This window comes from Dendrobates tinctorius, unplaced genomic scaffold (genome assembly GCF_039654945.1).
Source record: "Dendrobates tinctorius isolate UK_male_01 unplaced genomic scaffold, ASM3965494v1 ptg000189l, whole genome shotgun sequence".
NCBI classification, from domain to species: domain Eukaryota; kingdom Metazoa; phylum Chordata; class Amphibia; order Anura; family Dendrobatidae; genus Dendrobates; species Dendrobates tinctorius.
The window spans coordinates 11,976,610-12,048,698 of record NW_027361856.1 but is presented as its reverse complement, the minus strand read 5'-3'; the positions used below and the strand labels follow the sequence as shown (position 1 = coordinate 12,048,698).

Below are 72,089 nucleotides of genomic sequence, written 5' to 3'. Positions count from 1 at the left end.
CTTCCTGTGGAAAGACCTGGCTAGTCATTGCTTGCGTTGAGAAACATGTGATGGTGTCTCCGCGGCTTGTGTTTTGCAGATCAAATCTTTGCGACATCTCTTGTGAAGGAGAACACTTGTTCAGGCCAATGTTGGACAATCTCCTGGAGAAAGTGGGGGACAATAAAAAAAAGTTCCCTAACCTGTGGGGTCCTTCCTATCGATGTTCCTTCGACAGGAAGAGGTTCAGCTGTAGAAAGTCATCTAGAGATAAAAGTAGATGGGACGACAGGAAAAAGAAAGGTAGAGGATACATGTTTGAGTCCTCCCAGGATTGCAGGAAACCACCCCAATGACTGCCATCCCAGGTGGGGAGGAGGCCGTACATCCCCTAGCTCAGCCCACCTAGTGAGGTCAGCAAGCGAAAAGCATATAGCTGAGATGCTCATTTGGGGGTTTGTTAGATGCCGGGAGTCCCTGCTTAGCAGTTGTGCTAATGGACCATTCTCCCTTTGGGAAGGCGCTCCTCCCCTTTTATCAACACGTCATATCTGTGACTGAGATAGAGTAAGTCTCTTAATTTAATCCCTTTTATTTGTAACTGTTTGTACATACTATATTGTGTCTCCTTTTGTAATATCTTTTGTATTTTTGTAAACACTGCCTATATTTTCTGGAGTGAATCTATACAATTTACTAGTTTTGTCTTCCTTGCTCTATGATTGAACCGACACATCCTCCACGCCAGATTATGCTACATGTGGGTTGGTTCCTGACCCGATATAGTCTTAGAATCGAACGAGGAACTGGTGGCAGCAAAGCATCCTTGTGGTATTGGTAAACCCTGGCAGTGATGGATCAGAGGTTTATGGGTGTATTCTATGCCTGGGACTGGTGATACATACATCGCCCTCACTGCAGAGTGTCCGATAGCCAGTACGCGGCAAGACAGTCTTTCTGGAGACTACTTATCCTAGGTGCAATTCCCTGACTGACCTGAGGGTAAGGGGGCGCCAGAGAGCTGCAAGTTTCGAACTGGAACTGAAAGTGTAGGCATAAGGTGTGGGGATTGTGGCGTAGTGCCTACTGAGTGGGTTGGGGGACACTCGCTTGGCAGCGGATCAACGTAGTCAGGCACAGGTTTTTCACACAAAACAGTCCATACGGTTTATTTAAGCTCCATAAACCGTGCCGTAAGCCAGGTTGCACATCACCGGCTTACACATAGTCCATTACTTTATCACATAAGCTTTACCAAGCATTCACTAGTCACACCTGACTTTCTCCAGTCACCGGGTGATCGCACAGTTCAATAACTGACCTTTGCCAGTGCACACAGTTCTTTCCCCATGCCCGGGGTAACCTCTCAGGAGCTCCTGCTCCACAGGCTGATTCCTTGTCAGTCCAAGGTCCTCAACGGAACGGTGTCTTTTTTCAGTGTGGGGCCATGCCAGGCTCTGCACGCACATGTGGCCTGTCCGGGTGCTATTCAGGACATTCAGCCAACACCCAGGCCACCAGGTTAAAGGTCTCACCACGTCCTCCAGGAATCCGATCCTACTCCCAAGGATCTTCCAACACAGACCTTCCAGGACCTTGCACCCTGAACCATTCAGGTTCACACACTCTGTCCATGTGACCAGACCTCAGTCACATTATATGGTTGTAACCACCCCCATGGATGGGCGGTACTTGTGTGGTTAGTCAATTCTCACCCAGCTCTTTGACTAACTCTATAAGCCCCCCTTATAAGTAATACACAACAAATACTTGTGGAACTATAAGTCCCAGCATAACCATATCATTTTGGGCTTACAGTGCAGAGAAGCTCTGCAACACATACCGGCCATTTACAATAATGCCAGTCCCTAATTCACCATCATAATTATACCTCCAAGTGCATCCTGAAGTGCATACACAGCGCCCCCTAGCTGTAACAGAGGTTACTGCATCACAAGATTTATATATTACCCGACCATATACATAATATATAGATTCCTGACTAGTGATGAGCGAGTATACTCTTTGCTCGGGTCTCCCTGAGCATGCTCGGGTGTCCTCCGAGTATTTTGACGTGCTCGGAGATTTAGTTTTTGTTGCCTCAGCTATATGATTTGCGACTGCTAGATAGCTTGAATACAATGTGTGGAATGCCTGTTTGTTAGGGAATTCCCACATGTATTCAGCCTGTCTACAAGTCGCAAATCATGCAGCTGAGACGAGAAAAACTAAATCTCCAAGCACGCCAAAATACTTGGAGATCACCCGAGCAACGATGCTACTCGCCCATCACTATTCCTGACAACTGGAAGGAACCCCCCCGAATCCCTGACACAATTGCTCCACGGGTCTTTACCAAAGTGGTTGCAGAAGTCTTGGCACATCTCCATGAGCAGGATGTCTTGGTGGTCCCCTATCTAGCTGATTTTTTAATTGTAGGCAGTTCGGTCCAGCACTGCTAAACTCAACCCCTTTCTGCCATCCGACGTACTATCCCGTCCACGGTACCCGGGCCCGTATGACCGGGGACGGGATAGTACGTCGGCGCGATCAGCGGCGCCCACGTGGTGAGCGCCGCTGATCGCGGCCGGGTGTCAGCTGATTATCACAGCTGACACCCGGCACAATGTGTCAGGGGCGGTCACGGACCACCCCCGACACGTTAACCCCTTGCACACCGCGATCAAACACGATCGCGGTGTACCGGGGGTTAAAGGGAAGCATCGGCAGGGAGGGGGCTCCCTCCGTGCTTCCCTGAGCCCCCCACGGCAGCGCAATGTGCAGCGCTGCTGCGGGGGACTCCCTTCCTCCAGGCCCCCGAATCCAAGATGGCGACGGGGGCCTTCGGGGGCCTGCGGAAGCTGGCTTCCTCAGTGCCTGCAAAGCGCAGGCATGAGGAAGCCTTCTGCAGTGCCTGTGTCAGATCGCTGATCTGTCACAGTGATCTGTGATGTGACAGATCAGCGATCTGTCACAGGACAGTGATGTCCCACCTGGGACTATTTAATAAAGTAAAAAAAAAAATAAAAAAAAGTGTAAAAATAATTAAAAAAAAATCGCCAAATAAATTAGAAAAAAAAAAAATATTCCCCAAATAAATCCATTTTTTGGAAATAATAAAAAAAAAAACAATAAAAGTACACATATTAGGTATCGCCGCATCCGTAACGACCCGCCCTATAAAACTGTCCCATTAGTTAACCCCTTTAGCGAACCCCTTAAAAAATAAAAATAAAAAACAAAGCAAAAAATAATGATTTATTATCATACCGCCAAACAAAAAGTGTAATAACTCGCGATCAAAAAGACGCATATAAATAGCCATGGTACCGCTGAAAACGTCATCTTGTCCCGCAAAAAACGAGCCACCACACAGCATCATCAGCGAAAAAATAAAAAAGTTATAGCTCGCTGAATAAAGCGATGCAAAAATAATTATTTTTTTATATAAAATAGTTTTCATTGCATAAAACCGACAAAAACATAAAAAACGACCTAAATGAGGTATCGCTGTAACCGTACTGACCCGAAGAATAAAACCGCTTTATCAATTTTACCGCACGCGGAACGGTGTAAACGCACCCCCCCCAAAAGAAATTCATGAAACGCTGGTTTTTGTTCATTCTGCGTCCCAAAAATCGGAATAAAAAGCGATCAAAAAATTTCACGTGCCTGAAAATGGTACCAATAAAAACGACAACTTGTCCCGCAAAAAATAAGACCTCACATGACTCGGTGGGTCAAAATACGGAAAAATTATAGCTCTCAATATGTGGTGATGCAAAAACTATTTTTACAATAAAAAGCGTCTTTTAGCGTGCGACAGCCGCCAAACATAAAAACCGCCATAAATAGTAAATCAAACCCCCCGTTATCACCCCCTTAGTTAGGGAAAAATAATAAAATTAAAAAAATGTATTTATTTCCATTTTTCCATTAGAGTTAGGACTAGGGTTAGGGCTAGGGGTGTGTTGGGGTAGGGTTAGGGTTAGGGTTAGGTTAGGGTTAGGGCTAGGGCTAGGGTTAGGGCTAGGGTTAGGGTTAGGGCTAGGGTTAGGGCTAGGGTTAGGGTTAGGGGCGTGTTGGGGTTCGGGTTGGAGTTAGAATTGGGGGTTTCCACTGTTTGGGCACATCAGGGGCTCTCCAAATGCAACATGGCGTCTGATCTCAATTCCAGCCAATTCTGAGTTGAAAAAGTCAAATGGTGCTCCTTCCCTTCCAAGCTCTGCTATGCGCCCAAACAGTGTTTTACCCCCACATGTAGGGTATCAGCCTACTCAGGACAAATTGCAAAACAATTTTTGGGGTCCAATTTCTCCTGTTACCCTTAGGAAAATAAAAAATTGGGGGCAAAAATATCATTTTTGTGGAAAAAAATGATTTTTTTATTTTCACGTCCGAGTGTTATAAACTTCTGTGAAGCACTTGGGGGTTCAAAATGCTCACCACACATCTAGATAAGTTCCGTGGGGGGTCTAGTGTCCAAAATGGGGTCACTTGTGGGGAGTTTCAATAGTTTAGGTACATCAGGGGCTCTCCAAACGCACATGACACCCGCAGACCATTTCATCAAAGTCTGCATTCCAAAACGTCACTGCTTCCCTTCCGAGCCCCGACGTGTGTCCATACAGTAGTTTTCTCCCACATATGGGGTGTCAGCGTACTCAGGACAAATTGGACAACAACTTTTGGGGTCCAATTTCTCCTGTTACCCTTGGGAAAATGAAAAAATTGGGGACTAATTGATCATGTTTGTGGAAAAAATACGATTTTTTTATTTTCATGCCCTGGCATTATAAACTTCTGTGAAGCCCTTGGGGGTTCAAAGTGCTCACCTCACATCTAGATACGTTCCTTAGTGGGTCTAGTTTTCAAAATGGGGTCATTTGTAGGGGGTTTCCACTGTTTAGGTACATTAGGGGCTCTCCAAAGGCAACATGACACCCGCAGACCATTCCATCAAAGTCTGCATTCCAAAACGTCACTACTTCCCTTCCAAGCCCTGACGTGTGCCCATACAGTAGTTTTCTCCCACATATGGGGTATCAGCATACTCAGGACAAATTGGACAACAACTTTTGGGGTCCAATTTCTCCTGGTACCCTTGGGAAAATAAAAAAATGGTGACTAAAAGATCATGTTTGTGGAAAAAATACAAATTTTTTATTTTCACGCCCAGGCGTTGTAAACTTCTGTGAAGCACTGGGGGGTTCAAAGTGCTCACCACACATCTAGATAAGTTCCTTGGGGGGTCTAGTATACAAAATGGTGTCATTTGTGGGGGGTTTCCACTGTTTAGGTACATTAGGGGCTCTCCAAAGGCAACATGACACCCGCAGACCATTCCATCAAAGTCTGCATTCCAAAACGTCACTACTTCCCTTCCGAGCCCCGACGTGTGCCCATACAGTAGTTTTCTCCCACATATGGGGTATCAGCATACTCAGGACAAATTGGACAACAACTTTTGGGGTCCAATTTCTCCTGGTACCCTTGGGAAAATAAAAAAATGGTGATTAAAAGATCATGTTTGTGGAAAAAATACGAATTTTTTATTTTCACGCCCGGGTGTTATAAACTTCTGTGAAGCACTGGGGGGGTCAAAGTGCTCACCACACATCTAGATAAGTTCCTTAGGGGGTCTAGTTTCCAAAATGGTGTCATTTGTGGGGGGTTTCCACTGTTTTGGTACATCAGGAGTTTTCCAAACGCGACATGGTGTCCGATCTCAATTCCAGCCCAAAACGTCAAATGGCGCTGCTTCCCTTCCGAGCTCTGCCATGCGCCCAAATAGTGGTTTACCCCCACATGTGGGGTATCAGCGTACTCAGGACAAATTGCACAATAACTTTTAGGGTCCTGTTACCCTTGGAAAAATAAGAATTGAGGGTGAAAAGATCATTTTTGTGGAAAAAATATGATTTTTTAATTGTATGGCTTTATGTTATAAACTTCTGTGAAGCCCATGGGGGTTCAAAGTTCTCACCACACATCTAGATAAGTTCCTTAGGGGGTCTAGTTTCCAAAATGGTGTCATTTGTGGATGGTTTCCACTGTTTTGGTACATCAGGGGTTTTCCAAACGCGACATCGTGTCCGATCTCAATTCCAGCCAAAAACGTCAAATGGCGCTGCTTCCCTTCCGAGCTCTGCCATGCGCCCAAATAGTGGTTTACCCCCACATGTGGGGTATCAGCCTACTCAGGACAAATTGCACAATAACTTTTAGGGTCCTGTTACCCTTGGGAAAATAAAAATTGGGGTGAAAAGATCATTTTTGTGGAAAAAATATGATTTTTTAATTGTACCGCTGTACGTTATAAACTTCTGTAAAGCCCTTGTGGGTTCAAAGTTCTCACCACATATCTAGATAAGTTCCTTGGGGGGTCTAGTTTCCAAAATGGGGTCACTTGTAGGGGGTTTCCACTGTTTAGGTACATCAGGGACTCTCCAAACGTGACATGGCGTCCAATCTGAATTCCAGCCAATTTTGCATTGAAAAAGTCAAACGGCGCTCCTTCCATTCTGAGCTCTGCCATGCGCCGAAACAGTCGTTCCCCCCACATATCAGGTATCTGCGTACTCAGGACAAATTGCACAATAACTTTTGCAGTTCAATTTCTCCTGTTACCCTTGGTAAAATAAAAAAAATTGAACCTGAAGTATTTTTTTTATGAAAAAAAGTTAGATGTTCATTTTTTTTTAAATATTCAAAAAAATTCCTGTGACGCACCTAAAGGGTTAATAAACTTCTTGAATGTGGTTTTGAGCACCTAAAGGGGTGCAGTTTTTAGAATGGTGTCACTTTTGGGTATTTTCTATCATATAGACCCCTCAAAGTGGCTTCAAATGTGATGTGGTCCTAAAAATAAAATGGTGTTGTAAAAATGAGACATCGCTGGTCAACTTTTAACCCTTATAACTTCCTAACAAAAAAAAATTTTGGTTCCAAAATTGTGCTGATGTAAAGTAAACATGTGGGAAATGTTAGTTATCAAGTTTTTTGTGTGCCGTATCTCTGTGATTTAAGGGCATAAAAATTCAAAGTTGGAAAATCGCGAAATTTTCAAAATTTTCGCCAAATTTCCGTTTTTCTCACAAATAAACGCAAGTTATTTGAATGAAATTTTACCACTATCATGAAGTACAATATGTCACGAGAAAACAATGTCAGAATCACCGGGATCCATGGAAGCGTTCCAGAGTTATGACCTCATAAAGGTACAGTGGTCAGAATTGTAAAAATTGGCCCGGTCATGAACGTGCAAACCACCCTTGGGGGTGAAGGGGTTAAAAGGGGTGATGTCCACACTAGAAGAGTTGGGGTGGCTTGTGAATACCAAAAAGTCACGTTTACAGCCCCTAAAGGTGCAGGAATTCTTGGGTCTTGTGCTGGACTATGATATTCAGGAATGTCGATTACTGGGGTCTAAACGTATTCGGAGTCAGGTTCTGAAGGCAGTGAACAGTCCATCTATGTCCCTTAGGGGGGCGATGTCCCTTCTAGGCTCACTCACTTCTTGCATTCCGACTGTTCGCTGGACACAATTCCATACTAGGGCCTTACAGTGGGATGTGTACATAACAACCGTCAGCTTAGAGGGTGCCTAGAAATGAAATTCTCTCTGTCCCCCTCTATGATACAGTCCCTGCGTTGGTGGTTAGATGTGTCTAACGTGTTCAAAGGAGTTCCCTGGGTAAAACTTATCTCCCGGATTGTCACTACAGATGCTAGCCCCATTGGTTGGGGGGCTCATTTGGGGGAGGTGTAGGTCCAAGGGTTTTGGACATGTAGCGAGCAGGCTGGTTCGTCTAACCTAAAGGAGTTGTTGGCAGTAGAGCTAGCAATAAGACGGCTCCTTATGTCCTTACAGGGTCAGAGTGCTTTCTGACAATCAGGTAACTGTGGCCTACATCAACCAACAGGGGTAACCTGGTCCCGGACTCTGATGGAGGTGGCGAATCGTATTTTTCAGATGGCTGAAACTCATCTGCTGTCGTTAACCTCCCTGCATATAACAGAAAAGGAGAACATCAGGGCCGATTTAAGCCGCAATGAGCTCAGGCAGGGAGAATGGGTGTTGAATCAGATTGTCTTCAACCAAACTGTGGGGGTGTCCGGACATAGATCTCTTTGCCAACAGATAGACCAGGAGAGTGCGTCGGTTCTGTTCTCTAAACCCCAGAGAAGGTCCACATGCGGTAGATGCACTCTTGATTGGGATTTCAATCTGGCATATGCCTTTCCTCCAATAGCCCTGATTCCATTATTATTGACGAACAGAGCATGTGTTATTCTAATCACCCCTTTTTGTTTTCCTGGCTGAAGAAGATGTCCGTCACAAACGCATGGGTTCTCCCTGAACTCTCAGACCTCCTCTCCCAGGGACCGATCTTCCATCCACGAGTGTCCAACCTACATCTGACGGACGGCGTGGAATTTGAGAGGGCGCTGTTAAGAGGGAAAGGGTTTTCTCATAGTCTGGTGAACACTTTGCTTAAAAGTAGGAAAGTATCTACGAAAAAAATATACGCCAGAACTTGGAGCAAGTTTCTATCAGTATCAGGGGTGAAGCTTGGAGGAAAGGTTCAGATAGGACAGGTTTTGGAGTTCCTACAAAAGGGCTTAAAGATGGGTCTAGCCACAAATACCCTCAAAGTCCAGGTGTCGGCACTAGGGGCCCTGTATAATTGTGATCTAGCAGGCAAATATTGGATAGCTAGGATTATCAGAGCATTGGCTAGGTCTAGGCCCATCCTTAGGCAGAAGTTTATGCCTTGGGATTTGAACTAGGTGCTAACGGCATTGACGGACTCTCCACTCTAACCCATTGCAGTAGCTCCAATAAAAATTCTTTCTCTCAAAACGGCCCTTTTGGTTGCACTGACATCTGCCCGTAGGGTTAGTGACATCCAGGCCCTAGCTAGACAGCCACCATATATCCAGTTTAGGGAAGATAGGGTTATTTTAAAGCCGGAACCCTCGTATTTACCAAAAGTAGCCTCTAAGTTCCACAGTCTACAGGAGATAGTTCTTTCTTCCTTCCTTCTGTACCAACCCCGGAAATCAAAAGGTGAAAAAGCTCCATTTGCTAGACGTAATGACTGACTCTTGGAAGAAAGAGAATTCTTTATTTGTCTCCTTTCAGGGAATTAGGAAGGGGCTTAGAGTCTCCAAGAGCTCCTTAGTTAGGTGGATTAGGGAAGCAATTTCTTTAACCTATACAGTAAGTGGTGTTGCAGTTTTGGTGGGTCTGAAGGCTCACTCCACACAAGCCGTGGCAGCGTCCTGTGCTGAGAGATCGGAGGTGTCGATTGAGGAGATATGTAAGACATGGTCTTCTCCCTCCACGCTTTTCAAACATTATAGACTTGATATGGGTGCTCCTCCGATCTTACATTTGGGAGAAGGGTGCGTCAGGTGGTGGTCTCTCCCTAATTTCCTTACATCTCTGTAATTCTCTCGTGGTGCTATCATGGGAGACCGAATAAATGCTTTACCAGTAACGGTGTTTTTCGGAGTTCATGACAGCACCATTGTATTAACCTCTCATCACGTGTGGGTGAGCACTTCTTGTTGCCTTAGCATTGTCACGTGTTTGAAAAGTTATTTGGATATGAAATAAGGTGTATATATTGCTACTAACCTGGGAGGTCCTCTCATGCTCTATAATCCAACTGATGCAGGAGAGAGGTGCCGCCCTTATATGTCTGTAGATTTTCTGTCCCTGAAGGGTAGATTCCCTCTTTCATGTGCTGTCATGGGCTCCGAAAAACATCATTACTGGTAAGTAACTAAATATTTCTATAAAATAGTTTTTATTGTGTAAAAGCGTAAAAACATTAAAAAAACATAAATGAGGTATCGCTGTAATCATACTGACCCGAAGAATAAAGTCGATTAATCACTTATACCGCAGGAGGAACGGCGCAAAAGATTTAAAAAAACAACTTCACATGCTTTTGATTTTTTTTCATTCTGCCTCCCAAAGCTCGCAGTAATGCTCGGAGCACATTTATCCTGAGCTCTGCATTGTATTATGGTGAATGGATCCCTCGGGGGTTTCATCTGTCACGTCAATAGGAGATTTAGATGGAAACCCCAAATTAAGTGGTCAGCGTAGAGCGCCGGATAACTGTGATCCAAAACATTATGTAAAATGTTCCTAATAAAAGCTTCAAATCAATCCACAAAAAAAGCAAGCCCTGGCTCAGGTCCATCATCTGTTAACGTAAATATAGAGGGCTTCCATTTACTGGTAGCGCAAAGGGTCTGGAAAAGCAAAATGGCTCCTCACCCTCCAAAAGAAGTTCAGCAAATTCTGTGCTCTTAAATTCAAATGGCCCCTCCCTTCTGAGCCCCATAGTGTATCCAAAACGCATATTGCGTTCATGTTTGGCATTTCTGAAGCGATGTGAGCCCGCCTACTGTAAAGCACGGAGGTGGATCGTTGATGTTTTGGGGATGTGTGAGCTACAAAGTCACAGGAAACTTGGTCAAAGTTGAAATAAAAATGAATGTGGCATGTTATCAACAAATACTGGGCTCAAATTTGCAATCATCAGTCTGGAAGCTGCGCATGGGCGTACTTGGATGTTCCAACATGTCAACGATCCAAAACACAAAGCCAAGTCGACCTGTCATTGGCTACAGCAGAACAAAGTGAAGGATCTGGAGTGTCCATCTCAGTCTCCTGACCTCAATATCACTCCCCACTCTGGGGAGATCGCAAGCGCGCAGTTCATGCTAGACAGCTCAGGAATTTACAGGAACTGGAGGCTTTTTGCCAAGACGAGTGGGCAGCTTTACCTTCTGAGAAAATAAAGAACCTCATCCACAACTACCACAAATTACTTCAAGTTGTCATTGATATTAGAGGGGGCAATACACGATATTAAGAAATGGGGTATGTGAACTTCTGATCAGGGTCATTTGGATGTTTTGGGTTGTCATTATGATTTAAAAAGAGAACACACAGTAGTTTGACAATAAATGGCTTCCCCTAACCACTTACCATGAGTGGAGAAAAAGTTTTGGTGTTATCATTCATATTCTCTGAAGAAGGCCAAGAAAGCAAAAGTTTGTCCAGGTATGTAAACTTTTGAGCACAACTGTAAATTCTCAATGGGGTATAGTTTCCAAAATGGGGTCGCTTGATGGGGGATTCTGCTCTTCTAGCAATTAGGGGCTCTTCATATGGAATCCACAAACTACCCTGTTACCCCGAAAATAAGACACCGTCTTATATTAATTTTTGCTCCGAAAGTTGCACCATGTCTTATTTTCGGGGGGTGTCTTATTTTCATGAGAAACATTCCAGCGCTCTCTACCCTTACATAAGGAACGTTCTGTAGCGTAAAACCAGTAGTCAGACATATAGACCGTTCAGCAGAAAAGCAGACAACAAATCAAAGTAACACACGACGGTACGGTACTGTAATTGCCTGACTCCCACACAGGGCCACAAAACATAAGGGCTCTAAAATGGCTCCCACACACTTTCTGGACACTGTACCACTACCGTAACAATCACCCACAGCAGTTCCTTTACCGTAGCAGCCCCATCATCATTTTCCAGCCTCAAATAATCCCGTCATCCCATTGCAGCCATCATCATCCCTTTACAGTCCCCAATACAGCACCCCCATCATTCCATTATGGCCCCCATCATTCTACAGTACAGTATTGCAGCCACCCATCATCCCACATCACCCCACTGCAGCCTCCCATCATCCCGGTATCCCACTGTAGCCTCCCATTATCACAGTATCCCACTGCAGCCTCCCATGTGTGTACCGTACACACACACACACACACACACCCTTACACAGACACACACACACACCCTTACACAGACACTCACACACACTTTCACTTTCTTACTGGTTTCCTCCGCAGTGCTGCTTTCTGTGCTTTGGTGGTGCAGGAGCCCTGAGCCAGTCAGAGCGCAGGAGCCCTGGGCCAATCACAGCCCAGGAGCAATCAGAAGCTATGGATGACGTCAGTGTGATGGTCAACGTGTGACTGGACACACCGCCTCCAGCAGGGCGAATTTCTATGGCACACGTGACCCTGGATACACCGCCTCCAGCAGGGCGAATTTAAATAATATAACGTGCAGCCGGATATACCGCCTCCAGCAGGCGAATTTCAAAATTACACGTATAACTGGATACACAGCCTCCAGCAGGGCGAATTTAAATAATAAAGGGAAACATCAGGGAAACTGATACAATGGAGGGCCCTGCGATAGGGAACAGGGACGTGGAGACCTCCTGCACTCCCCTGAGTCAGTGTCTCTACACTCCTAAAGATCCCTAGGCCGGTTCCGCACCGGGCGCCGAACAGGAACCTAAAAACCCTAGCTTGCCCTGCACCTAGCCCTTTCTAGTGAAATGGACGGTGCAGAAGCTAATCCCACCACTGTACTGAAACACGCAAAAGGAAAGTTACAAAACAGGGGTAACACCACTTAGCTTTGCTCTGTTGCTCTTGCTCCCAGCAACAGAGTCCACCACCAGAATTCAGCTTCCATCTGAAGCTACTACACCAGAGCTCTGCCTGAGCTGCAAGGAACTTCTCTCTGTAGTTCCTTCCTCCACCAGACTTGGCTGGAAATGAGCAATATCACCAACAGTGATTGCAACCACCTGACACTCTTTTATAGGTAAGAGCCAGCAATCACACCTGCTTCATCATCACGTACACTAAACTAAAGTAACCAGAGTGCAATGACCCTAACGGCCACCGGGGGCAAAACTAGAACTGAAATCACCGCAGTGCAATGACCCTAATGGCCACCGGGGGCAAACTACCTTAAAGCCAAAGGCTTGAAGGAAAAAAGGTTACTAGTGCATTTATCTGTCATAATTCAACCTGGATCATGACAGTCAGCTGGCCCATGGTTCCTGCGCTGTGATTGGCGCAGGGCTCATGGGCGGAGATCGGCACACAGCTCCGAGGCTGTGATTAACTCCTGCGAACAGCGCGGCTGCAGTGGTGGGCACCGGAGGGCACCGGACAGCGGGAGCGAGACACAACTGCATGCCCCATGCACAGAACAAGGTATGCCTTATTTTTGGGGGGGTGCCTTATATTAGCAGGCACAGTGCTCCCCCTAGCATGCCTTACTTTCGGGGGCGCCCTATTTTCTGGGAAACAGGGTAGTCTAGGATCATCTGTGCTCCAGGAGGCAAACAGCGCTCTGTCCCTCCAGAGTCTCACCATATGGCTAAGCAGTACTGTACAGCCACATATGGGGTATTGCCACGTTCAGCAGAAATTGTGGGACAAATTTTGTTGCCATTTTTACCCACTTTTTGTTTGAAAATGTAAAATCTGGGGCTAAAACAAAATGTTGGTGGTAAAATGTAGCTATTGTTTCTTCACTGCCCAATTTTCTAAAATTCTGTGACCCATACATGGTGTCAGTATGATCACTGCACCCCTAGATGAATTCATTGAGAGGTATAGTTTGTAAAATGGGGTCATTTATGGGGGTTTCTGCTGTTATATCACGTCATGGGCTCTCCTAGTGGGTCATGGCACCTGCAAACCATAACAGTAAAATCTGGTCAGAGGCGTATCTAGGTTTTGCGGCACCCGGGGCAAGAATTCAGTTTGGCGCACCCCCCCAAAGTAAGTACATATGCGATTTGAACACTTATTCACGTACCGACGAGCTGCTCTTCCTAATGCTCTTAATGTTCAGTGAAAAACTGAGAAAAGCAGGAACAGAAGTTCATTGTCACAGGTCCATAAGTATGAAAATCGTATATGATTGATGTGTCCATGTGATGAATACTGGAACCTGCAGCGCTGAATCCTGACATTGTAGCTTCTGAATTCTCACAACAAATGCACTGCACACTTTTAGGATTCTCCATTTGTATACTTCTGGCCACATTCCGACTAGACGTGTCTGACCTCGCTTAGTTGATTGTCATTGAGTGAGGCCACACATGTCTAATCAGCGCGTGACCGCATGTATGTAAATTGCCGGCATGAGAGAATCCTAACAGTGCGCAGTGTGCACTGTGAGAATTCAAAAGTACGCAGTCATGTAAAATGACTGCAGACTCATCACATACCTAGACAACCCCTTTAATGCTCCTAACATAAATAAAAACATGAGAATTAGTATCACAAATAATATTTACACCCAGGTACCTTATAGATGACGTCATCTCTTGAGTTGTTCTCCTTCTTGTCTTCATCTTGTCCAGACCACATGATGAGCTTTCTCATCCACAGCTCATCTCTGCAGACTTCCATCTTCTCCAGTCTTCCACAGCAAATCTCCACATGATGTCTTTAAAGATACCATTATCATTATAATGCTCCTGAATAAAAATATCTGCCCTACGCTTAGGTCAAAGCACGAGATAGCAAACAATACCAAAGGATTAGACAGAATGGATAGTCAGGACGTAGCAATAGATCAGAAAACCAGAATGGGCATTAGACGGTACAATAGGGGTAAACTGTAATGGAGTAACGATAGCCAAGCCAGGAGGTCAGAACCAGAAAAGACAATAGTACAAAAACGAGAGACGGAACAAGCCGGGTCATACACGGGAAACAAAGCAAACAACGCAGAGTACACGCACACCAGGGGTCAGACACACCAAAACAGCAGTATAACTGACAGAAAATGCTAGTTTGGAGTGAGTATAAATACCCCTCCCAGATCCAAAGAGAGGCCGGCAAAAGTTAACCCTGTGAGAACAGGACATTAACCATGTCTTAACCATGACAGTACCCCCCTCTTAATGGGGGGCCACTGGACCCCCAGGTTTCTCAGGGTACCTGGCATGAAAAGCCCACACCAGTCGATCAGCGTGCACCGAACTGGCCGGAACCCACGACCGATCCTCAACGGAATATCCCTTCCAATGGATAAGGTACTGAAGTCTCCGGCGCACCCACCGTGAATCAACAATGCGCCCTACCTCGTACTCCAGTTGACCCTCTACCAACACTGGTGGAGCCACAGATGAGGGATCTTCTCTAACTGTCCCCACAGGTTTTAATAGGGACCTGTGGAAGACGTTAGATATTTTGAAGGAGGTGGGCAACTGTAATCTGTATGCCACCGGGTTGAACACCTCTACAATCTTGTATGGGCCAATAAATTTGGGGCCCAACTTCATAGAGGGTATTTTAGGTTTGATGTTACGGGTGGACAACCAGACTTTTTCCCCCACTGTCAAAGCAGGAACCACCCCCCTCCTCCTGTCTGCAAAGTGCTTGAATTCCTTCCTGGCATTAAAGAAATGTTTTACTACAGCCCCTGTGTTGGTACAGCCCGATTCGTCAAGACCTTTTATCGTCGAGGTCGACGCTTCGGAGGTGGGGGTGGGGGCAGTATTGCCACAGGGCCCCTCTACCCTGACTAACCTCAAACCCTGTGCCTTTTTCTCTAAGAAGTTCTCTTTGGCTGAGAGAAACTATGGATGTCGGTAACAGGGAATTGTTAGCAGTTAAATTGGCCTTCGAAGAATGGAGGCATTTTTTGGAGGGGGCCGCTCATCCCATTACGGTCATCACTGATTGTATGGTGATGAGTGTGGCACAGGGGAGGCACTCTGCTGAATGGTTCTGCTCAGAGTTTAGACGTTGGACGCCGAAGTATCCTGGAACGACGCCAAGAAGGATGGTTTATTAAGGCCTTGTATTGACTATCGTTCCCTCAACAAAATTATGGCTAAATTTCAGTATCCGTTACCCCTGATTTCTGATTTATTCTCTAGCGTTAAAGGTGCTTGCTGGTTTACTAAGCTTGACCTCAGGGGGGCGTATAATCTTATTCGCATCAAGCATGGGGATGAATGGAAGATGGCGTTTAATACTCCGGAGGGACATTTTGAGTACCTGGTGATGCCTTTTGGGCTCACTAATGCCCCTTCTGTCTTCCAATCCTTCATGAATGATATTTTCCGGGACTTTGTGGATAAGTTTTTGATCATCTATCTGGATGATATTTTGAACTTTTCCAGGGATTGGGATTCTCATGTGGAACATGTTCGGACTGTGTTCCGGATTTTGAGGGAGAATTCCTTGTATGTTAAGGGATCGAAGTGCCTTTTTGGTGTACAGAGGATTTCAGTTTTGGGATTTATTTTGTCTCCGTCAACTATTGAAATGAACCCGGCCAAGGTACAGGCGATTTATGATTGGGTTCAACCCACTTCTTTGAAGGCTCTCCAGAAGTTTGTCCCAAAAAGATCCGGTGACGTCTAAAATGAATCCCTGTGCCTTCTTTTCCCGAAAGTTCTCCCCATCTGAACGCAACTATGATGTGGGGAATCGGGAATTGTTAGCCATGAAATGGGCATTTGAGGAGTGGAGACATTGGTTGGAGGGAGCTAGACATCAAGTTGTGGTCCTCACTGACCACAAGAATTTGATTTACCTTGAGTCGGCCAAACGCTTGAATCCTAGACAGGCTAGGTGGGCCTTGTTTTTACGCGTTTTGATTTTGTGGTCTCCTTTCTTCCAGGCACTAAGAATGTTAAGGCAGATGCCCTTACTAGGAGTTTCTTTGCTGATTCTCCTATTGTGACCAAGCCTACTACCATCCTAGGTGAGGGGGTAGTTCTTTCTGCCATCTCGCCCGATTTGAGACGTGCTCTGGAAGAATTCCAGGAGGACAAACCTGAGCGTTGTCCTATGGGAAAATTGTATGTTCCTGACCAGTGGAAGAGAGTGATGTCCGAAGTTCATTGCTTCGCATTGGCTGGTCATCCAGGTATTTTTGGTACCAGAGATTTGGTGAGTCGGTCTTTTTGGTGGCCCGCCTTATCTCGTGATGTCAGGAATTTTGTGCAGTCCTGTGGGACTTGTTCCCGGTCTAAACCCTGTTCTCGCTCTAGTGGGTTGTTGATGCCCTTGCCGGTGCCTAAGAGGCCATGGACCCATATTTCAATGGATTTTATTTCTGATCTGCCTGTCTCTCAGAGAATGACTGTTATCTGGGTGATTTATGATAGATTCTCTAAGATGGTCCATCTTGTACCACTCCCAAAGTTGCCATCTTCCTCAGAGTTGGTACCCTTGTTTTTACAACAGGTGGTTCGGTTGCATGGGATTCCTGAGAACATTGTATCGGACAGAGGAGTTCAGTTTGTTTCCAGATTCTGGAAAGCCTTTTGTTCCAAGCTGGGAATTCAGTTGTCCTTCTCCTCTGCGTTTCACCCTCAGACCAATGGGCAGACGGAGAGAACAAACCAGACTTTGGAGTCCTATTTGAGATGTTTTATATCTGCTGATCAGGATGATTGGGTTTCATTTTTGCCCTTGGCCGAATTCGCTTTAAATAATAGAGCTAGTTCTGCCACCTTGATGTCGCCCTTTTTCTGTAACTTTGGGTTTCATCCTCGATTTTCGTCAGGGCAAGTGGAATCTTCAGCCTGCCCAGGTGTTGACACTGTGGTAGAGAGAATGCAGCAGATTTGGGACCAAGTAGTGGATAAGTTGTCTCTCTCGAGGGAAAAGGCCCAGCAGTTTTCTATCTGGCATAGGACCATTGGTCCCCGGTTTAAAGTGGGTGATATGGTTTGGTTGTCATCAAAGAATATCTCTATGAAGGTGGCTTCTCCAAAGTTCAAGCCAAGATTTATTGGACCTTACAAGATTTTTGAGATTCTTAATCCGGTTTCTTTTCGATTGGCTCTTCCTGTTACGTTTAAGATCCATAACATGTTTCATAAGTCGCTGTTGAAGAGATATGTGTAACAACCCTGCTGGCATCACTGCATGGCCTCCCATCCCCCGCACACCAACTTACTTTCTGCTTCAGGCCATGCTGTGAATTCTGTCTGTTGCCAGCCCTGAGCTCCATGTGCTATGCCTCTTGTTTTCCTGCTTGCTCTCCATGTTTCCTGACTGTGTGTATAGGGGGGCAGCGCCTGAACTCTCTGGTTCTTATGCAGTCAGGGTGCACGTGGCTAATGGGTCCCTGACCAATTACCTAGAGCCCTGGACTATTAAACCCTGCCACAGCCACTGAAACATTGCCTGTGCAATGTCTAAACTCAGTTAGCTCCTTGCTGCTGAGTTAGCCAGGCCCTGTCCTATGTCTTGCCTTCTCTGAAGGTCCTTACTGTGTATTCCTGTGTCTTGTTACCTTGCCTAGTACTTCTCTGTCCGCCTGCCAGGAGGCAGAATATCCTGGCCCTTGAGTCTTGTTCCCAGTGTCTTGTCTGTTCTCTGTCCGCCTGCCAGGAGGCAGAATATTCTGGTCCTTGTGTCTCAGTCTTACCTCTGTCTGTCAGTCTCCTTGTCTGTGGTTCCTTCTCTGCTGTCTTTCCTTGTGTCTTCCCTATCTGCCTGCTCGGCTCCCTAGCCGCTCTGCCTGCTCGGCTCCCTAGCCGCTCTGCCTGCACGGCTCCCTAGCCGCTCTGCCTGCACGGCTCCTTAGCCGCTCTGCCTGCACGGCTCCTTAGCCGCTCTGCCTGCACGGCTCCCTAGCCGCTCTGCCTGCACGGCTCCTTAGCCTCTCTGCCTGCACGGCTCCTTAGCCGCTCTGCCTGCACGGCTCCTTAGCCGCTCTGCCTGCTCGGCTCCTTAGCCGCTCTGCCTGCTCGGCTCCCTAGCCGCTCTGCCTGCTCGGCTCCCTAGCCGCTCTGCCTCTTCGGCTCACTAGCCGCTCTGCCTGTTCGGCTCCCTAGCCGCTCTGCCTGCACGGCCCCCTTGCAGCCCAGCCTGCTCTGCGGCTCTGCCTACTCCACACTCCAGCCTATATCCGTACCTGCACCGCCTGTGTGAACAGATCCAAATCCTGTTCCAACATGCACCACTCCTTCCTGCCTACACCTCCTGTGTGAACAGGTCCAAATCCTGTTCCAACATACACCACTCCTTCCTGCCTACACCTCCTGTGTGAACAGGTTCATATCCTGTTCCAACATACACCACTCCTTCCTGCCTACACCTGCTGTGTGAACAGGTCCAAATCCTGTTCCAACATACACCACTCCTTCCTGCCTACACCTCCTGTGTGAACAGGTCCATATCCTGTTCCAACATACACCACTCCTTCCTGCCTACACCTCCTGTGTGAACAGGTCCATATCCTGTTCCAACATACACCACTCCTTCCTGCCTACACCTTCTGTGTGAACAGGTCCTTACCTGTCCCTTCTCATACCACGTCAGTCTGTCCTGTGTCTCAAGCCGTGCCCGCCTGTCCTGTGTCTCAAGCCGTGTCCGCCTGTCCTGTGTCTCAAGCCGTGTCCGCCTGTCCTGTGTCTCCATGCCATGCCCGCCTGTCCTGTGTCTCCAAGCTGTGCCCATCTGTCCTGTGTCTCCAAGCCGTGCCAGCTCGCCCAGTGTCTCCAAGCCGTGTCTCCAAGCCGTGCCTGCCTGCCAGTGTACCAAGCCATGCCTGCTTGCCCAGTGTCTCAGCCTGCCTGTTAGTCACACCTGTCCAAGTGACTTGTCCCCGAGTGGGATCAGCAGCCACAGCCAGACACCACCCTGGAGTGGCACCCGACAGCTATCTGCCGCACAAGCCTGACCTCACCAACAGAGGCTCCAGTGAAAACCGAGGTAGCTGTCGTAGTCACGCCCCTTCCAGGGTAGTCTGGTTTGTGGCACAGTGGGGCCACAACCCCCCAGCTCGCGCCAGTCAGCCAAGGCGCGAGCGTGACAATATGTTGAGCCAGTAGATCCTATGGCTGCACCTCCTGACCCTGTATTGGTTGAAGGTAATGTGGAATATGATGTAGATAAAATACTGGATTCTCGTCTGGCTAGACGTAGACTCCAGTATTTGGTCAAGTGGAAGGGTTATGGCCAGGAGGACAATTCTTGGGTCTCTGCCTCTGATATTCATGCCGATAGATTGGTTCGCGCTTTTCATCGGGCACATCCTGATCAGCCCGGTGGCGTGGATGAGGGTTCGGTGACCCCTCCTCAAGGGGGGGGGTACTGTTGTGAACTCATTTTCGGGTTTGTCTCTGGCTTCTGGTGTGGTTTATGGAGCTGGCTGTGCTGACAGAGGAGTAGTGAGTTCTCTATCTGGACTCCCTCTGTTGGTGAAGGGAGGTAATGAAGCTGATCTAAATGGCAGAGACCGGCCACCTGAGGAGGAGGACTGCGATTGGACAGGAGGAGTTTCTGATTGGATTTAAGGCAGCCAACTCCCTAGTTTCTTGCTGGTGATTTTTCCTGACTCTGGCTCCTGGTTTCCAGTTTGGTTCCTGCCTTCCTAAAGCTAAGCTTTCTCTGCTATTGTTCATATGAGTTTTTGTCTGGTTTACTTAGTTTTTGTGTTCAGCCAGCCCTGGCTGGGACTGGGCTGAATCCCCATTTTGTCTCTAATCAGTTGATCTCTTTTGCTCTGTCTTCAGAATATACCTGAGTGCTGATATAGTGATTTGAAGTCTAGTGACTTCAGGGCCTTTTTCTATCAGACGTGTTGGACATTCTTTTTGGCAGGTTTTTTTGCGTGATTGCAGACAGCAGCTTTTCTTTCCTGTCCTTTCTAGTTAGCGAGGGCCCCATAGTTTGCTCAGCCTATCTTTCTACCCGTGTCTGTGTTTTCATCTTGTTTCACTGACAATACATGTTGGGGGCTGTCTATTGCTTTGGGGTCTTCTCTGGGGCAGTTTAGATTTTCCCTTTCTTTTTTTAGGCTTATTTAGTTCTCCGGCCATGACGAGGCGTCTATGATCACCGTAGGCACGCTCCACGGCTACTGTTAGTTATTGTGGATAGGCTCAGGGGTCTGCAGTCCGCTAGTTACCAACCTCTCCGGTTTTCTGGGCTTAGCTTGCTTTTTGTTTTTTCCTCCTCGGTGACTCATTCATCACACTGTGCTACCTTTTGCCCCTATTGTACCGTCTATTGCCTGTTCTGGTTTTCTGATCTATTGCTACGTTCTGACTATCCACTCTGTCTAACCCTTTGGTACTGACCTGCTATCTCATGCATTGACTCCGGCTTGATCTGGTTTCCGCCCCTGTCTATGCCCCTTGGTAACTTGTCCCATAGTTACCTTTCTAGGAGTTTCCCTGCAGCTCCTAGCTCTGTGGAGCTTAGGCCATGCCCCAAGCAGTCACATGCTTCAGGTCCTGATAGTTTGAAGCACGCATTGTCACCACTGCTGCCCTGCTCCACAGGTATCTTTGAGCACTTTTTTTGTACTCAGGACATGCACACTGGCTCAGTGAGCGAGTGTAGTGCGGTGTTCCTGACAGGTGACAGATAACTGGTGATAGTGAATGGCGCGGCCTCCTCCACACCAACGCGCATTTCACACTAGCTTCGCACTGGATCTCTTCATATTTTTCGGCTACATCATGCTATATAGCTCCAAAAATGTTTTGTTTTGACACAAAGAAAGATGTTCACATGTGGGGGCAGCCTGGAAAGCTGATGTGTGCCATTCCATATTTCTCCCTCCCTCAGGGACAGAGTACCAGACTGCAAAGTTTGATATTTCTGTAAGTTTTCTCCCTTTTATTTTATCACTGTTTTGCATGTTTGTATGTCACTTTTTATTTCCATTTTTATATCCTTTATATTGTAAGCACTGTACCTTTTATATTAAAGCTTAAAACTTTAATAAGTCTGAACATTGTATGCTCTAAAGAATCCATAGCCTTAGAGTGTGTGCTCCTGGTGATTGGCGCATAGTAGTAGTAATATTTCCGGGACTCATTGCCCATGTGTTCGGTGAGTGGTGGCAGCATATATGAGCGGGTTGTGTGGTCTGTATCGGGGTGTGATTTATGCTCCCACTGCAGCATAGAACAGAGATTGAATGTTGGACCGAGTGAGAGGAGACAGATTAACCCTTGCTGGCGCAACCCCAAGTCATGTGCTGAGCAGCAGGTATGTGACAAATTGGCAGTGGTGCGATAAACAAATATATCCCCCTTGTAATTTGTGACACCCCCACACATTAAATCCCCCATCCCCACTTCAAATCTCCCCACATACATTAAATCCCCACTCCAAATCTCCCCACACACATTAAATTCCCCCATCCCCACTCCAAATCTCCCCACACACATTAAATTCCCCCATCCCCACTCCAAATCTCCTCACACACATTAAATTCCCCCATCCCCACTCCAAATCTCTCCACACACATTAAATTCCCCCATCCCCACTCCAAATCTCCCCACACACATTAAATTCCCCCATCCCCACTCCAAATCTCCCCACACACACATTAAATACCCCATCCCCACTCCAAATCTCCCCACACACATTAAATACCCCCATCCCTACTCCAAATCTCCCCACACACATTATATACCCCCATCCCCACTCCAAATCTCCCCACACAAATTAAAGAAATTGCATCCAAACCTCCACGGCAAGGAATTCACGGTCATAACTGACCATAATCCTTTAAGGTGGCTAAATCGGACTTCTGGGGAGAATGGACGTTTACTCTGATGGAGTCTGGCCTTACAGTCCTATAATTTTTCTGTGTCCCATAAAAAGGGCAAAGATCATGGAAATGCCGATTGTCTGACCCGACAAGAAGAGGATGACTGGAAGCCTATCACATCTGGTTAATTAAGATAGGGGAACAATGTGAAGAAACCAGATTATTTATGTTTGGTGGGTCAAGAAGACAGACTTGCATACCATTTAACATACTGTGTACGTCTGTAATAGTGACTTGTACATAGTGTATGTTTATCTTTGTCTATTGTGTGCTGATATGCTAATTGTGTATTGTATTCTATTACCAGTTTGTTGACTTCAAAGGTATATATGGAAAGGCTGTGAGGGTGAACTGAAGGACACTGGGTAATTCTAAAAATAGATCACCTGCCTTGGGTATAAAAGAGACTTCTTTTCTTCTGGTTGGGGTCACTCTTCAGGATCTCAGCTCAGGGTACGTCAGACCCGGCTAAAAGAACACAGGACTGCTCTCGGTTATCTCCCTACGCTTGTCGTGACCTCCTCTCTGCGTGCGTATCACCGGTGGAATAGCGACCCTGGGAGCACGGACATAGCATCTACCATTATCCTGGCGAGTCAGCGGAAGGCAAGGGTGAAATCCTGTAATGTGCACCATCTTGGGGTAATTGCTGGAATGGTTCTGTTTGCTGTTGGGTGTTGTGGTTCAATAAAGCTTGGCCACACTGTTTTACCCTAACCCTGTGTAGTGTTCTACCCACCGGGAGATAGAGCGGCGTTCAGTGGTATGAGCACTGGTCCTTTCAGTCTTGCTAAATGCAGCCGGGCCAGTGGACGAGAGCACCTACTGACCCTGTTTCTCCGCAATCACTATTAGACTACACAGTGACCTCTACAAAAACCTGCTGGATGTGGTCAGTACTGCACCACTATTTCACTACACTGTGCCCTTTACCTGCTGGATGATATCTGCACTGCATGACTAGTAGGCTACACAGTGCCCTCTACTACCACCTGCTGGATGATATTTGCACTGCATCACTAGTAGGCTACACAGTGCCCTCTACTACCACCTGCTGGATGATATTCGCACTGCATCACTAGTAGACTACACAGCAACCTATACTACCACCTCCTGCTGGATGATATCAGTATTGCACCACTATTAGACTACACAGTGACTTCTACTCCCTCCTGCTGGATGTGATCAGTACTGCACCACAATTAGCCTACACAGTGCCTTCTTCTTACCTGCTGGATGTGATCAGTACTGCGCAACTATTAGACTACACAGTACCCATTACTGCCACATGCTGGATGTGATCAGTACTGCACAACTATTAGACTGCAAAGTGTCCTCTACTGCCTCCTGCTGGATGTGGAGTACTGCACTACTACCGTATTAGACTACACAGTGACCTCTGCTACCTCCTGCTGAATGTGTTCATTACTGCACCACTAATAGGCTACATAGTGACCTGTAGTACCACTTGATTGATGATCCCACCAAGGACAACATCTGCAAGGAGTTTGTATGTTCTCCCCGTGTTTGCGTGGGTTTCCTCCCGGTACTCCGGTTTCCTCCCACACTCCAAAGACATACTGATAGGGAATTTAGATTGTGAGCCCCCATCGGGGACAATGATGAAAATGTGTGCAAACTGTAAAGCGCTGCGGAATATGTTAGCGCTATATAAAAATAAAGATTATTATTATTATTCCCGTACTGCATCAGAAGTAGACTACACAGTGCCCTCTGCTACTACCTGCTGGATGAAATCCATACTGCATCACTAGAAGACAACACTTGGACCTTGTCATTGATTCAGGGGAAGTTTTGCCCCCCAGTTGTCAGGAGGTTATTTATTATATATAGGGTCGGGTGACATATAAATCCCCACAGCTTATGCTTACACTTTCAGTTCAGGATAGGAACTTGCAGCTCTCTGGTGCCCCCTTGCCCTCAAGTCAGTCAGGGAACTGCGCCTAGGTTAAGGAGTCGCCGGAAAGGCTGCCTGGTCGCATACTGGCTATCGGGCACTCTGCAGTGAGGGCGGCATATATATCACCAGTGTCAGGCCGGAAAAACACACATAAACCTCCAATCCCTCACTACCAGGGTTTTCCAATACCACCAGGACACTTTGCTGCCATCAGTTCCTCGTTTAATATTAAGCCTATATCAAGTCAGGAACCCACCCACAAGTAGCGTAATTAGGCGCAGAGCACATGTCGGTTCGATCATAGAGCAAGGAAAACGAAGCTAGTAAATATTTAAGTTTATTCCAGAAAATATCGGCAGTATTTACAAAATTACAAAGATATTACAAAAGGAGACAAAATATGTACAACAGTTACAAATAAAAGGGATTGAAATAAGAGACTTCCTCTATCTCAGTCATGGATATGACGTGTTGATAAAGGGGAGGAGAGTTCCCAAAGGAAAATGGTCTGTCAATACAGAGTCTTAGCTGGCACTCCTGGCATCTGACAATCCACCCAAATGAGCGTCTCAGCTTTATGTTTTTCTCTTGCTGACCTCACTAGGTGGGCTGAGCTAGGGGATGTACACCCCCTTTTTTTTTTTTAAAAAGTTGTTAAAACTTCTACTTGCCATATCTCTGGCCGGGAAGCTTACAGAGTGACGCCAGGGGTATCATATTTTCTCTTATGAAATCATGTTTTTGATAGACCAACCATGACCCATCTGCGTGTCATAGGGGGGCAGAAACTATTTTTCCAGTTGCTGATGACCCTAGAAGTCGCAAAATGTTGCGGTGTGTAGCTTAAATTCTACCAGTTCTGAAAATATATGTTTCATGTCCCTAGGATTATTGTGTGTTATTGAATTTGAGTTTGAACAAACAAAGGACCATGTGGCAGGAAACAAAAAAATGCATTTAACTGGTCTGGGTAATAAAGTGACCGACAGCTCAATAGGAGGGGGAGAGAGGGGGAAGGTGGATAGTATTTCACACAGGCAGAGAGGGGGGCTAAAAGCTGCAAGGAGGATTGTTTGCGAAGCTTGTCATTCACAAATTAAGGAAAGGCAACAGGCAGCCCTGGATGGGTACTTTGGTTATTTAGGAATTACTCATATTTTCCTGACAGACACCTCTACTACTACCTGCTGCTTGTGGTCAATACTGTACCACAAGTAGACTATATAGTGACACCTTCTACCACCTGCTGGATGTTGTCTGTACTACATCACTATTAGACTACAGTGCCCTCTACTACCATCTTCTGGACGTGGTCAGTACTGCACCACTAGTAGCCTAAACAGTACCCTCTACTACGTCCTGCTGGATGTGATCAGTACTAAACCACTAATAAACTACACAGTGCCCTATACTACCACCTGCTGGATGTTGTCTGTACTGCACCACTATAAGGGTATGTGCACACGTTGCGGATTCCATTGTGGATTTTTCCTTGCGGATTCTGCAGAATCCGCAGGTAAAATGACCTGCGTTTTACCTGTGGGTTTTCTGTGGATTTTCCGCAGATTTTGTGCGGATTTCACCTGCGGATTCCAAGAATGGAAGAGGTGTAAAACCGCTGCGGATTCCGCACAAAGAATTGACATGCTGCGGAAAATAAACCGCTGCGTTTCTGCGTGGAATTTTCCGCAGCATGTGCACAACTGTTTTTGTTTTCCATAAGTTTACATGGTACTGTACACGACATGGAAAACTGCTGCGGATCCGCAGCCAAATCCGCAACATGTGCACACACCCTTAGACTTATACACATGGGCCTTTGTGTCACAAATTCCTGTAAATCAAAGGCTGCACTTACTTTCCATAACAACTTTATCACTTATTTTTTTGTAAGAATACCTCATCAATTGAAAAACAAACAAATATATTTGAAGTGACACAAAAAAGATTCATAAAATAAATTTTTATTCAATACTAGCTGAAGAGCCCGGCGCTGCCCGGGCATAATAACTAACTGTGGTTAGTTATAGCAAATTATAATTATCCTCCATCCCATAGTCCCATGCCCATATACCCATCATACATATCCACGATCCCATAGGCCCATGCCCATATACCCATCATACATATCCTCCATCCCATAGTCGAGTGCCCATATACCCATCATACATCCTCCATCCCATAGTCCCGTGCCCATATACCCATCATACATATTCTCCATCCCATAGTCCCATGCCCATATACCCATCAAACATATCCTCCATCCCATAGTCCCGTGTCCATATACCCATCACACATCCTCCATCTCATAGTCCCATGCCCATGTACCCATCATACATATTCGCCATCCCATAGTCGAGTGCCCATATACCCATCACACATCCTTCATCTCATAGTCCCATGCCCATATACCCATCATACATATCCTCCATCCCATAGTCCCGTGCCCATATACCCATCACACATCCTCCATCTCATAGTCCCATGCACCCATCATACATATTCTCCATCCCATAGTCCAGTGCCCATATACCCATCACACATCCTTCATCTCATAGTCCCATGCCCATATACCCATCAAACTTAATAATAATAATAATAATAATAATAATAATAATAATAATAATATTATTATTATTTTTATTGTTATAGCGCCATTTATTCCATGGCACTTTACATGTAAGGAGGAGTATACATAAAAACAACAATAATCTTAAACAATACAAGTCATAACTGGTACAGGAGGAGAGAGGACCCTGCCCGCGAGGGCTCACAATCTTCAAGGGATGGGTGATAATACAGTAGGCGAGGGTAGAGCTGGTTGTGCAGCGGTTTGGTCGATCGGTGGTTACTGCAGGTTATAGGCTTGTCGGAAGAGGTGGGTCTTCAGGCTCTTTTTGAAGGTTTCGATGGTAGGTGAGAGTCTGATATGTTGTGGTAGAGAGTTCCAGAGTTGGGGTGATGCACGGGAGAAATCTTGTATGCGATTGTGGGAAGAGGAGAGTAGAGAAGGAGATCTTGTGAGGATCGGAGGTTGCGTGCGGGAAAGTACCGGGAGACGAGGTCACAGATGTATGGAGGAGACAGGTTGTGGATGGCTTTGTATGTCATGGTTAGGGTTTTGTAATGGAGTCTCTGGGCAATTGGGAGCCAGTGAAGGGATTGACAGAGGGGAGAAGCTGGGGAATAGCGGGGGGACAGGTGGATTAGTCGGGCAGCAGAGTTTAGAATAGATTGGAGGGGTGCGAGAGTGTTTGAGGGGAGGCCACAGAGCATGAGGTTGCAGTAGTCAAGGCGAGAGATGATGAGGGCATGGACTAGGGTTTTTGCAGATTCTTGGGTGAGGAATGAACGGATTCGTGAAATATTTTTGAGTTGAAGTCGGCAGGAAGTGGAAAGGGCTTGGATATGTGGTTTGAAGGAGAGATCAGCGTCAAGGATTACTCCGAGGCAGCGAGCTTGTGGGACTGGGGAGAGTGGGCAGTCATTTACTGTAATTGATAGGTTCGTAGGGGGGGTCACGTGAGATGGGGGAAAGATGATGAATTCTGTTTTGTCCATGTTGAGTTTCAGAAATCTAGCGGAGAAGAAGGATGAAATAGTGGACAGACATTGAGGGATTCTGTTTAGTAGGGAGGTGATATCTGGTCCAGAGATGTAGATCTGTGTGTCATCAGCGTAAAGATGATTCTGAAAGCCATGAGATTCTATGAGCTGTCCCAGGCCAAAGGTGTAAATAGAGAACAGCAGGGGCCCAAGGACTGAACCTTGTGGGACTCCGACAGATAGGGGGCGAGGTGAGGAGGTGGTGTGTGAGTGGGAGACGCTGAATGTCCGGTCTGTTAGGTATGATGAGATCCAGGATAGGGCCAAGTCTGTGATGCCGAGGGATGAGAGGGTCTGTAATAATAGGGAATGGTCCACTGTGTCAAAGGCAGCCGACAGGTCCAGGAGGAGGACAGTAGTGTCGCTTGCTCTTGGCGGTTAAGAGGTCATTGGTGACCTTAGTAAGGGCAGTTTCAGTGGAGTGGTGTGCCCGGAAGCCAGATTGTAAGCGGTCGAAGAGGGAGCAAGAAGAGAGATGGGAGGACAGTTCAAGGTAGACGTGTTGTTCCAGTAGCTTGGAGGCGTAGGGGAGAAGTGATATAGGGCGATAGCTAGATACAGAGGATGGGTCAAGAGAGGGATTTTTGAGGATAGGTGTGATGGAGGCATGTTTAAAGCTTGAGGGGAAAACACCAGTTGTTAGTGATAGGTTGAAGAGATGGGTTAGGGTTGGGATGAAGACTGTGGTGAGGTTTGGTATGAAGTGGGATGGGATCGGGTCGAGTGCACAGGTGGTGAGATGTGATCTTGAGAGTAGAGTGGAGAGTCGATCTTCTGTAATGGTGGAGAAGTTGGTTTTGAAGGTGGAGGGCTGGGAAGTCAGGAGGAAGGGCTCTGGGGGTTGTTGACCAAAACTGTCCCTGATGTTCTCAATTTTGTGCTTGAAAAATGAGGCAAAGTCTTCAGCTGAGATGAGTGGGGAGGGAGGAGGTGCTGGGGGGCGGAGGAGAGAATTGAAGGTGTTGAATAACTGTTTAGGGTTGTGAGACAGGGAGGATATGAGAGATGAGAAGTAGGTTTGTTTAGCTGTGGCGAGTGTGGTCTTGAAAGTAGTGAGGGACTGTTTGAATGCGATGAAGTGCTCGTTGGAGTGGGATCTTTTCCATCTGCGCTCAGCAGCCCTGGAAGCTCGCCTCAGCTCTTTGGTCAGGCTGGTGTGCCAGGGCTGTCTGTTGATTTTGAGAGTTTTGGTATGTGTAAGTGGGGCAGCAGATTCCAAAGCTACAGCTATTGTGGTGTTATATAGAGCAGCAGCGTCATCTGCATTGTGTAAGGAACTTATATCTGTGAGAGGGAGGAGGGATTCAGAGAATGAGTGTAGGTCAAGGTGTTTAAGATTCCTGCGAGGGTGTGAAAGTTTGTGGGGTGGGGATTGTAGACATGGAGTGAAGAGGGAAGAGAATGTGAGCAGGTTGTGGTCAGAGAGAGGAAGAGGTGAGTTAGAGAGGTTAGATAGGGAGCAGAGGCGGGTGAAGATGAGGTCCAGTGTGTGGCCATCTTTATGGGTGGATGTAGAAGACCATTGAGTGAGGCCAAAGGAGGAAGTGAGAGATAGAAGTTTAGTGGCAGCTGAGAGGGAAGTGTCAATGGGGATGTTGAAGTCGCCCATGATGATAGTAGGGATGTCCGCGGAAAGGAAATTAAGTAACCAGGTGGTGAAGTGGTCAAAGAAGGTGGTGGCTGGCCCTGGGGGGCAGTAGATGACAGCCAGTTGGAGGTTGGAGGGGGGAGTAGATGCGCACAGAGTGCACCTCAAAGGAAGGGAGGGTAACAGAGGGTGGCAGTGGGATTGGGGTGAAGGAGCAGGTATCTGACAGGAGAAAACCAACTCCTCCACCATGCTTGCTGCTGGGGCGGGGGGTGTGAGAAAGGTGGAAGCCGCCATATGAAAGTGCAGCAGGAGAGGCTGTGTCAGAAGGGGTGAGCCAGGTTTCGGTGATGGCGAGGAAGGAAAGTTTGGTAGTGACAAAAAGATCATGGATGTAGGAAAGCTTGTTGCAGACAGAGCGAGCGTTCCACAGAGCTCCTGTTAGTGGGACTGGGGAAGCGGGGGCTGGGTGAATGGGTATAAGGTTGGAGAGGTTACGGAAGGTTGTGATAGAGCGTGGATGGGAGGTAGAAATGACTGTGGGAATGTGGTGAGGAGGACCAGGATTTGGAGAGATATCACCAGCAGTGAGAAGGAGCAGAGAAAGTGTTAGCAGGTGGGAGCAGGAGAGGGCATGAGGGGGCTGTCTGTGTTTGGAGACAGAGGATTGTATGTTAAGGAACAGTTTTGAGGCGGAGGTGAGGTGGATGGGGAGGATTGAAGAAGAGATGAACAGTTCCTTACTAGGAGTAGGGATTAGGGGAATTAGCAGAAAGTGAAGGATTATTGGGGTGAAAATGCAAATAAACAGAAACATTGTTTACAGTGACTGTACAGTTACCTTCAGTTCCCTTCTGGTTTTAATTCTTAAATTAATCTTCACACTTCTAGAACACACTTATAGGAAATCACACTGCAGACTGAAGTCTTTATGCAGATTTGTGCTCTGCAATATATGTACAACTAAGTGCAGTCAGGTGTGAAGCAGAGAGGAGTGGTATCTGCTCATCTTGGCCAGACAATTAAGAGTGGACCAGATGTATATGATCAAGCCAGAGTAAACAAGGTCATAAATAACACTGGGGTAAGCTGGGGTTAGCTGAAAGGCATACCATGTGAATGCTAGGTGCAGAGGCAAGTCTATGTGCAAAGCTGGGTGATGCACTGTGTGCCCTTCATAGACAGGCAGCAGGAGAGCTGGGTGGATGGACATACCATGTGAATGCTAGGTGCAGAGGCAAGTCTATGTGCAAAGCTGGGTGATGCACTGTGTGCCCTTCATAGACAGACAGCAGGAGAGCTGGGTGGATGGACATACCATGTGAATGCTAGGTGCAGAGGCAAGTCTATGTGTAAAGCTGAGTGATGCACTGTGTGCCCTTCATAGACAGACAGCAGGAGAGCTGGGTGGATGGACATACCATGTGAATGCTAGGTGCAGAGGCAAGTCTATGTGCAAAGCTGGGTGATGCACTGTGTGCCCATCATAGACAGACAGCAGGAGAGCAGGAGAGCTGGGTGGATGGACATACCATGTGAATGCTAGGTGCAGAGGCAAGTCTATGTGCAAAGCTGGGTGATGCACTTTGTGCCCTTCATAGACAGACAGCAGGAGAGCAGGAGAGCTGGGTGGATGGACATACCATGTGAATGCTAGGTGCAGAGTCAAGTCTATGTGCAAAGCTGGGTGATGCACTGTGTGCCCTTCATAGACAGACAGCAGGAGAGCAGGAGAGCTGGGTGGATGGACATACCATGTGAATGCTAGGTGCAGAGGCAAGTCTATGTGCAAAGCTGGGTGATGCACTGTATGCCCTTCATAGACAGACAGCAGGAGAGCTGGGTGGATGGACATACCTGTCGGAAGAATAGAGATGCTTGTTAGAGTGCGATGGTGGCAGGTAGCAGGGCACAGTCTGTATACATCCTTCTGGTTTTAATTCTTAAATTAATCTTCACACTTCTAGAACACACTTATAGGAAATCACACTGCAGACTGAAGTCTTCCATCCCATATCTTCCATCCCATAGTCCCGTGTCCATATACCCATCACACATCCTCCATCTCATAGTCCCATGCCCATATACCCATCATAAATATCCTCCATCCCATAGTCCCGTGTCCATATACCCATCATACATATTCTCCATCCCATAGTCCCATGCCCATGTACCCATCATACATATTCTCCATCCCATAGTCCCATGCCCATATACCCATCATACATATCCTCCATCCCATAGTCCCGTGCCCATATACCCGTCATACATATCCTCCATCCCATAGTCCCATGCCCATATACCATCATACATATCCTTCATCTCATAGTCCCATGCCCATATACCCATCACACATCCTCCAACCCATAGTCCCGTGTCCATATACCCATCACACATCCTCCATCCCATAGTCCCGTGCCCATATACCCATCATACATATCCTCCATCCCATAGTCCCGTGCCCATATGCCCATCACACATCCTCCATCCCATAGTCCCGTGCCCATATAACCATCATACATATCCTCCATCCCATAGGCCCGTGCCCATATACCCGTCATACATATCCACCATCCCATAGTCCCGTGCCCATATACCCGTCATACATATTCTCTATCCCATAGTCCCATGCCCATATACCCATCATACATATCCGCCATCCCATAGTCCCGTGCACATATACCCATCATACATATCCTCCATCCCATAGTCCCATGCCCATATACCCATCATACATATTCGCCATCCCATAGTCCCGTGCACATATACCCATCATACACATCCTCCATCCCATAGTCCCATGCCCATATACCCATCATACATATTCGCCATCCCATAGTCCCGTGCCCATATACCCATCACACATCCTCCATCCTCCTTCTCATGTCCCATAAAACAATTTTTTTAAAAACTGTTTTTGCAGAAAAATGTACTGAAAAAATAGAAGTTTTAGGAGATCTCAGATGACTATTTTAATAACACAGTAATAACATTAATATACATCCATATTGTAATAGAATCAAAAATTGTAAACATCAAAGTGCAAGTGTGCTATAATTATTAATTGAAAACTATCTCATAAATGTGAAAAAGTGCTTAGTGCTATTTATATGTCTCATATAAGAGAGATTTTAATTTTTTTTTTAACTATATACCAACACTTTGCAATTTAGCCACAAGGTGGCAGTATTGTACCACAAATAGGTTGAAATACCAACTCACTCACAAGTGAAATTCACTAGGGAGCAACTCAACCGTGACCAGAAAAATGCCCACAGGAAAAATGCCCACACAGAAAATTGCCAACTGCATCATCACAAAGTTTCAGATCTATGATATTTGGGGTGCAAGGTGAGGATGTTCACATGATATGTGAAAATTGCCCACAGACATGAATACCAACAGGAAAACAGTAGAGCGTTATAGGTGAGATGCTCTGCAAGACAGAGAATAGTATAATTATAGGTTAAATGCTCTGCCAGACAGGGGGATAGTATGCAAGTATAGGTGAGATGCTCTGCAGGGCAGGGGGATAGTATACAGGTATAGGTGAGATGCTCTGCAGGGCAGGGGGATAGTATACAGGTATAGGTGAGATGCTCTGCAGGACAGGGGATAGTATGCAGGTATAGGTGAGATGCTCTGCAAGGCAGGGGGATAGTATACAGGTATAGGTGAGATGCTCTGCAAGGCAGGGGGATAGTATACAGGTATAGGTGAGATTCTCTGCAGAGCAGGGGGATAGTATACAGGTATAGGTGAGATGCTCTGCAGAACGGGGCTAGTATACAGGTATAGGTGAGATGCTCTGCAGGACAGGGGGATAGTATACAGGTATAGATGCATTCTGCAGGGCAGGGGGATAGTATACAGGTATAGGTGAGATGCATTCTGCAGGACAGGGGGATAGTATACAGGTGTAGGTGAGATGCTCTGCAGGACAGGGGGATAGTATACAGGTATAGATGCATTCTGCAGGACAGGGGGATAGTATACAGGTATAGGTGAGATGCTCTGCAGGGCAGGGGGATAGTATACAGGTATAGGTGAGATGCTCTGCAGAGCAGGGGGATAGTATACAGGTATAGGTGAGATGCTCTGCAGAACGGGGCTAGTATACAGGTATAGGTGAGATGCTCTGCAGGACAGGGGGATAGTACACAGGTATAGATGCATTCTGCAGGGCAGGGGGATAGTATACAGGTATAGGTGAGATGCTCTGCAGAACGGGGCTAGTATACAGGTATAGGTGAGATGCTCTGCAGCACATTTGCTTCTGCTTTTTGAGGGCAGGAGTCATGATAATGTTCTGTTGGTTCTTGAACTACATTGTCATCTTTTGTTTTGAGAATTGAATGGCACTTTGAGGAGCGATGCAGTCGGCATTTCCAAGTCACCACTGCGATGATAGTATGAAAAGCAAGATATTAGATCCCCAAGTAAATCATGATTTGTTGTTCCTCTGGCTAGAATACTTTAGATGAACTCAAAATACACTTTTATTGAAAAGGAATTAACAAATATGGGGATAGAGCTAATAAAGTACATTCTTTAACTAACCAAAACCCAATTGGCTGGCACAGCAGGAAAGCCATTGTTCACTGGGGTTGTACCAAAAGGAATGACAGGATTGCCACTTGGAAACAATGGGGGTGGGGAAGCGCTGGAAGGAACATGTGAAATAATGTCAACAAGGAAAGCCCGGTGACTTCCATGGGCTCCATTGAAATACAATACAGCACAACACAAGCAGCAAAGAAAATGCAGAATGGATTTCACCACAGGTCTCTGGGCCAGCTGACTGCTCCGGGCTCTACAGGTTCGGGTCACTCATACCTAGTCCCAGAGGACAGATTCTGTTCTTACGAGTTGTCATTCCACTCTCAGTGTGGTGTGTATGGGCCTAGAGACGCTTAATCAAATCCATTCTGCATTTTCTTTCCTCCTATGCCTGCCTACACCTGCAGTATATGTGTATGACACATACGTAGGATCTGGTCACGCTAAGGCCTCTTTCACACTTCAGGCTTTTGACGTCAGTTGAAATCCGCCAAAGTGTGAAAAAACGGATCCGTTTCCGCTGTGTAAAAAATGGATGCACCGGATCCCTTTTGTGGACGGATCCACCAGTGTATGAAATTTAAAGGAACAGAACTCTGGAAAGAGAGAGAGAGCGAGAAAGAGATTTTTTGGCCGTCAATCTTCTGGGCATGCTCAGTCTAAAAAAGCGGGTCCGCCGCTGAAAAAAAACATTACTTTGTCCGTCCACTTCAGACGGCGGACACTAAAGTACAAACGGATCCATCAAAAAATGGGTGCAACAGATGACCATCTGTCACAATCCGCCACTAATGTAAGTCTATGGGAAAAAACGGATTCCGCCCAAAAAAATGACGGATCCATTTTTTTCTAAAATCAGCGGATTTCAACTGACGTCAAACAACTGAAGTGTGAAAGAGGCCTTACTCTTGGTAGTCATAAGTGGACGGGAAGGAAGTGCAGGCACCAGATTCACTGTCACTGAAATCAATGGGAGAGCGGCGCTGCTCTGGCACTTCCGGCTCCTGTGTTGGTCAGTGACATCACTATGGAGACACATGGGTCAGTGGGTGCTCTTGTCTGCTGACCTGGCTGTCTTTTGAGAGCCCGCAAAAACCAGGGCTCATCCCACTGAATGCTCGCACTCGATCCCCAGGGGTAGAACACCACTCAGACAACACAGGGTGAGGGGAACACACATTGGTAAGACTATTGGTTCACCAACAGAGAAAACACAGAGGTGCAACGACTGTTTTGAAGGTCACGAGCAGGCACAGGGGTACAGATACCTGCTTCTGCTGCATCTCCGTCCTCACTGAAGACGCAGATCCAGATGACATGCATGGTGTTGCAGAGACCTGTCGGGTCCCTGCACTGCAATACATGCTGCACTGCAACACATGTAGTGGCTGTGAGCTGATGTCGGAGGTGCAGCCACAGGGAGCGGCGCATGACAATGGCGCACACTCCGATGTCAGCTGCCGGACTGTACGGTGGATACAAAAGACACTGGGCGACAATGGGAGCAGAGGAATGGTGAGAAGAATGTTTTTGTTTTTAATTATGCATTAGGGGCAGAACAGGGACACATACACTAGGATTGGGGGGCCATGTAAACCAGGATGGGGACATACCAGGAAGTGAGCATGTATACCAGGATGGAGACCATTTGGACCATACATACCAGGATGGGGACCATATATACCATCATTGGGACATATACTGTATACCAGGATGCGGACATATTCACCAGGATGTTGGGTATATATACCAGGATGGGGGACATTTCACTACATAATGAAAGGGGCAATTCATAAGTCTTTATAGAATTTAGAACACTACAGGGGCCCATACATCTGACCAACATGTGTGTGTGGGGGGGGCAGGTCCAAATTTGGCACTGGGGCCCATCGGACTCCAGTTACACTACTGCAAAAACATACATTCTCAGCAAGTACACAATGTGGTACAAGTGGCAGAATTTCACCTTTCTGCTGTGCCTTCTGGGCTTCCAGGAACAACTATCTCTGCCAGCAGCTCCCTGCTTTTGGTGGGCTCCCACTGAGATGATAATGTGTTAGATGTGACCTGCAGTCCCATGTAACTCCACAGATAATACAGTGATACTTTTGTGAGTACTGATAGCTGCTCTGGATCACATTGCTGCTGGTTCTGCATGTGCTGCTGTTTTGGGCTGGTGGGAGAAGTAAAGCAGAATCAGTGAGAGATGAGAGCAGACTATAGCTATCTATTGCTGATAATGACAGACTGCTACAGTTTTGCACCAGGGCAACTGTAAATCACAAGTTGATCACATATCATGTGAACATCCTCACCTTGCACCTCAAAAACCATCGATCTGAAACTTTGTGATGCTGAAATTGGCAATTTTCCTCGTGGGCAATTTTCCTGTGGGGATTTTTCAGGGAACCGACCACAGCACCCTCTATTGAGGATAACGCCCCATGTGACCACAGCGCCCCCTATAGAGGATAACCCCCATGTGACTACAGTGCCCCCTATAGAGGATAACCCCCATGTGACCACAGCGCCCCCTAAGGAGGATAACACCCCATGTGACCACAGCACCGTCTATAGAGGATAACGCCCCATGTGACCACAGCGCCCCCTATAGAGGATAATGCCCCCTGTGACCACAGCGCCCTCTATAGAGGATAACACGTGACCACAGCTCCACAATAGAGAATAAAGCTCCATGTGACCACAATGCCCCCTGGGTCGCCCTCCCAGGGCTGTGGGGTACTCGGTACCGGGCCGGTCTCTCAGAGGGGATTGTCACAGCAGCGGTGACCCGGTCTGTGGCCCTGGGCGCCCATGTAAAAGGGATTGAGTTGGGAATAAAGTTTATAAGTGATTCGTGACGCCACCTGTGGTGTTCGGCAAGGGAGGTGTTAAGCCGACGCTGCATGCAGATCCTCTGGGACTGATGGTGTAGTGCAGCAATGATGTTGTAGCCCTCCACAGGTAGGGCTGTTGGTCCCAGGGTAGTGTAGCGGAATGTTTAGGAAGAGGGTGCAGTGTTTGGCACAGAGATGTAGCAGTGCTGAGGATGTTGCAGGAAAGAGGCAAGGACACAACAGGGTGCAGTTTCTTTACCTTTACTTGGCAAACGCAGTCCAGGGTCCTGGTTACAGATGGCTCAGGAGCAGGCTAGCCTGGAAGCAACTCAGGAATCTATCAGATGGGTTGTGCAGTCTCCTTCCTAGCGCTGGCTTGAGGTACATCCAGTACTGTGTTACACTGAAGTTCCTCCTTCTTATCGTCTCTTAGAACTACCTTGTATGGCAGACAGCTGTAGCCCTCTATCTCTCTTGGCTCACCCGTCGCTGTTGTGCCTCCGAGTCTTAGTTGAGAATCGAGCATTTACAGCTTCCTATTCCTCTGGTTTCTGTTGCAGGACCTTCAGTATCCGTGCAACCGTGGAGACCAGGCTACAGATCATGCGCTCTCACTGGGAGGGAGGTCTCTATCCTCAGCTCAACCTGCAGCTTCTCTCCACGCGTCTACACACGTAACCCTCCTCACACTAACTAACTATTTCCCCTCCTGGCCCTCAGAGCGCGCTCCTCCCCCAATTCTGGCTCAGAGCTCCCTCTGCTGGCCTGGAGTGGGAACGTGTTGCATGTAAATGATTAACTGTTAGAGAGACCCTTCCTTGCTTCCAAGCATGACATCACCCTCCCTGGAGGAAGGCAATGCCATTCTGGTGACCATACTCCTGGGGGCGCCACACCCCCCCATAGAGGATAACTCCCCATGTGACCACAGCACCCTCTATAGAGGAGAATACAGGGCAATACAGAGATCTATTCAATGGACTGTTTGTACCAAGGACTGTGACAAGAACAAGGGGGCATTCTCTTCGTTTGGAGGAAAGACAATTTCTGCACCAGCATAGAAGAGGGTTCTTCACGGCAAGAGCAGTGAGGCTCTGGAATTCTTTTCCTGAGGAAGTGGTGATGGCCAACTCACTGAATGAATTTAAGAAAGGAATGGATGCTTTTCTTGTGAGTAACAGTATTGAAGGTTACAAATAACATAATATTGTAGGAAGATGGTTGACCCAGCTTACGGGAAGGAATTTTTTTTCCCTATGGAGAGAATTGGCTTCTACTCTGTGGGTTTTTTGCCTTCCCCAGGATCAACAATGCAGAACAGCTGCACTAAAAATAGGCTGAACTAGATGGACATAAGGTCTTCCTTCAGCCTTCAAAACTATGTTATGTTACATGTGACCACAGCTCCCCAATAGAGAATAAAGCTCCATGTGACCACAATGCCCCCTATAGAGGATAACTCCCCGTATAACCACGGCACCCTCTATAGAGGATAACGCTTCAAGTAACCACAGCGCCCCCTATAGAGGATAACTCTCCATGTGACCACAGCACCCTCTATAGAGGATAACGCCCCATGTGACCACAGTGCCACCTATAGACGCTCCCTACGATGCCCTAGACGCCTCGGCACAGCCGGAGAACTAACTAAGCTTAAAGCAAGAAAGGTGAAATCTAAACTGCCCCGGAGTAGCTTCCCAAAGGAATAGATAGCCCCCAAACATATATTGTCGGTGAGACAAGATGAGGTACAAACACAGGCGGCTCTGGTCCGCTCTGTGGCGTCTGCGGCCGCTGTCCCGACCGCCGCTGTCTCTGCTACCTCTGCCCGGGTCTCTCCATCTGCCGATGCCACGGCTCCACCGCTTGCGGTGCCTTCAGTCCCCGCCGCCTCCCGTGCCGCCACGCCGTCTGGGCCTCTCCGGCGCGTCCGCTCCCCTCGTTCCGCCCCCTCTGCTGGCACCTGTCAATCATCCTTCCTGCGGCCGGCTCCTGCTCCTTCACACAGGCGTACTGCTAGATACGCCCCTTAGACCTGGCATCCTATCTCCTGGTCCCATGGTTCAGCTGCACTCCGACCCGGAAGTTCTCTAGCATGTCCTATATCAGGCAGTCTCACCCTATGCTCACTGCCTGACTATCATTTGTTGTATCGGGTCCACGCGCTCCTGCGTTCCTCTTCGTTCCTGCGCTGTCTACCTCTCCGTGGCCTCCGCTGTTCTTCCTGTTTGTGACTTTCCTGTGTTCCCTCCTAGATCCAGTCCGTTCCTGCTTCCGTCCTCCTGCTCCTGTGTCTTGTCCTGTACCGGTTCCTGCCTCCCGCCATTGCCAGTCTCGTGTGCTGTCCACCACCATTCCCATAGTCTCAGCAGCCATCCCTGTGGCCGTCGGCATCTCTCATCTGGTCGCCTGTATTTCCCTGCCTGCTTACTTACCTGGATGTTCCCAGGTATCAGCTTCCGCGGCGATAGTCTCCCTTGGGTCTGCCCCTAACGCTCCCTGTATAGGGGGTGGTCCACCTGGTTCAGCTCGCCCGAGGGAGGTTCGTCGTCGCGGTCCTGAGGGTTCACTCCGGAGGTCCCCAATCTCACAGTATAGTCAGGCCATGGACCCCGCTGATACCCCGACCCAAAAGGAACTCCTGTTCCTGCGAGAGAATCAGGCGAGGATAATGTCCTTCCTCAAATCTATGGAGTCTCGTCTGTCCTCCCTTCAGTCCTCAGATCCCACCTGCGCTTCCCAAATGGCGGGTCTCCAGCAGAAGCTTGCTCAGCAGCGCGACACTCAGGCCCATATTTTAAATTATATGGCCTCGGTGGATAACCGTCTCCTGGCCCTCCAGTCCGCAAACTCTGCTCCGGTCCAGGCGGTAACCCCCACCCCTCACCCCGTTTGGTGAGACCTCCACGTTATAATGGGGATCCCAAATTATGCAGAGGGTTCCTAAACCAATGCCTGCTCCACTTCGAGCTGTTTTCCCTGCAGTACCCTACGGATCGGGCCAAGGTGGCCTTTGTTGTATCTCATTTGGAGGGGGAGGCTCTAGCTTGGGTAAATCCTCTCTGGGAGCGAGACGACCCCATTGTCTCCCAACTCTCCAATTTTTTGGACACCTTTGGGAAGGTGTTTGATGAACCGGGACGTTTGGTCTCCACTACCGAAGCATTGTTTAATCTCCAACAGGGCACGCTCTCGGTAGGCCAGTACGCCATACGCTTTCGCACCCTATCCTCTGAACTGGGGTGGAATAACGAGGCCTTGGTAGGAGCTTTTTGGCGGGGGCTCTCTGGCCGAATCAAAGACGAGCTGGCGGGACGAGATACTCCAGCCTCCTTGGAGGATTTGATCTCCATGGCCACCTGTATCGACCTCCGCTTTCAGGAGCGATCCCGAGAGGCTGCTAGAGAGAGGAGGCCTCACGTCCTGCCAGCCGCTCGAAGTCCACCTCGCTCCCACTCAGTGATGTCCTCGGCAGCTTCTGCACCGGAACCCATGCAAGTGGATCGCCTCAAGCCGGTGGAGGAGCGTGGGAGAGAGAGGATTGATCAGGGGCTCTGTTTCAATTGTGGGAGTGCATCCCACTTCCTCCGTTCATGTCCCATACGCCCGGGAAACGCCTCCGCCTAGGTCAGGTAAGAGAGGCCTCCCTAGGTGATTGTGATTCCTCTCTACCCCTGATTCTTTCCGTTCTTTTGCACATAGGCTCCAAATGATCCTCTGAGTGGGCCTCCATTGATTCGGGTGCTGCCGGCAAGTTTATTCAGTTTGAGGCGGTTAAAAGACTTCGGATCCCTGTCCGATCCCTGGAGACTCCTCTGCAGATTGCTTCGGTCGACGGTCGACCCCTGCGGATGTCCGTCACTCAGGTCACTGAAGAAATGGAACTGCAGATTGGAGCCTTACACCGAGAGAGGATAGTCTTTTATGTTCTGCCTTCGTTATCTCAAACCATCCTCTTGGGCCTGCCCTGGTTAAGAACTCATGAGCCTGTTTTGGATTGGCGCTCTGGGGACATCCTGCGTTGGGGACAGTGGTGTCAAGCCAAATGTCTGTCTGCCGTTCAACTGAAGAACGTCAAGCCTTCCGCTCCAGTCTCTACAGGATTACCTTCGGCCTATTGGGCCTTCGCGGACGTCTTCAACAAGAAGGAAGCGGAGGCTCTGCCCCCGCATCGGCCCTATGATTGCCCGGTTGACCTGGTCTCTGGTTCTACTCCACCCCGTGGTCGGATCTATCCTCTATCTCCCTCCGAGACCCTGGCCATGACCGAATACATCCAAGAGAACCTGGCCAGAGGTTTTATTCGAATTGATTACCGGGGTGTCAACGATATCCCCATCAAAAACAAATATCAGTTGCCTCTCATTCCGGAGCTATTCGACCGTCTACGGGGAGCACGAGTCTTCACTAAACTGGATCTCCGAGAGGCGTATAATCTGATCCGCATTCGCCCCGGAGATGAATGGAAGACCTCCTTCAATACCCGAGACGGCCACTATGAATATTTAGTCATGCCCTTTGGCCTATGCAATGCTCCCGCGGTATTCCAGGAGTTCGTCGACGACGTCTTTCGAGACTTTCTCTACTCCTGTGTGGTTGTATTTGGACGATATCCTTGTGATCTCCGCGGACCTGGCTTCCCACAGAAAAGAAGTTCGCCAAGTTTTACTACGCTTAAGAGAGCAGCGTCTCTACGCCATACTCGAGAAGTGCGCCTTCGAGCAGTCGTCCCTGACATTCTTGGGATACATCATTTCCGACTCGGGTCTCTGCATGGACCCTGAAAAAGTGTCCGTCGTGCTCAAATGGCCGCGTCCTCAGGGAGTCAAGGCGATCCAACGATTCCTTGTGTTTGCTAATTATTACCGGCAATTCATCCCACGCTTTTCTTCTCTGACCGCCCCTATCTTCGCCTTGACCCGTAAAGGAGCCAACCCTCACCTCTGGTCCTCGGAGGCCGAAGATACTTTTCTGTCGTTGAGACAAGCTTTCGCTTCCGCTCCCGTCCTACATCGTCCTGAAATTAACAAGCCATTCATTCTCGAGGTGGACGCGTCTGCCATAGGAGCCGGGGCAGTTCTTTCCCAGAAATCTTCCTCCAGTCGGCTACTCACCTGCAGTTTTTTCTCTAAAATGTTTTCCACCGCCGAGAGAAACTACACTATTGGTGACAGAGAGCTACTTGCCATCAAGTTGGCTTTGGAGGAGTGGTGGTATCTCCTGGAAGGATCTGTTCATCCGTTTAAAATCTACATCGACCACAAGAATCTGGCATACATCCAGTCAGCACAAAGACTTAACCCCCGACAAGCCAGATGGTCGCTGTTCTTTGCCCGGTTCGATTTTGAGCTTCATTTCCGTCCCGGTGACAAGAATCTGAAAGCTGATGCTCTAGCCAGGTCTTTTCTGGTCTCCGATACTGAGGAAGAGCCATCACACATCGTAGATCCTGGTAAAGTCATCATGGTTGCACCCATTAACCTGACCTCTTTGCCGCCCGGTAAGACCTTTGTGCAAGAGAGCGAGAGAAAGCGAGTGTTACACTGGGGTCATGCCTCCAAGCTGGCCGGCCACGTGGGTCTCCAGAAGACACTCCTCACCTCTCGTTTCTACTGGTGGCCATCTCTTCTTCAGGATGTCCGAAGTTTTATCGCCTCCTGCCCGTCGTGTGCCAGAAACAAAGTTCCTCGGCATCTACCGTCTGGTCTCTTACACCCGCTTCTGATTCCTTCGGTCCCATGGCAACACATCGCAATGGACTTTGTTACTGATCTGCCACGATCTTCTGGTCACACCGTCATCTTGGTTGTGGTGGATCGATTTTCCAAAATGGCCCATTTTATTCTGTTGTCAGGGTTACCCTCCGCACCTGAATTAGCAAGGATTTTCGTCACCCATATCTTCCGGATTCATGGCTTCCCTAAGCATATCGTTTCCAACAGAGGGGTGCAGTTCACCTCGCGGTTTTGGAGGGCCCTATGCCGTATGATGGAGGTAACGTTGGATTTCTCCTCTTCCTACCATCCTCAGACTAACGGTCAGGCAGAACGAACAAATCAAATTCTCGTGACCTATCTCCGACATTTTTCCAATGCTCACCAGAACGACTGGTCCAACCTGCTCCCATGGGCCGAATTCACCTACAACAATCATTACAGTGAGTCCTCCTCCAAGTCACCCTTCTTTATTGTCTACGGGCAACATCCAGGTGTTCCTTTACCGGTACGTCCTGCCTCGGGTGTGCCGGCGGCCGATCTTCTGACCGAGGAGTTCTCCAGAGTATGGCAGGAGACCAAAACCGCGCTTGATAAGGTTCAAGGCCAGATCAAGAGACATGCCGATAAGAGACACCTGGATTCCCCACGGTAACAGCCCGGAGATAAAGTATGGCTGTCTTCTAAGTTCGTCCGCCTGAAGCAACCCTCGTATAAACTGGGTCCTCAGTATATAGGTCTGTTTGAAGTCTCGGCTCGTATCAACGATGTGGCCTACAAGCTGAAACTTCCCGCTTCGCTCAGGATTCCAAATTCTTTCCATGTCTCTTTCTTAAAACCTGTCGTACTTAACCACTTTCACCCCACCACCGGCCGTCCTCCTCCGCCTGTATCTGCACAAGATGTCTTTGAAGTCAAAGACAGTCTCGCAATGAAAAAGTCCAGAGGTAAGACCCTCTTCTTAATTGATTGGAAGGGTTTCGGTCCTGAGGAGAGATCTGGAGAGATCTTGGGAGCCTCGGGAAAACATTCAGGCTCCTCGTATCTTGGCCAGATTCCTTTCTGGTCTTAAGAAGAGGGGGCGTAAGGAGGGGGGTACTGTCACGCTCACCTCCTCCCCGGCGCCTGGCACGTTCACCTCCCTGGCTCTGGTCCACTCTGCGGCGTCTGCGGCAGCTGTCCAGACCGCTGCTGTCTCTGCTACCTCTGCCCGGGTCTCTCCATCTGCCAATGCCACGGCTCCACTGCTTGCGGCGCCTTCGGTCCCCGCCGCCTCCCGTGCCTTCACGCCGTCTGGGCCTCTCCGGCGCATCCGCTCCTCTCGCTCCGCCCCCTCTGCTGGCACCTGTCAATCATCCTTCCTGCGGCCGGCTCCTGCTCCTTCACACAGGCGTACTGCTAGATAACCACCGATCGACCAAACCGCTGCACGACCAGCTCTACCCTCGCCTACTGTATTATCACCCATCCCTTGAAGATTGTGAGCCCTCGCGGGCAGGGTCCTCTATCCTCCTGTACCAGTTATGACTTGTATTGTTTAAGATTATTGTACTTGTTTTTATGTATACCCCCCTCACATGTAAAGCGCCATGGAATAAATGGCGCTATAACAATAAATAATAATAATAATAATAATACGCCCCCTAGACCTGGCGTCCTATCTCCTGGTCCCATGGTTCAGCTGCACTCTGACCCGGAAGTTCTCTAGCATGTCCTATATCAGGCAGTCTCACCCTATGCTCACTGCCTGACTATCATTTGTGGTATCGGGTCCACGCGCTCCTGCGTTCCTCTTCGTTCCTGCGCTGTCTACCTCTCCGTGGCCTCCGCTGTTCTTCCTGTTTGTGACTTTCCTGTGTTCCCTCCTAGATCCAGTCCGTTCCTGCTTCCGTCCTCCTGCTCCTGTGTCTTGTCCTGTGCCGGTTCCTGCCTCTCGCCATTGCCAGTCTCGTCTGCCGTCTACCACCATTCCCGCAGTCTCAGCAGCCATCCCTGTGGCCGTTGTCATCTCTCATCTGGTCGCCTGTATTTCCCTGCCTGCTTACTTACCCGGCTGTTCCCAGGTATCATCTTCCGCAGCGATAATCTCCCTTGGGTCTGCCCCTAATGCTCCCAGTATAGGGGGTGGTCCACCTGGTTCAGCTCGCCCGAGGGAGGTTCGTCATCGCGGTCCTGAGGGTTCACGTCGGAGGTCCCCAATCTCACAAATAGACTGAGCAAACTGTCTAGATAGGGTAGGAAAGGAAAGACACTGTCTGCAATCATGCAAAACCCCTAAAAAATCCAACACGTCTGATGTACAAAAACACTGGGGTCTCATGACCTCTCCCCCCCTATATCAGCATTCTGGTGTGAACTGGCAGCAAATCAAAAGAGACTAATATAACAGGGGACTGAACAAACTGACACAAGCTGTAACATATGGAGCGGGGTCCAGCATTGCCCCAGCAGGGAGCACGCTGAACCCTCAGAGCAAAGCAGAAAGAGGCAAAACCAGATCAGATGCAAATCAGATTAGCAAATGAACAACTTAACTGAAAAATGCAGAATCAGGCAGGAGACAGCAGACCTCAAAATGCATAGGAAGAAACTAATCACCAGCAGCAACTGAGGGAAGCCTTGCTCACTTATATTCTCCCAGTCAGTAACCCCTGATTTCCAATCATCGTCGTCAAGTGGCAAACTTCTGTCAACCCAGCCAGCTCCACTACCTGCAGTAACCACAAGAGGGAGCCCCAACTCAGAAGACAGATCAAGAGAATTCACAACAGACAGCGTTGAGGCTACGTGGTCCACCACCGGCTGAGGTTGAGATGCACTCACCTCCTTTGGTTTCGCGGCTCCGCTCAGGCTAGCTCTCAGCTCCTCCAGGTATTGGTGCATGTGGGAGGCCGGGGTTTCTTCCGGCTCTACTTCCTCCTCTTCACGGATGTCCGCAGCACTCTCGGTCATGGCAGCGGCATCCTCCTCCGGTCGAGTTAGCTCCGTCAGCTTGTGGTCACTGCCGGTACTTATTTCCAGGGTGCATTTGCATTCCATCTCCAGCGGTCTGACGGGAACAGCTTCCGGGCACATTGGTTCCAGCATGGCCTGTCTCCTTAGTCAAGGCCTCGCTGGCGCAGTCACTGACGCCTGCGAAGGGGACAGATGCTCTGGCTCCTGACGTTGAGATCCAAATCCCGGCGGCCTCCTAGGTTCCTTTGTCACAAGTGAGAGATTTTCTTCTGCCAGGGTGGGGCCATCGCTGGCCTCTCCACCCATTTTGGGGCATTAGGAGGGAAAGGGCGTATGTCCGTCTACATATACCACTCCTTCCAGGGGTGGACCCAACATTGCTGACAGCTCACATATGGCGCCATCAGACGCTGTCACGCCCACGAAGTGCACCTTGTTGACAGGGACAGTCCATTTTGGTGCCACAGTTCTCCATCTTAGCAGTCGCCATCTTTGGGGTCCACAAGGTCACTTCCCAGTTCTGCATCAGTCAAATCCGGTACTTTAGCCATGTCCAATTTGTAGTATCTTTTGTCACATTCTTCAGTCTGTACATTACGGTGTCACTGCATTCAATTTAACTCTTCCCAAGTACTTCATCTCCACTGCGGTCTCACCGCCATATGGGGCAGCGAGATCCTGCCGACTATGCCACTTGTAAAAATACGGTAGCCGGGGGGTAGCCCCATCAGCCGCTCCAATACTCACTGTGCAGGAGTCTGCTTCATTCCTGGTACGTAGCTCACTCCTCCTGGTGTTCAAAGGACTGGAGTCAGAGGCTGGAATAAACTTAAACAGTTCAACTTTATTTTCTTCAGGACACAGCACATCCAATATGCCTTTAGGACTCTCAACACGGTACCAGCAATACATCTTCAACAGCAGCACTAGCTTCTTCAGCTACACCAGAGTGGACCACAAAATGACAACGGAACGAGGAGCCCAGTGAAAACGGCACTTCGACCTCCCTTCCTGTGACCGACAACAGCCCACGAAGATACTCGTCTACTAGGCCATCCACCCCCTTTTGGTTGTCCTGTCCGTGCACTCGCTGGTGGCCCACTTGACTACTTGATCAGCTCCCACACTCTGGCTGTCATCTCCACAGGGACTCTTCCACTGACCTCCCTGTCTAAAGAGCTCCCACATCCAGACTGACTTCTTCCACAGTGACTCATCCACTGGCTTCTCTATCTCATCAGCTCCCAGTCTAAGGCTGACGTCTCTTCAGTGGCTCTCCCACTAGCTGTTGCTGTAGGCACCACACTCTCCTCCTCTACTAAGGATGGCTGAGGGACTCTGCTTCACACCCTGTGTGCGCCAGCGAGGCTTGTCAGGATCTCTGCCTTCCCACTAGTACCAGAGGCTTCCCCTGACTGAACTGACTCAAAACATGAAATCTCAGCTAATTCCCAGTTCACACTCCCCTAATTAACGCTATAGTGTCCTAGAACTATGTCCTAATATGAGTGTACTCTACCATGAATGTGATTAGTGCCCCCATCTTGTGTCAACTGCACTGTCTCTACATATATATCTATATATATCTATATATATATATATATATATATATATATATATATATATATATAAAACCAGTGGCGGATAAAGTGGACCATGGGCCCGGGGCTGTTCATAAAACCTGGGCCCCAGTACCCCCCTTCCCAGGAAAACATTTTCTGTCAAAATTTTGTGGCTCTTCTCACAAAAACACTGCATATGCTGATTTTTAGGTATACAAATTGTAACATTTATTAGACCATAAAGACAAAGAAAAATTACTTTTTTCTCACAAGAAATTGTATTGTATGGTCAAACAATATAAATAATATTAAATATTCCTCAAAATCAACAGTCAAAATATATAATGTGGTATATACTGGCCTGTATTTCTTCATACAAGGTAAACATAAGGCTACATTCACTGTACCCCATGTAAGTGCAAATAAGAACATGTAAACATAATATTAAACAATAATTCAACATAATTATTTCTCTATACAGATGTATATCTGTGTGGGTGGTAGCCTAACAGGAAAAGTGCAATGAGCACAGGCAACAATTTCTTAATGGACTAGAAACTTAGATTTTTTTTGACACTGAAGATCATAAACTGCTCACAGACTTTTTCGGCGAGATTTTTTGGTGCTAAAGTCGTTGATGATTTCTGAGAGGTCTAGACTCTTCAAAAGCTCTTGTTCAATGCTCATTAAAGAGAGATGATTGAGTCTGTCTTGTCCCATTTGACTCCTCAACTCATTTTTAATTCGTTTAAGTTTTGAAAAGGATCTCTCACCTGTGCAGTTTGAAACCATCATGCATAAATACAGCTAGCTGAGCGCTGCGGTCCCCGTGCGGGAATTGACAGCCGTACGGACCGCAGCACTTGGTTTGCTGTGGGTCCGTACGGAAAACCCGCCACCATTCCGCCACGTGTGGACATGGCCTAAAAAGACGTTGCACATAAGCTGTAGGCCTACGGCCAATACGCACAAAATCGCCCAACGTGAACCTGGCCATAGGGGACGTGATGTGAGGACCTGAATGGGTTACGTTACATAATGCGTGCAGTGCACTGCTCACTGGTCCGAGGCTGTTCCTAAAGTCTGGGCACCCGGCACCCCTCTTGACCAAGGCCCCCCCCCCCATGCCGCCCACATCCACATAAAGTAGGTGAGAGAAAGATGTGGTAGGCAACTAAGGGCTAAAACACGTGTGCCGGCGATCAAGGACGGAGGCCCAGATGTTATGCGGTGTACTCTTAGAGGGTAATCATCAATAGGCAGGAAATGTACATTCAGTTTATAATATTTAATGAGCAATCAACATAGGGCTAAAATACATGTATAACAAAGAGTGTTTTTCCCCACATCCACATGAGTCAGTCATGACATACCTCCGCCCCACCCTGCTGCGACTTACCCCCAAGTTCGGAGAGGTGAGGAACAGGCAGTGCTGCTGCTGCTGCTGCAACACTGTCCACCAGGCACCAGAGAGTTCTTCTTACTCCTGTGATACACGGCGACGGCTGGGCTGTCAGTTGCCGGGCCCCGCTGTATCTATGGACACCAACGAAGGGGAGGGAACAGAGGAGCCGCTGCCAGAGTGTGAGTGGCCAGCGTCACTCTGATGCAGCCACATGATGCCAGTTGCTGGCCGGAATGAGCGCGGATGCTGCGGAGACAGGGGAGGAGGATCAGGTGACTGTGCCAGCCATTCAGCGCAGCGCAGCCGCCGACAATTGCCGCGACACGCGACTATTGGGGGAAGCCAAAATTGCGCTGCGGCGGCGGCTCCGGATTGGCCCCTGGGCCCCCAAAAAACCTTGGGCCCGGGGCAACCACCCCATCCACCCCTATTAAGATCCGCCACTGTATATAACACAATATGGCAGTAAACACATATACACAGCTTACATATAATGCACACATACAGTAAGTACATACAGTACATTCTAACATTTACAAGTGAACAGTGATAATATCTACAAGGCTAGGTCTTGACCTCCTTACATGACCAGAGCGCCCCTATAGAGGATAATGCTCCATGTGAACACAGCACCCTCTATAGAGGATAACGCCCTATATGATCGCAGCGCCCGCTATAGAGGATACCACAGTGCCTCTATAGAGGATAACCCCCCCATGTGACCACAGTGCCACCTATAGAGGATAACCCCCCCATGTGACCACAGTGCCTCCTATAGAGGATAACGCCCCATATGACCACAGCACCCTCTATAAAGGATAATCCCCCATGTGACCACAGTGCCCCCTGCAGAAGATAACGCCCTATGTGACCACAGCGCCCTCTATAGAGGATAATGCTCCATGTGACCACAGTGCCCTCTATAGAGGATAACTCTCCATGTGACCACAGCGCCCTCTATAGCGGATAACTCTCCATGTGACCACAGCACCCTCTATTATTATTATGCATTTATATAGTGCCATTTATTCCATGGCGCTTTACATGTGAAAAGGGGAAATATAGACAAGTATAATAAACATGTGTAAGACAAGGGACACACAAGTATATAAGGAGAGGGGACCCTGCCCGCGAGGGCTCATAGTCTACAGGGATGGGTGAGGATACAGTAGGAGAGGGTAGAGCAGGTCGCACGGTGGTTCAGTAGACCGAGGATCATTGCAGGCTGTAGGCTTGTCGGAACAGGTGGGTCTTCAGGTTCTTCTTGAAGGTTTCCGTTGATGATGAGAGTCTGATGTGTTGCGGCAGAGAGTTCCAGAGTATCGGGGAAGCACAGTTGAAGTCTTGTATGCGGTTGTGGGAAGAAGAGATAAGGGGGGAGTAGAGAAGGAGATCTTAAGATGATCGAAGGTTGCGTGCGGGTAGGTACCTGGAGACCATGTCACAGATGTATGGAGGAGACAGGTTGTGGATGGCTTTGTATGTCATGGTTAGGGTTTTGAATTGGAGCCTCTGGGCAATGGGAAGCCAGTGAAGGGCCTGGCATAGGGGGGAGGCTGGGGAATAGCAGGGAGACAGGTGGATTAGTCGGGCAGCAGAGTGTAGGATAGACTGGAGTGGTGCCAGAGTGCTAGAGGGGAGGCCAGAGAGTAGGAGGTGGCAGTAGTAGAGGCGGAAGATGGTAAGAGCATGCACTAGTGTTTTTGTGGTTTCGTGGTTGAGGAATGAGCGGATCCGGGAAATATTTTTGAGACTGAGGCAGCAGGAGGAGGCAAGGGCTTGGATATGTGGTTTGAAAGAGAGCGCAGAGTCGAGGATCACCCCAAGGCACTGAGCGTGCGGGACTGGGGATAGAGAGCAGCCATTGACATTGATGGATAGGTCTGGTGGAGTGAGATGGGGGAAAGATGATGAATACCCCCCCATGTGACCACAGGGTCCCTATAGAGGATAATGCTTGTGACCACAACACCCCTATAGAGGATAACCTCCCCATGTGACCACAGCTCCCCCTATAGATAACGCTTATGACCACAGTGCCCTCTATAGCGGATAACTCTCCTTGTGACCACAGCGCCCTCTATAGATAACACTCCATGTGACCACAGTGCCCTCAATAGAGCAGGGTTCCCCAACTGCAGTCCTCAAGGCCCACCAACAGATCATGGTTTCAGGATTTCCTTAGTATTGCTCAGGTGATAATTGCTTCACTTGTGCAATACGAAGGAAATCGTGAAACCATGATCTGTTGGTGAGCCTTGAGGACTGCAGTTGGGGAACCCTGCTATAGATAACACCCCATGTGACTACAGTGCCCTCTATAGAGGATAAACCCCATGTGATCACAGCGCCACCTATAGATAACGCCCCATATGACCACAGCACCCTCTATAGAGGATAACGCATGTGACCACAGCACCCCTATAGAGGATAACACTCCATGTGACCACAGCGCCACCTATAGATAACGCCCCATATGACCACAGCACCCTCTATAGAGGATAACGCATGTGACCACAGCACCCCCTATAGAGGATAACACTCCATGTGACCACAGCGCCACCTATAGATAACGCCCCATATGACCACAGCACCCTCTATAGAGGATAACGCATGTGACCACAGCACCCCCTATAGAGGATAACACTCCATGTGACCACAGCGCCCCCTATAGAGGATAACACTCCATGTGACCACAGTGCCTCCTATAGAGGATAACACTCCATGTGACCACAGCGCCCCCTATAGAGGATAACACTCCATGTGACCACAGCGCCCCCATAGAGGATAACACACCATGTGACCACAGCACCCCCTATAGAGGATAACACTCCATGTGACCACAGCGCCCCCTATAGAGGATAACGCATGTGACCACAGCACCCCCTATAGAGGATAACACTCCATGTGACCACAGTGCCTCCTATAGAGGATAACACTCCATGTGACCACAGCGCCCCCTATAGAGGATAACACTCCATGTGACCACAGCGCCCCCTATAGAGGATAACACTCCATGTGACCACAGCGCCCCCTATAGTGGATAATATTCAGGATTGAGAGTCCTCCGTAGTTGATACCTTTTAATGGCTAACTGAAAAGATGGTAATTACCATCTTTTCAGTTAGCCATTAAAAGGTATCAACTACGGAGGACTCTCAATCCTGAATATTTTTCTATCCACTGGCTAACACGGTACAAAGATATACATCTTTCCTGTATCCCTACAGAGGATAACACTCCATGTGACCACAGTGCCTCCTATAGAGGATAACGCATGTGACCACAGCACCCCCTAGAGAGGATAACACGCCATGTGACCACAGCGCCCCCTTTAGATACACTACTCTGTCAGAGCCTTTGACGTGCTCTCTTTTCCGCCGCAAGCGGCAGCACAAAAAGTGACGTTACAGCTGCTGGAAATGCGCAGGTACTACAAGTACCAGCAGGCCTTGGGCACTTAACGTTTCTCATTGGTTAGTCATTTCCATGAGATCACGCCTTTCTCGGGGGCGTGGTTTCGTTACTCTATCACACTCCTCAACTAGCCTTGAATGTTGTGACACAAGTCAGACACCCTTTTTGCGCGCCTAACAGTTTCCCCAATCAAATTACTGTTACTAAGCAGAAGTCGGAGAGTCATCCAATGAAAACGCTCGGCTTTTTAGTTTCCTGGTGAGTTTTGTTACTGGAGCCAATAGTATTTTTATCCCGGGAGAAGAGAGGCGGTGGCGTCAGCCAATCAGAAAAAAGATTCGGCGGAGGCTCCCGTTGCGGCGGTAGGTTGATTCCCGTGATTTTCTTCTCCGTCCGTGGGGTCACTGTGTCCCGGACTCCACAGCTATCTCACACGGGCGAGCGATACTCCCAAGTCCTTCATTCTGCAGGTGTCACCAGCTCAAGCTATCATATCGCGATAGGCGGTTGTCACTAGTGGGCACGTGGGAGAAATAGCTGAGGATGAGGTCATCTTGCAAGATTACCCCGCCCAAAGCCTAGAGGGTCAGATACTGGGAGTAAAGCACCCATATGGGGGGACGACGGATGAACAGACACCCACTCACCGGAGGGCCGAGGGGAGAATAGACCCCCCCCCCCCCACAACGGGGACCTAGAGGAGAATAGACCCCCCACACACCAGGGACCGAAGAGAGAATAGACTCCCCACATCGGGGATTAAGGGGAGAATAGACCCCCCCACACCGGGGACCTAGAGGAGAATAGACCCCCCACACCGGGGACCTAGAGGAGAATAGACCCCCCACACCGGGGACCTAGAGGAGAATAGACCCCCCACACCGGGGACCGAGGGGAGAATAGACTCCCCACATCAGGGACCTAGAGGAGAATAGACCCCCCCCACACATCGGGGACCTAGAAGAGAATAGACTCCCCACACACACATCGGGGACCTAGAAGAGAATAGACTCCCCACATCAGGGACCTAGAGGAGAATAGAGCCCCCCACACCGGGGACCTAGAGGAGAATAGACCCCCCACACCGGGGACCTAGAGGAGAATAGACCCCCCACACCGGGGACCGAGGGGAGAATAGACTCCCCACATCAGGGACCTAGAGGAGAATAGACCCCCCCACACATCGGGGACCTAGAAGAGAATAGACTCCCCACACACACATCGGGGACCTAGAAGAGAATAGACTCCCCACATCAGGGACCTAGAGGAGAATAGAGCCCCCCACACATCGGGGACCTAGAAGAGAATGGACTCCCCACACACACATCGGGGACCTAGAAGAGAATAGACTCCCCACATCAGGGACCTAGAGGAGAATAGACCCCCCACACACATCGGGGACTTAGAGTAGAATAGACCCCCCCACACACACCAGAAACCGAGGGGAGAATAGACTCCCCACATCGGGGATTAAGGGGAGAATAGACCCCCCCACACCGGGGACCTAGAGGAGAATAGAGCCCCCACACACATTGGGGGACCTAGAAGAGAATAGACCCCCCACACACCAGGGACCGAAGCGAGAATAGACTCCCCACATCGGGGATTAAGGGGAGAATAGACCCCCCACACCGGGGACCTAGAGGAGAATAGACCCCCCACACACCAGGGACCAAAGCGAGAATAGACTCCCCACATCGGGGATTAAGGGGAGAATAGACCCCCCCACACCGGGGACCTAGAGGAGAATAGAGCCCCCACACACATTGGGGGACCTAGAAGAGAATAGACCCCCACACACCAGGGACCGAAGCGAGAATAGACTCCCCACATCGGGGATTAAGGGGAGAATAGACCCCCCACACCGGGGACCTAGAGGAGAATAGACCCCCCACACACCAGGGACCAAAGCGAGAATAGACTCCCCACATCGGGGATTAAGGGGAGAATAGACCCCCCCACACCGGGGACCTAGAGGAGAATAGAGCCCCCACACACATTGGGGGACCTAGAAGAGAATAGACCCCCCACACACCAGGGACCGAAGCGAGAATAGACTCCCCACATCGGGGATTAAGGGGAGAATAGACCCCCCACACCGGGGACCTAGAGGAGAATAGACCCCCCACACACCAGGGACCAAAGCGAGAATAGACTCCCCACATCGGGGATTAAGGGGAGAATAGACCCCCCCACACCGGGGACCTAGAAGAGAATAGACCCCCCACACACACCAGGGACCGAGGGGAGAATAGACCCCCCACACCGGGGACCGAGGGGAGAATAGACTCCCCACATCAGGGACCTAGAGGAGAATAGACCCCCCCACACATCGGGGACCTAGAAGAGAATAGACTCCCCACACACACATCGGGGACCTAGAAGAGAATAGACTCCCCACATCAGGGACCTAGAGGAGAATAGAGCCCCCCACACATCGGGGACCTAGAAGAGAATAGACTCCCCACACACACATCGGGGACCTAGAAGAGAATAGACTCCCCACATCAGGGACCTAGAGGAGAATAGACCCCCCACACACATCGGGGACTTAGAGTAGAATAGACCCCCCCACACACAACAGAAACCGAGGGGAGAATAGACTCCCCACATCGGGGATTAAGGGGAGAATAGACCCCCCACACCGGGGACCTAGAGGAGAATAGACCCCCCACACACCAGGGACCAAAGCGAGAATAGACCCCCCACACCGGGGACCTAGAGGAGAATAGACCCCCCACACCGGGGACCTAGAAGAGAATAGACCCCCCACACACACCAGGGACCGAGGGGAGAATAGACCCCACACCAGGGACCTAGAGGAGAATAGACCCCCCCACACACATCGGGGACCTAGAAGAGAATAGACCCCCCCCACACACCAGGGACCGAAGGGAGAATAGACTCCCCACATCGGGGATTAAGGGGAGAATAGACCCCCCACACCGGGGACCTAGAGGAGAATAGACCCCCCACACACCAGGGACCAAAGCGAGAATAGACTCCCCACATCGGGGATTAAGGGGAGAATAGACCCCCCCACACCGGGGACCTAGAAGAGAATAGACCCCCCACACACACCAGGGACCGAGGGGAGAATAGACCCCACACCAGGGACCTAGAGGAGAATAGACCCCCCACACACATCGGGGACCTAGAAGAGAATAGACCCCCCCACACACCAGGGACCGAAGGGAGAATAGACTCCCCACATCGGGGATTAAGGCTAAGTGCACACGTAGCAGAAAATTTCTGCTCAAAAACCTGACTCCCTTCCCAGAAACCGTGCCTTTTTTGTCTTCGCGGTTTCTGCTCGTTTTTTGTGCAGTTTTGATGCGTTTTTCCCGGCGCGTTTTCAAAACGCATTGAACTAGCCAGAAACGGAAAAATCCGCGAAATTAATGAGCATGCTGCGTTTTTTACCGCGATGCATTTTTTTCGGGGTAAAAAACGCATCAATATGCACAAAAAGTGCAAAATGCATAGAAATTAATGGGAAGCTTATTTTTAGCGGTTTTATTAGCAAAACCGCTAAAAAAAACGCTGTGTGTGAAAACAGCCTAAGGGGAGAATAGACCCCCCCCACACCGGGGACCTAGAGGAGAATAGACCCCCCACACACACCAGGGACCGAGGGGAGAATAGACTCCCCACACTGGGGGATTAAGGGGAGAATAGACTCCCTCACCGGGGACCAAAGGTAGAATAGATGCCCGCCACACCAGGGGCTGAGGGGAGAATATACCCCCCAAACACCTACACACATTTGGGGACAAGTGGAGGATAGTTCCCCGACACCAGGGACCTAGGAGAGAATAGACACCCCCACACTAGGGGTCGAGGGGAAAATAGACCCCCTACACCTGGGGCCGGGGGGAGCATAGACCCACTCACTGGGGACTGAAGGGAGGATAAACCACTCCCTCACAGGGGACCGAGCAAAAAATGGACCTCCCCCTTACAGGGGGCCAAGGGTAGAATAGTCCCCCTCACCGGGGACCAAAGGTAGGATAGATGTCCCCTCACCAGGGGCTGAGGGGAGAATAGACCCCTAAACACCTACACACACATGTCGGGGGCCGAGTGGAGGATAGATTCCCGACACTGGTGACCGAGGGGAGAATAGACACCCCCACACCCGAGGTCGAGGTGAAAATAGGCCCCCTACACCATTGGCCGAGGGGAGAATAGACCCACTCACCGGGGACTGAAGGGAGGATAGACCCCCCCCCCCTCACAGGGAACCGAAGAAAAAATAGATCTCCTACCTGGGGCCGAAGGGAGAATAGACCCCCACACCTTGGGCTGAGGGGAGAATAGACCCCCACACATTGGGCTGAGGGGAGAATAGACCACCCACATCGGGGACCTAGCAGAGAACAGACCACCCACATCGGGGGCCGAGCGGAGTATAAACCACCAACATCGGGGGCCGAGTGGATAATAGACCACCCACACCAGGGGCTGAGCGGAGAATAATCCACCCTCACTGGGGGCCGCGGGGAGAATAGACCCCCCACACCGGGGACTCAGGGGAGGATAAACCCCCTCTCACCAGGACAGAGGAGAATAGACCCCACACTGAGAGCCAAGAGGAGAATAGACCCCCCCTCACTTGGGACCGAGGGGAGGATAGACCCCCCACACCGGGGTCAAAGTGAGAATAGACTCCCACAGTGGGGGCAGAGAGAATAGACTCCCTCACCGGAGGCCGAAGGGAGAATAGAATCACCACACCAGGGGCCGAGGGGAGAATAGACCCCCCACACACACACACTAGGGACAGAGGGGAGAATAGATGCCCCACACCAAAGCCGAGGGGAGAATAGACCCCCTCCCTAACCAGGGACCGAGGAAAGAATAGACCCCTCCTTTCAACGGGAGCCGATGGGAATAAAGACCCCCCCCCCATCACCGAGGAGCAAGGGGAGAATATACTCTTCCACACCAGGGGCCGAGGGGAGAGTAGCTCACCCCTCAACAGGGACCAAGGGAAGAATAAACCCACACCTGGGCCCAACTGGAGATTAGACTTCCCACACCAGGGGGCGAGGGGAGAATAGACTCGCATTACCGGGGACTGATAGGAGATTAGACCCCTGCACAAGGGGCCGAGGTGAGAATAGACCCTTTCACAGGGGACCGAGGGAAGAATAGTCCCCCCTCACACCAGGGGCCGAGGGGAGAATAAACCACACCAGGGGCCGAATGGAAAATAGATCCCCCCACACTACAAATGCTGAGGGGGGAGAATAAACCCCCAAACCAGGTATCGAGGGAAGAATAGACCCCCCACACACACACCAGGGACCGAGGGGAGAATAGACTCCCCTCAACCGGAGACTGAGGGAAGAAACCCCCCCTCACCGGGAACTGAGGGGAAAATAGGCTCCCCCACCAGGGACCGAGGGGAAAATAGACCCCCCACACCAAGGGCCTAAGGGAGAATAAACCCCTCTCACCGTGGACCGAGGGGAGAATAGACCCCTTCACCGGGGACCGAGGGGAGAATAGACCCCCCTCACCGGGGACCGAGGGAAGCCTCACCGGGTACAAAGGGGAGAATAAATCCCCCCCTCAGCGGGGACCGAGGGGAGAAAAGACCCCCCCAGCAAGGGGAGAATATACTCTTCCACACCAGGGGCCAAAGAGAGAATAGACCCCCACCTCAACAGGGACCGAGAGAAGAATAAACCCCGCACACCAGGACCCGACTGGAGAATAGACTCCCCACACCAGGGGCCAACGGGAGAATAGATCCCACAACACCAGGGGCCAACGGGAGAATAGACCTCCCTCTTCGGAGTCTGAGGGAAGAATAGATCCCCCTCACACCAGGGACAAAGGGAGAGAATAGACCCCCCATACACACCAGGGACCAAGGGGAGAATAGACTCCCCCACCACCACCAGGACCTGAGGGGACTATTGTCCCCCCTTCATCTTGGACAGAGAGGATAATAGATCTATCCACACCAGGGACAGAGGGGAGAATAGACCCCTCCACACACACACACACACCAGGGGCTGAGGGGAGAATAGATCATTCTCACCTGGGACCAAGGGGAGAATAAACCCCTCTACCTCAGGGGCCGATGGGAGAATAGACCCCACCTCACCTGGGACCGAGGGGAGAATAGACCCTCCCCCAACGGGGTCCAAAGGGAGAATAGACCCCAACACCAGGAGCTTGGGGAGAATAGACCTCCAGCTCACCGGGGACCAAGTGAAGAATAGACCCACACACACCAGGGGCCGAGGGGAGAATATACCCTCCTCACCAGGGACTGGTTGGAGAATAGACTCACCAGGGACCGAGGGGGAAAATAGACCCCTCTACCCCAGGGGCTGAGGGGATAATAGATTCCCTCCTCAATGGGGACCGAAGGGGAGAATAGACCCCCCCACACACCAGGGGCTGGGGGGAGAATAAACCCCCCCCCTTACCAGGGGCCGAGGGTAGAATAGACCCCCTTGCCGAGGTGAGAATAGATGCCCCCACACCAGGGGCTCAGGGAAGAAGAGAACCCCCTCAGCTAGAACCAAGGGGAGAATAGACCCTCCCCTCACCGGGGGCCGAGGGGAGAAAAGACCTCCCCACAAACCAGGGTCCGAGGGGAGAATAGACCCACACACACACCAAGGACCGAGGGGAGAAAAGACCCACACACTCACACCTGGGGCAGAGGGAAGAATAGACCTCCACATATCGGGGGCCTAGGGAGAATAGAACCCCCCAAGGTGATGAGGGGAGAGTCGATCCCTCCACACCAGATGCCGAAATTAGAAAAGCTCCCACACTGGGGATCGAGGGGAGAATAGACCCCCGCACTGGGGACCAAGGGAAGAATACACCCCCCACACTTGGAACCGAGGGGAGAATAGACCCCCTTTATCAGGAACTGAGGGGAAGATAGATACCCCTCACCGGGGATCGATGGGAGAATAGACTCCACATTAGGGACCAAGGGAAGAATAGACCATCACACCAGGGGCCGAAGGAAGAATAGACCAACCTTACTGTGGGCCGAGAAGAGAATAACCCCCCCCCCAACTAGGGACCGAGGGGAGAATAGACCCCCCACACCAGGTGCCGGAGGGAGAATTGACCCCCCTCACCGAGGACCTATGGGAGAATAGACCCCCCCACACCAGGTGCCAAAGAGAGAATAGACCCCCACACCATGGGCCTAGGGGAGAATAGACCACCCTCACCAAGAGAATAGACTACCACATGGGGGACCAAGGGGAGAATAAACCCCGTTCCCGACCGGGGGCCAAGGTGAGAATAGAGCCCCCTCACCTGGGGGCTGAGGGGCGAATAGACCCCCACATCAGAGGCTGAGGGGAGAATAGACACCCACATACACACATCGGGGGCCGAGTGGAGGGTAGATCCCCCACACTGGGGACCGAGGGGAGCATAGACTCCCCCCAACAACGGGACCAAGGAGAGAATAGACCCCGAAACACACATCGAGGGGAGAATAGACCTCCCTCACCGGGGGCCGAGGGGAGAATAGACCCCCTCACCGGGGGCCGAGGGGAGAATAGACCCACTCACCGGGGGGCCGAGGGGAGAATAGACCCCTCACCAGGGGGCCGAGGGGAGAATAGACCCCTCACCAGGGGGCCGAGGGGAGAATAGACCCCCTCACCAGGGGGCCGAGGGGAGAATAGACCCCCTCACCAGGGACTGAGGGGAGAATAGACCCCCAGACCAAATATGACATGTCTGTGGGTTACTGGAGGGGCAGAAACTATTTACCAGGATTCTGATGGCCGTATCAGCCACAAAACGTTACCATGCATAACCTTAATTATCCTGATTCTAGGTTTAACGGGAGTTATTAAATTCGACCTGGAATAGACAAAGAAAGTTTTGGAGTGAAACTAAATAAAATCACACTTAACTGGCCAGAGTAATAAAAGTGACCATCAGCTGACGGGAGGGGGGAGTGGATAGAATTTAACAGAGGCAGACACAGGGGGCTGCGGTTGAGAGGGGAATCGCTTATGAGCTTGGTGGAATCGCTTATGAGCTGGGTCTTTCACAAACCAATCGGAGGATGGCAGCAGGCAGCCCTGGATGTGTACCTAGGGTATTAGGAAATAACTCATATTTTCCTGACAGACCCAAACACCGGGGGCCGAGTATAGAATAAAATCCCCACACTAGGGACCGATGGGAAAATAAGACCCACCACGCACCTGGGGCCACCAAGAGAATAGACACATATATCGGGGTCTGAGAGAATAGTCACCCCACACCCAGGGCTGAGAGGAGAACAAATTTACCCCCACACTAGGGAACCGAACTGAGAACAAACACCCACAGTGAGGGGTCCGAGGGGAGAATTGACCCCCCATCGGGGACCGAGGTGAGACTAGAGTCCCTTACACCGGGAGCCGAGTGGAGAATAGCCCCCCACATACACACTGGGGACCAAGGCCAATGAGAGAACACAACCGCACACCGTTGGCTGAAGTGATAATAGCTCTCAAACTGGGTGGATGAGAGAGGAATAGATCCTTCACTCCTGGGCTATGAGAGGAATAGACCCTTCAAGTCATGGTCCAAGGTTATATTCCATTCCCATCCTCTCCACATCGGGGGCTGAGGGGAGAATATATGCAAGAAGCGGGTATCCCGGTGACTGTGGGGTGTCCTGGTGAAGGTGCACATTTTGATGGTGGCTGTGGGGTCTCCCAGTGACTGTAAGGTATCTTGATGGCTGTGGGGTGTCCCGGTGAAGGTGCAGGTTGTGATGGTGGCTGTATGTTTTCCCGTTCGCTGTCTGTTTTCCCGTTGGCTGTGATATTTTACAGTGGCTATGGGGTTTCCCGTTGGCTGTGGGGATGTCTGTGGCTGTGGGGTATCCATTGCTGTGGGGTGATTCCAGAGGGCTGTGAGGTGTCTTGTTTGCTGTGGGGAGTCGTGGTGGCTGTGATGTTTTCCGGTGGCTGTGGGGTGTCCCCTTGGCTGTGGGGTATCCGTGGCTATGGGGTGTCCCGTTGGATGTGGAGTATCCTTGGCAGTTGGATGTTTCCGGGGGGCTGTGGGATGTCCCGTGGATGTCATGGTGGCTGTGATGTTTTCTGGTGGCTGTAAGGTGTCCCGGGTACTGTGGGGTATCCACTGCTGTGGGGTGTTTCCGGAGGGCTGTGAGGTGTCCCGTTTGCTGCAGGGTGTTGTGATGGCTGTGATGTTTTCCAATGGCTGTGGGGTGTCCCGTTGGCTGTGAGGTATCCATGGATGTGGGTGTTTCCGAAGGGCTGTGAGGTGTCCCGTTTGCTGAGGGGTGTCGTGGTGGCTGTGATGTTTTCCGGGTGGCTGTGGGGTATCTGTGGCTGTGGGATATCCTGGGCTGTTGGGTGTTTCCAGGGAGCTGTGGGATGTCCCGTGGGTGTCGTGGTGGCTGTGATGTTTTCTGTTGGCTGTGGGGTATCCGTGGCTGTGAGGTGTCTGAGGTACTATGACTGTGGGTGTTGCCGGAGTGCTGTGAGGTGTCCAGTTTGCTGCGGGGTGTCGTGGTGGCTGTGATGTTTTCCAGTGGCTGTGGGGGTGTCCTGTTAGCTGTGGGTTATCCTTGGCCATTGGGTGTTTCCGGGGGCCTGTGGGATGTCCCGTGGATGTCGTGGTGGCTGTGATGTTTTCTTTTGGCTGTGGAGTATCCTTGGCAGTTGGGTGTTTCCGGGGGGCTGTCAGGTGTCCCGGTGGCTGTGGGATGTCCCGAGGGTGTCGTGATGGCTGTGATGTTTTCTGGTGGCTGTGGGGTGTCTTGTTTGCTGTGCGGTGTCGTGGTGGTTGTGATGTGTTTTCTGGTGGCTGTGGGTTGTACAGTTGGCTGTGGGGTGTCTTGGTGGCTGTGATATTTTCCGCTGGCTGTGGGGTATCCGTGGCTGTGGGGTGTCCCGTTGGCTGTGGGGTGTCCTTGGCTGTTGGGTGTTTCCGGGGGGGCTTTGAGGAGTCCTGGTGGCTGTGGGATGTCCCTTTGGCTGTAGGGTGTCTTGGTGGCTGTGGGGTATCCGTGGCTGTGGGGTGTCCCGTTGGCTGTGGGATATCTTTGGCTGTTGGGTGATTCCGGGGGTGTCTTGGTGGTTGTGGGGTGTCTTGGTGGCTGTGGGGTGTCCCAGAGGCTGTGGGGTTTCCTGGGGACTGTGGGGTGTCACGTCTCTGGAGTGTCCCGGGTACTGTGGGGTATCTGTGGCTGTGGGGTATCCCGTGGCTGTGATGTTTTCTTGTGGCTGTGGGGTGTCTTGGAGCTGTGATGTTTTCAGTTGGCTGCGGGGTATCCGTGGCTGTGGGGTGTCCCGGATACTGTGGGGTATCCGTGGCTGTGGGGAGTTTCCGGGGAGGCTGTGAGGTGTCCTATGGGGTGTCATGGTGGCTGTGATGTTTTCTGGTGGCTGTGGGGTGTCATGGTGGCAGTGATGTTTTCTGGTGACTGTGGGGTGTCCATGGCTGTGGGGAGTCTCGGTGACTCGCAAGCAGCAGACTAGTTGCAGACGTTTCTGTGACCATGTCATAAATGAAAAGATCTGCGGTATTTGCTGCACATGAGCATGTCTGTAGATGATGAGGGTTGTTGTCTCTGTGTCCATAGGTCTTGCACACAGGAGGGAATGGCCGAGGACGTGCTGTTTGAAAACCTCTCGAAGAAGGGAGGACTGACAGTTGGAGAAGCCCCAGAGGAGACTGAGCCCAGCAATCTCCTGCAGAAACTGCGCGACCGCATCTCGTGAGCAGCTCCTACATGACTAGTACAGGGTGCGCTGGGGTGTCCAGCCAGCAGAGCTGATTCTACAGCTGCAAGCTAAGTGCGGCCAACTCCACTTAGTGGTCCACAGGCTGGTGGGATGACGAATAGGCACTCAAATTAGTTATAGTGAATGCCTGTTTTTCGCCGTCTGCTGACTGTCACTTTCTTTTCTTTCTGCAGGAAATCGGTTCAGAGTAAAGTGGACAGTATCCTGGTACGTAGCCATTGTGCCACCTCGTCTCTGGGGGGAAGTGACTGACCCTCTCCATGCTTCTCTCATACAGGGAGACGTTCAGAAGCTGACGGATTATGACAAGCTTTATCTGTACCTGCAGCTGCCGCCAGGACCCAGCAGCCCAGAGAAAAGGTACCAGCTGGGACCCCAGGCTAGAGGGTGTGGGGGTAACAGTAGTCGCACTGCAACTTGTGGCTTGTACTGATAGTGTCGATAATGGCCTTTCTGTGTTTGCGCAGCCTGGATGTGAGCTCTGTGACCACAGCAGAACATATGCATGCCTGCACGTGGATCCGCAACCACCTGGAGGAACACACGGACACCTGCCTGCCCAAGCAGGACGTGTATGATGCCTACAAGTGGGTATGGCACCAGCTGCCCCCAGACCCTCGTTCACAGACATTGCCACCTCATACACCTTTGTTGTGCCTTTTGTGTAGACGCTACTGTGACAACCTGTGCGGGAGACCCCTCAGTGTAGCCAACTTTGGGAAGATCATTCGAGAGATATTCCCTAATATCAAGGCCAGGAGACTGGGAGGAAGAGGACAGTCCAAATATCCTTCTACTGGGGATTTTATATGGCATGTAGGATGGTTGTGTGTGTGTGTGGGGGGGGCAGGGAAGGATCATGCGTCTATATGAGTGGGGGTAGAAAAGGATCATGCGTCTGTGGGTGGGGGCAGGAAAGGGTCATGTGTGTGTGGGGGCAGGGAAGGATCATGCGTCTATGTGGGTGGGGGCATTGAAGGATCATGCGTCTGTGGTGGGGGCAGGAAAGGGTCATGTGTGTGTGGGGGCAGGGAAGGATCATGCATCTATGTGGGTGGGCGCAGAGAAGGATCATGCGTCTGTGGTGGGGGCAGGAAGGGATCATGTGTTTGTGGGGGCTGGGAAGGATCATGCGTCTGGGTGAGGGCAAATAAGTATCATGCTTCTGTAGGTGGGGGAAGGGAAGGATCATGTGTGGGTGATGGCAGAGAAGGATCATGCCTGTGGGTGGGGGCAGGGAAGGATCATGCATCTGTAGGTTGGGGCAGGGAAGGATCATGTGTGGGTGGAGGTAGGGAAGGATCATGCGTGTGTAGATTGGGGCAGGGAAGGATCGTGTATGGGTGGGGGCAGGGAAGGATCATGTGTGGGTGGAGGTAAGGAAGAATCATGCGTCTGTAGATTGGGGCAGGGAAGGATCGTGTGTGGGTTGAGGCAGAGAAGGATCATGCATCTGTGTGGGTGGGAGCAGGGAAGGATCATGTGTCTGTAGGTTGGGGCAGGGAAGGATCATGCGTCTCTAGTTTAGGGCAGAGAAGGATCATGCATCTGTGGGTGGGGGCAGGGAAGAATCATGCATGGGTGGGGGCAGGGAAGGATCATGCGTCTGTGGATGGGGCAGGGAAGGATCATGCGTCTGTGGGTGGGAGCAGTGAAGGTTGAGGCGTGGGTGGGGGCAGGGAAGGATTTTGCGTCTGAAGGTTGGGGCAGAGAAGGATCATGCGTCTGTGGGTGGGGGCAGGGAAAGATCATGCATCTGTGGGTAGGGGCAGGGAAGGATTATGCGTCTGTGGGGGGGCAGGGAAGGATCATGCCTCTGTGTGGATGGAGGCAGGGAAGGATCATGCCTCTGTGTCCTTAACCACGTGAACGTATTGCTACAGCGGCCTGCGGAGGAAGAGCATGGTTAGCATGCCACCCTTACCCAGCCTGGACCTGAAGATGACAGAAAGTGTAAGCTGCCCTCCCCCACATGCGCCAGCCTCTCCTCCTGTGTCACCAGTATATAATGTGTGTACCCACGTGTGCTTCTCCACAGTCTGAGCTGACCGATCTGGTCCAGTCCTACAACAATGACGTCATTAACGCCTCCTGCGCCCTGATCTGTAACTGGGCCGAGAAGATCCTGAAGAGATCCTTCAACAATGTGGTGGAGGTTGCCCAGTTTCTAATTCAGCAGCACATAATTAACCCCCGCAGCGCCAACGCAGAGCTTGTCCTGTCTATGGTTCTTTCAGGTAATCACACTGCCTCCCACACCCCCAATTGGTTTGGATTTTGTGCTTAAAGATGCCATTACCAAGATGTCTAAAAATCTTGTCTTTGGGGCAGACAATTCCCAGAGCAGTGGGCAGAAGGTCCAGAAACCGCTCCCAGAGGCTGCAGGAAGTAAGAGGCCGGGGTCTCCTGACAGTGGAGCAGAAGCCGCCACTAAGGTATCTTCCCGTCTGCCTGCAGCTGTGCTATAGCCGGTTGGCTGCTTGCACTGGATGGTTGGATTTGGCTCTGGCTACCCATCTGGACATCAGTTTCTCAAGTTATCGTTGCTGCTGATTTTGTGCCTATTCTTCCATGTTCTTTTTATTTTTCAGAACAAAAAAAACACAATGGCCCATCCTGTGAGTCCGTCACAGGTGAAGAAACGGCCTGCAGAACCTCAGAAGCTGGCCAACAGCCCACAGGTTGATGCCTTGGTGGCCCGTCTCCCTGTCCTCTTACCTCGACTTCCAACAGAAGAGAAGTATTTAAGCTCCAGCCCCCCTGTCCGATTTAACCCACCCGTCCTGGCACCTAATATTATCCCCGGACAATTAAAAGTATCCCCCCTGCCCTTTACCCACGGGATGCCCCTTACAGTGACTGGAATGAATGGGACTGGCCTGGTGTCTCAACCGGTGGCCCCGCCGGTCATCAGCATGATATTGCCCGATATGAGTAATCTGGAAGCTCGCACTCTCAGCAAAACTAACCAGAATGGTAGCAAAGACTTTGCGGGCAGTATGGCCGACAGTAAAGTAGCCAGACGCATGGCCGCATCTGCAGAAGAAGGACAGTCCAAGAGAAAGCGGGGCCGTCCACGAAAGATGGACGCCTCACAGGGTGTTCCTGTCAAATCACCTTCACAAGTAAGTACGGCTCCAAAGAAGGTCATCACAGAAAGCAGCACCTCCGGGCAGAGGAGGAACAGTGAAAGGGGGTCCAACGCTTCAGTGGTACCCAGACCACTTGCACAAGACAGAACCTCCATTACTGGAACTGACAACCAGCTGACAGTGTCTCACAGAACTGTGGACGTTTTGGACGCTGCAGTCGGGGCTGACACAAAGATGGTCCCCGAGACTGTCCCTAACCAGGTCAGTGTCATCCAGGACGGACGGCAGAGCCTGGCTCAGTGGACAGTACGTCCAGGCGATAGCCAAAAGCCGCAGCAAGATGAGACTTCCAGCGTAGGACTGGCCAAATGAGGTGCGGCCTGGCGTCCCTGTATCACATGCTGCACATAACTGTCACTGGGAATAGAGCCATACAGTCACCCTCCGCAGTCATCACATACATGTATACTGTATATACCACCCAACCAACGTCCGCTCATCTATATCATGTGCTAACCACAGATTGGCTAATATCAGATTTCTTATAAACCATCTCGGCATCTGCTCATTTTACTGCTCACCCTGGAGTGGTGAGAGCTGCAGTGTAAAGCATGGTAATACAGGGTTATATGCTGTGACTGAGGGAGGAGCATTCAGAATCTCCTTATTTTACCATCACACATACAGAATTGGTTTGCAGAAACAATCCCACATACCAGACTGGTCTACCAAAATGTATGCAGCAGGTCTGCTGTGTGAGTATGATGGAAAAGCTCAGGAATCTACAGTGAGACCATTGATGGCCGTGGTGCAGATTCCTCCGTCACTCGGTTCCTCTATGTGAGCTCCTATCATGTACACGTCCTGTAGTGACACCAGCAATAACCGTGGTGCAGATTCCTCTGTCATTCGGTTCCTCTATGTAAGCCCCTATAATGTACACGTCCTGCAGTGGACCAGCTATAACTGCAGTGCAGATTCCTCCGTCACTCGGTTCCTCTATGTGAGCTCCTATCATGTACACGTCCTGTAGTGACACCAGCAATAACCGTGGTGCAGATTCCTCTGTCATTCGGTTCCTCTATGTAAGCCCCTATAATGTACACGTTCTGCAGTGGACAAGCTATAACTGCAGTGCAGATTCCTCCGTCACTCGGTGATGGCTGCTGTGCATATTCATACATCACTCGGTTCCTCTCTGTGAGCCCTTATTGCAGGGGTGGGGAACCTTTATCCAACCGGGGGCCATTTGGAAATTTCTACCATCATTCGGGGACCACACAAAAATGATCACCTTGAAAATTACCCTGATATATTTAGTCAAACAATTACGGTAACTCACCCTTAATGTGACGGCTGGAGCGGCTTCCCTTTGGTGCAGCTGTGATACTGATCATGTTGCTTCTCACAGCTGCTTTTCCAGGTTAGTGTCGGCCACGAGAGCAGCTAACTTTTTGTCATAGTAAGTTTTGTAAATTATATACATCACATTGGAGACACTGAGACAGCTGAATATACATCACATAGAAGATGATGGGACTGCTGTATAAGCATCACATGGTAGACGCTCTGACTGCTGTCTATATGTCACATCAGAGACACAGACTGCTGTCTATACATCACATAGGAGACCGGGACTGCTGTCTATACATAACAGGAAACATTGGGATGCTATATATGCATCACAGGAGACTGGGGTCATAAAAATTACAGAAGGGGTTAAGGGGGGGGATAGACATCACAGGAGATGTTGGGACATATTCTTCACCGGGGAGGCTGGGGGGAATAGACATTACTGAGTGGCTATATACATCACTAGGCAGCACAGACAGCACTGGGAGTTTATATGTCACGGGGGGGAATATACATTATTGGTGGGGTCACATACATCACTGGGGGCTATATACATCACAGGTAGAAGGATATACAGCACTTCTGGGGTAAATGCAGCACTGAGGAAAATGCATATCACTTGGGGGCACATATAGCATTGGGGGAGGAGGATATACAGCACTTAGGGGGACAGGTATTGCCGGAGGTACATAGCTCACGGGGGGGGGGGGGGCACAGAGCTGGAGGGGGCAGCGGTCACATGGGAGCACAAATATCACAGGGGGGCACAAAGCTGGGAGCCACAGAGATCACGGGGGCACAGAAATCACAGTGGGGCATATAGCTTGGGTGGCACATAGATCACAGGGGGGGCACAAAGCTGGGAACCAGAGATCAATGGAGTGCATATAGCTGGAGGGCACAGAAATGGGAGCAGAGAGCTCACAGGGGAACACTCTGTTCCTCTATATGGGCCCATATGTAAACGTCCTGCAGTGAGACCAGCAATAACCGTGGTGCAGATTTCTCCATCACTCAGTTCCTCTGTGAGCCCTTATGTACACGGCCTGCAGTGAGACCAGTGATGGCCGCTGTGCAGATGCCTCCATCACTCAGTTTTCTATGTGAGCCCCTATTATGTACACGTCCTGGAGTGAGACCAGCGATTACTGCGATGCAGATTCCCCCCGTCGCTCAGTTCCTCTGTGAGAGTCCCTATCAGGTACTCATCTGGCAGTGAGAGCAATGATCACTGCAGTGCAGATTCCTCCGTCACTCGGTTCCTCAATGTGACCTCTTATCATGTACACATCGTGCAGCGATGGCCGTGGTGCAGATTCCGCCGTCATGTACATGTCCTGCAGTGAGACCAGCGAGAACCGTGGTGCAGATTCCTCTGACACTCGCTTCCTCTGTGTGACCTATCATGTACACATCCTGCAGTGATGGCCGTGGTGCAGATTCCGCCGTCACGGTTCCTCTATGTGAGGCCTTATCATGTACACGTCCTGCAGTGAGACCAGCGATAACCGCGATGCAGATTCCCTGTCGCTCAGTTCCTCTATGTGACCTATCATGTACACATCTTGCAGTGATGTCCATGGTGCAGATTCCTCCGTCACTCGGTTCCTCTATGTGAGGCCTTATAATGTACATGTCCTGCAGTGAGACCAGCAATAACCGTGGTGCAGATTCCTCCGACACTCGGTTTCTCTATGTGACCTATCATTTACACATCCTGCAGTGATGGCCGTGGTGCAGATTCCGCCGTCACTCGGTTCCTCTATGTGAGACCTTATCATGCATGTACATGATACAGTGAGACCAGCGAGAACCGCGGTGCAGATTCCTCCGTCACTCGGTTCCTCTAGGTGAGGCCTTATCATGTACATGTCCTGCAGTGAGACCAGCAATAACCGCGGTGCAGATTCCTCCGACACTCGCTTCCTCTGTGTGACCTATCATGTACACATCCTGCAGTGATGGCCGTGGTGCAGATTCCGCCGTCACTCGGTTCCTCTATGTGAGACCTTATCATGTACATGTCCTGCGGTGAGACCAGCAATAACCGCGGTGCAGATTCCTCTGACACTCGGTTCCTCTATGTGAGGCCTTATCATGTACACGTCCTGCAGTGAGACCAGCGATAACCGCGATGCAGATTCCCCGTCACTCAGTTCCTCTATGTGACCTATCATGTACACATCTTGCAGTGATGTCCATGGTGCAGATTCCTCCGTCACTCGGTTCCTCTATGTGAGGCCTTATAATGTACATGTCCTGCAGTGAGACCAGCAATAACCGTGGTGCAGATTCCTCCGACACTCGCTTCCTCTGTGTGACCTATCATTTACACATCCTGCAGTGATGGCCGTGGTGCAGATTCCGCCGTCACTCGGTTCCTCTATGTGAGACCTTATCATGCATGTACATGATACAGTGAGACCAGCGAGAACCGCGGTGCAGATTCCTCCGTCACTCGGTTCCTCTAGGTGAGGCCTTATCATGTACATGTCCTGCAGTGAGACCAGCAATAACCGAGGTGCAGATTCCTCCGGCACTCTGTTCCTCTGTGTGAGCCACTATCATGTACTGTAGACGTCTGGCAGTGAGACCAGTGATTGCCATGGTGCAGATTCATACATCACTCGGTTCCTCTCTGTTAGCCCCTACTATGTACAAGTCCTGCAGTACGACCACTGATGGCGGCAGTACAGATTCCTCCATCAATCGGTTCCGCTATATGAGCCCCTATCATGTACACATCCTACAGTGTTGTGAGTTCATTTTCCCCTTCACTACTGAGGCCCGAGGAACTCCCTCTTCTGGTGAAGAAAGGTAGTGAGCCTGATTGTCAAACACCTGGGGCTGATGATGACTGGCTGAGTGGAGTTAATGACTGGATATAAGGCTGCCGACGCCCTTCTGGCCTGCGGGTGATATCTCTGTGGACTTCTAGGAAACCAGTCTGATTCCTGCTCATCTAAAGCTAAGATTTCTGCTTTGCCTTTTTGCATTAGTGTTTTGTTTTCCTTGCTTTTCTGGATTCTGCCATTCCCTGCTGGGGTGAGCTGAATCTCCTTTTGCCTGTTGCTCTGTCTTCAGAATATTCCTGAGTACTGACATAGCTTTTTTGAAGCCTAGCGTCTTCAAGGCCTTTTTTACTGTCAGTTTGTTGGCTCTTATTTTCATAGGGTTTTTCACGGATTGCAGACAGCAGCCTTCCTGTCCTTTCCTATCTAAGCTAGCGTGGGCCCCATCTTTGCTCAGTCTATCTTTCTGTCTGTGTTTTGTTCTTTCTTCTTGCTTCACTGTCATATGTGGGGGGCTGCCTTTTGCTTTGGGGTCTGCTCTGGGGCAGTTTAGATTTCCCTTTCTGTCTTTAGGCTATGTAGTCCTCCGGCTGTGATCGAGGGGCCTAGGGCATCGTAGGAGCCCCCCACGGCTACTGCTAGTTGTGTTGATAGGTTCAGGGGTCTGCAATCCGATAGCTGCCAACTTCTCTGGTTTTCTGGACTTAGCTAGCATTTCTATTTTGCCTCCTACGGTGACTCAATCATAACATTACAGTGAGACCAGCAAGAACCGGGGTGGAGATTCCTCCAATCACTAAGTTCTTCTGTGTGAGTCCCTATCATGTACTCTTCCTGCAGTGAGACCAGTGATGGCCGCGGTGCTGATTTTTCCATCACTCGGTTCCTCTGTGAACCCCTATTATGTACACGTCCTGCAGTGAGACCAGCAATGACCGCGGTGCAAATTCCTCCGTCACTCAGTTCCTCTGTGTGAACCCCTACCATGTACTCGTCCGGCAGTGAGACCAGTGATGGCCGTGGTGCAGATTCCTCCGTCACTTGGTGCCTCTATGTGAGCGCCCATTATGTACACGTCCTGCAGTACGACCAGTGATGGCCACAGTACAGATTCCTCCGTCACTCGGTCTTCTATGTGAGCTCCTATCATGTACACGTACTGCAGTGAGACCAGCAATGACCGCAGTGCAAATTCCTCCATCACTCAGTTCCTCTGTGAACCCCTACCATGTATTCGTCCAGCAGCGAGACCAGTGACGGCTGTGGTGCAGATTTCTACATAACTCAGTTCCTCTCTGTGAACCCCTACCATGTACTCGTCCGGCAGTGAGACCCCCTACCATGTACTCGTCCGGCAGTGAGACCAGTGATGGCCGCGGTGCAGATTCCTCCGTCACTTGGTTCCTCTATGTGAACGCCTATTATGTACAGTCATGGCCAAAAGTTTAGAGAATGACACAAATATTATATTTTCACATGATCTGCTGCCCTCTGGTTTTTATGTGTGTTTGTCAGATGTTATTATCACATACAGAACTATAATTGCAATCATATTATGAGTAGCAAAAGGTTATATTGACAGTTAGAATGAGTTAATGCAGCAAGTCAATATTTGCAGTGTTGACCCTTCTTCTTCAGGACCTCAGCAATTCTCCCTGGCATGCTCTCAATCAACTTCTGGATCAAATTCTGACTGATAGCAGTCCATTCTTGCAAAATCAATGCTTTTATTTTGTCTGAATTTGAAGGTTTTTGTTTGTCCACCCGTCTCTTGATGATTGACCACAAGTTCTCAATGGGATTAAGATCTGGGGAGTTTCCAGGCCATGGTCCCAAAATCTCTATGTTTTGTTCCCTGAGCCATATAGTTATCACCTTTGCTTTATGGCAAGGTGCTCCATGATGCTGAAAAAGGCATTGTTGATCGCCAAACTGCTCTTGGACGGTTGGGAGAAGTTGCTCTTGGAGGACATTCTGGTACCATTCTTTATTCATGGCTGTGTTTTTAGGCAAGACAGAGAGAGCCCATTCCCTTGGCTGAGAAGCAACCCCACACATGAATGGTTTCAGGATGCTTGACAGTTGGCATGAGACAAGACTGGTGGTAGCACTCACCTGGTCTCCGAATAAG

The 72,089-nt window shown here is 49.8% G+C and overlaps 1 protein-coding gene across 7 annotated transcripts; it reads left to right on the top strand.

Moving 5' to 3' along the window:
* Nucleotides 1-31,258: 31,258 nt before the first annotated feature.
* RFX5 (regulatory factor X5) lies at nucleotides 31,259-66,365 on the top strand. Of its 7 annotated transcripts, none has more exons than XM_073552406.1 (10): nucleotides 31,259-31,278; nucleotides 62,559-62,693; nucleotides 62,895-62,928; nucleotides 62,999-63,081; nucleotides 63,189-63,308; nucleotides 63,390-63,506; nucleotides 64,593-64,674; nucleotides 64,760-64,958; nucleotides 65,053-65,156; nucleotides 65,313-66,365. In XM_073552406.1, exons 2-10 carry the CDS (start codon nucleotides 62,578-62,580, stop codon nucleotides 66,183-66,185), a joined length of 1,728 nt encoding a protein of 575 aa, XP_073408507.1. In that variant the 5' UTR covers nucleotides 31,259-31,278; nucleotides 62,559-62,577; the 3' UTR covers nucleotides 66,186-66,365. The 7 variants fall into 7 exon arrangements, with proteins under 7 accessions (XP_073408507.1, XP_073408508.1, XP_073408505.1 ...); XM_073552407.1 differs by lacking the exon at nucleotides 31,259-31,278 and adding an exon at nucleotides 44,658-44,676; XM_073552404.1 differs by lacking the exon at nucleotides 31,259-31,278 and adding an exon at nucleotides 52,080-52,210.
* The last annotated feature ends 5,724 nt before the right edge of the window (nucleotides 66,366-72,089 follow it).

Excerpts from the sequence above, each read along its gene's own strand:
- RFX5 (XM_073552403.1), top strand. The coding sequence starts at position 60,499 with ATGAGAGGAATAGACCCTTCAAGTCATGGTCCAAG. Across the intron at positions 64,959-65,052 it reads CCTGTCTATGGTTCTTTCAG|ACAATTCCCAGAGCAGTGGG; the intron begins GTAATCACACTG and ends TCTTTGGGGCAG. Across the intron at positions 65,157-65,312 it reads GAGCAGAAGCCGCCACTAAG|AACAAAAAAAACACAATGGC; the intron begins GTATCTTCCCGT and ends TTTATTTTTCAG.